This window comes from Neofelis nebulosa, chromosome 11 (genome assembly GCF_028018385.1).
Source record: "Neofelis nebulosa isolate mNeoNeb1 chromosome 11, mNeoNeb1.pri, whole genome shotgun sequence".
NCBI classification, from domain to species: Eukaryota; Metazoa; Chordata; class Mammalia; order Carnivora; family Felidae; genus Neofelis; species Neofelis nebulosa.
The window spans coordinates 4,564,169-4,634,345 of record NC_080792.1 but is presented as its reverse complement, the minus strand read 5'-3'; the positions used below and the strand labels follow the sequence as shown (position 1 = coordinate 4,634,345).

General features: G+C 48.8%; 2 protein-coding genes, 2 long non-coding RNA genes and 1 other non-coding gene across 5 annotated transcripts in view; 2 read left to right on the top strand and 3 right to left on the bottom strand.

Moving 5' to 3' along the window:
- Nucleotides 1-16,363: 16,363 nt before the first annotated feature.
- LOC131489905 (uncharacterized) lies at nt 16,364-28,239 on the bottom strand. Its single transcript, XR_009250812.1, has 6 exons — nt 28,105-28,239; nt 24,410-25,070; nt 22,080-22,225; nt 18,097-18,218; nt 16,894-17,214; nt 16,364-16,818 (listed from the first exon to the last, which is right to left on the bottom strand). It is a non-coding gene; the product is annotated as an uncharacterized LOC131489905 (long non-coding RNA).
- A 156-nt stretch (nt 28,240-28,395) lies between these two features.
- On the top strand, nt 28,396-48,054 carry CNDP2 (carnosine dipeptidase 2). Its single transcript, XM_058691806.1, has 12 exons — nt 28,396-28,482; nt 31,044-31,134; nt 32,756-32,899; nt 36,407-36,569; nt 38,999-39,087; nt 40,675-40,875; nt 41,935-42,019; nt 43,204-43,364; nt 45,162-45,326; nt 46,222-46,363; nt 46,543-46,690; nt 47,503-48,054. The coding sequence occupies exons 2-12, from the start codon at nt 31,075-31,077 to the stop codon at nt 47,570-47,572; spliced, it is 1,428 nt and encodes a 475-aa protein (XP_058547789.1). The 5' UTR covers nt 28,396-28,482; nt 31,044-31,074; the 3' UTR covers nt 47,573-48,054.
- TRNAG-GCC (transfer RNA glycine (anticodon GCC)) lies at nt 33,999-34,069 on the bottom strand. Its single transcript has one exon. It is a non-coding gene; the product is annotated as a tRNA-Gly (tRNA).
- On the bottom strand, nt 34,614-36,961 carry LOC131489906 (uncharacterized). Its single transcript, XR_009250813.1, has 2 exons — nt 36,749-36,961; nt 34,614-35,781 (listed from the first exon to the last, which is right to left on the bottom strand). It is a non-coding gene; the product is annotated as an uncharacterized LOC131489906 (long non-coding RNA).
- Nucleotides 48,055-60,858: 12,804 nt separating the features above from the next.
- The window catches only part of CNDP1 (carnosine dipeptidase 1), a 30,743-nt gene continuing 21,424 nt past the window's right edge, over nt 60,859-70,177 (top strand). Inside the window, exons 1-5 of the mRNA XM_058691805.1 lie at nt 60,859-60,994; nt 64,612-64,737; nt 68,039-68,188; nt 68,890-69,052; nt 69,774-69,862. Coding sequence (XP_058547788.1) covers nt 64,654-64,737; nt 68,039-68,188; nt 68,890-69,052; nt 69,774-69,862 — 486 coding nt within the window. The 5' untranslated portion in view covers nt 60,859-60,994; nt 64,612-64,653. The remainder of the gene's footprint in view (nt 60,995-64,611; nt 64,738-68,038; nt 68,189-68,889; nt 69,053-69,773; nt 69,863-70,177) is intronic.

Here is a 70,177-nt window from a genome sequence, read left to right as displayed (position 1 = left end):
TTTTGTATAGCTCTTGATACATTCACAGGCATTAGCTCGTGTGATTCTCTGAGTGACCCGGCAGGGTGGACTGAGTGAATGCCACTATTTAAGATCTCACAGAAGAGGGCATGACCTGTTTTATAGGATCTGTTAGTGGCAGTGGCTGTGCTAGAGGCCCACACACCTGCTTCTGGGTGTGACCTTCTAATTCCTGTTTCGATGCTGGCATAGCACACTCCAGAAGTGAGAGTGCAAAAGGGTCTATACCTGTCACGATCATTTGTTGAAGTATCTGCCACAGGCCAAGAACATTTCGAACGTTTGTTGTCTTCACCAGTCATTTGCAGAAGTTATCGTCGGAACAGGATTTTAACTCATGCTTTCCTCCGATCTGTCTCTATTTCCCATCCCAGCAGTGGCGGCCATATTGGCCTGACAGTGAAATACACAGAAAAGGAGGCCACCTTTCAGAAGGGGCCGTGTTTCTGGTCACTTGTTATGGAGTTATGGGGTGAGGGAGGGTAAGCCTGAAGAAACTAAGAGATAGTCCAACTTCCCACCCCGCTCAAAAAACATCTCTCCTCAAACACATTCCACACTTCAGAAAGTAAACTATACCATCGTTTGGATTTTACTATGTCCAAGTACTTACCTTGCTTTTGTCTGAAGTGAGATCAGCCCTACTTCTTTTTTTTTTTAAGTTTATTTATTTATTTTGAGAGAGTGAGGGGGGAGGGCAGAGAAAAAGAGAGAGAGAGAGAGAGAGAGAGAGAGAGAGAGAGAGAGAGAATCCCAAGCAGGCTCCACACTGTCAGTGCAGAGCCAGATGTGGGGCGCGAACTCACAAACCGTGAGATGATGACCTGAGCCGAAATCAAGAGTCTGATGCTTAACCGACTGAGCCACCCGGGTATCCTGAGATCAGCCGTACTTCTAAAATACGAGTTTTGTTTGGAGAGGAAGGAGATGCGATTCTGGGTCTGGGCCAGCCTGGGTGGGAGACCGGGGGTAGGTCTCTCTGGGAATCCTTTACAACCAGAGGCCAGAGTTCTGGGATGTGAACAGACGGAGGTTAGGGCGGTAAAAGAAAGTATGGCTTCTTTTGCAATCTTGCCAAGAGTCCTCGGATCGTCTAGTTTATAAACTCAATAACCGTTTTACCCTGACTTAGGAGAATTAAGCGTCCTTGAAGAATCTGGGCAAAGCTGAAGCATCAGGATGTCCCTTACAATACACTTTAGAACAATAAGTTGGAAATGATCATGGGGATTGGTTAGTAAACCTCCATCATGCATACATGGAAAAGGTATCATGTCAGCAGAAACTGGGACGGGGAGTCTATGTTGACACAAGAGGTATCACAGGAGAAGGTGTCATTTTTCCCCTCCCTTGTCATCACACACCCCACGTTTCCTTGGGGAATCATGCCTTCTCCCACTCAGTCTCTGGAGTTGGTCTCCACCAATGGGGATGGGCTTGAGACAAAGCCTGCTAAGGAAAGCAGCACCTTCCCCAACAAGAGGGGTGAAGTCCCAAGGGGCCACTGAGAGCCAAGGGGACCCTGTTATTGTTGGATCGGTGCAGAAGAGAGAGCTTCTTTCCCCTGAGGTGGCCAGGGTCTGCAGATGCAGGCACCAGGGACCACCACAGGGAGAATCTGCTGGAGAATAAGGCAGCCTCCGGGAAGGATTCCTGAGGACTTCATCTGAGCCCCTGACTTTTCAGTTACCCAGTGCATAAATTCCCTTTGTGACTCAACCAGCTTGGGTTGCGTTTCTGTCATTTACAATGGAAAGAGTCTTGACCAGTACAGACACTCATGATATGTTACTGAGTGAAGAAGCAGATTTTAAAACATTTTGTCCCATGTGAAGCTGTTTTTCTAAACGCATACCATATATTTTTGCATGTACATAAAAATGTATGGAAAGAGACATCGAATTGTTTACAACCATTACCTCCAGATGGAGGAAGGACAGGTGATTTTTTAAAAATTTTTATTGTCAAGTTTTTAACTTGATTTAAGATAACCATGTATTATTTGTGTAGTAAAAAAAAAAATTACTGTTTAAAGAGATGAATTACTTGAGGAGAAGCAAACATCAGAGCTCTGGAATCCATACCTTCTGGTCTCATCGGCTGCTGTAATGCTGGGTGTCTGAGAGATACAGCCCTGGGCCACCCTGAATCACTTTTTAAGTGCTATTTCTTCATCTTCTGTGGTTGCCCAACCTTGCTCATTTTTCTATAATACTGCTTAACATAGTAGGAGTTCATTTCCATCCACCCATCCATCCATCCATCCTCCATCCATCCACCCATCCATCCATCCATCCACCCATCCGTCCATCCACCCATCCGTCCATCCATCCATCCATCCATCCACCCATCCGTCCATCCATCCACCCATCCATCCTCCATCCATCCATCCATCCATCCACCCATCTGTCCATCCATCCATCCATCCATCCACCCATCCATCCATCCATCTATCCACCCATCCTATAAGCACCACTACTTTGGTGTCAAAGATGTCGAGCTGAAAGGAACAGAGTCTTAGCCCTCCTTTGGCGGGAACAGATGCTCTACAACATGGGATTCTCTGCAGAAGGATATACTGCATCTCTGCTCCTTTTTGTGCCCTCCTGCTGCCCAGGGTCCCCCCGAGGGACCCTGCCAGAAGACGGGTCTTCAGCTTTAGTCGCCAAACCTATGCCAATCCCAGGATCACCTGCTAGGTCTTGCACTCCAAGCTTCCTCAAGGACCCTGAAAGGACTTGATTGTGAGCCATGGTGATGGAGGGGCTGCTGGGATATAAGCCATGGGATTATATCATTTTTTCTTTCTTTCATCTTTGTCAACTTCCAGGGGTCAGAGAAAATCTCTCATCATCTGCCCAGAAACAAGACAGTGGCTCTCGCCCCTCTCGATTCTTGCCCATCTAAACAGAGAATATAATTTCCTCCTTTCTAATGGCAGGCAGCCTCCTAGAGCAGGCATCCTGCACCCCATATATTCTCAGATTGCTGGGTTATAGTCAGCATCCTTATTTTTTAACAGATTTATTGCAGCATAATTTACATACCATAAAATTTCCTCAGTTTCGGGTATATAATTCAATGACTTTTGGTAAATTTCCAGTTGTGCAACGATCACTGCATCCAGTTTGGAACATTTCTGTCACCCCAGAAAGATCTCTCTTGCCTGTCTACATTCGCTGCCTGTTCCCATCCCCAGCCCCAGGTGATCACTAATCTCCCTCCACAGATTTTTTTTTCTAAATATTTCATATAAATAGGATCATAGGTGTCTTTCCCACCAAGCTTCTTTCACTTAATTCAGTGTTTCTCAAGTTCATTTATGTTGTAAATATATTAGTCCTTTACTCCCTTTGTGTTATTGGATAGCACCCCGTTCTCTGGATGTGCCACATACTGTTTATTCATTCATCGGCTGACGGACATCTGGGTTGTTTCCACCTTTGGGCTCTTGTGAATAGTACTGTTTTGAACATTTATGTACATGTCCTTATGTGGACATATGTTTTCATTTTACTGGAATGCCTAAGAATGGAATTGGTGGGTCTTATGGTAAATTTATGTTTACCTTAGGAAACTGCCAAATGGTTTTTGAAAGTGGTGGTGTCATTTTACATTCCTATCACCAATACACGAGGATTCCAGTTTGTCCGTATCCTCGCCGACACTTGTTATGTTGGTGAGGGGTCATGGCAGTAGATGTAAAGTGGCATTTATTGTGATTTTAAAGTTGATCAGGCATTCACCTAATCAAGAATCTTCATTTTTATTTTCAATGACCAGAAGTGGCCTACGATGTACGTAGCCTTCACTCTCCTGTAAGTAGGACCTTTTATGATAGACTCACATTTTAGAACCTAGAGCCCAGGCTCTCTCTTCTTCATGGCACTGCCTGGTTTGAGGTCATGGAAAGAGTCTGCATGCGAGAGGAAACCATGGCTTGTCATGGATTTGTCAGCGGAGCTGAAGCACGAGAAGGTGGAGCACTGTGCCCTCTGTAGGTGCTACAGGGATTCAGCACCACAGAACATACACATGGTGTTCGTTGATCTTGGAACACCAGCGATATTGGTTAAGGTCGACGATTGAGAAGCTACAGGCACTCAGCAGTATTTTCTATACCATTTTGAATGTAATACATCCAGAGCCACTCACTGCAGTCTCCGCTGTGCGATTTTGCTGATGTCTTTGTTGTTTGTTAAGGTTGGCCAGAAATCTTTGCACAGAATGAATCACTGTGTTCCTTACAGGGCTCGCCTTGGTTTATAAGTCTCTGGGGTTTCCTAACCACCTACAGTTGCGCCACATTGTTTAGGACAAACTTTAGGAAATTTCTAACCTTTTTTTGGCCTCTCTTCTCATATTTTCATTTCAACTCAAGACACAGCTGCTGGTTGGGATCTCCCTCCGGTGCAGGAGGAGGGATGGGAACGGCCCCACGGATGCTGGTCCTTCTTGGTCCCACCCTGCACCCTTTTCCAGCTGACACTTTGCACACAGTGCTGTCTTCATGCGAGCACATGTGAAAGATCCATATCAAGCCCATTCTAGTCATGTGGAAGCACCTCCCAGGCTAAAATATGTATCATGCTCTTTGGCAGTGAGGCTCTTACACCAGGGTCCTTAGGAAAGGGGGACATTCCGGAATCTACTTCCCTTTTGGCAAATGACATGCAACTCTTCGCCGAGAGCAAGCCTGAAATAGTCTGCAGCTCTGTTCGCCTAATTAAGTGGGTCTTTGTCACCACAGATGAAAGGAGAGAGCTCTCAACTCTCTGCTGGGGCTGAGGTTGTTAACATCAGAGAAGCCGATTGGCTGCGGCTACGTTACCAAATCAACGCCCTGAAAACACTGGTAATCCTGGAATTAGATTCTGTTACCAAAGGTCACTAAGTGTCACCACAGGAGAAGCCTTGGTGTCAAAGCACCCCAATTTCCCCTCGCCCTCATTCATCTTGGCTCTCCACGTGCTGCTGAAAGATAGCAGTGGCTTTTGCATTATTACACAGAAAGGGTTCTGCCATCTGAGCCCCGCTCCCCAGAAAGCGCCTTGCAGCGCTAGTCTAGGATATGATGCTCCTCTGGGAGCCTTAAATTCACCAAATGACATCACAATCCACCGGGCGTCCAGAAACCCAGGGCGATTCTTGGTCCTACCCCTCTCTCACACCCAACACTGGATTTTTTTTTTTTTTTAACTAGACTACTTTTTAGAACAGTTTTGGGTTCACAGCAAAAATGAGAGAAAGGTACAGAGATAACCCAGGCATGCACAGCCTCCTTCCTGATCAATATCCCTCCTCCCCCTCTGAGAGGTACATTTGTTTCCTGATCAATATCGCCCCCTCACCCCTCTGAGAGGTACATTTGTTGCAATGGATGGATCTACACTGACACATCAAAATCACCCAAAGCAGGTGGTTTACATGAGGGTTCACTCTTGGCCTTGCACATTCTGTGGGTTTGGACAAATGTCTAATGACATGTATCCACCGTTATAATTGTAAACAGGGTATTTACCCTGCTCCAAAAATCTTCTGTGCTCCTTTTATTCATCCCTCCCTCTCCCCAGCCCCTGGAAGCCATTGATCTTTTTATCATCTCCATCGTTTCACCTTTTTCGGAATGTCAGGTAGCTGGAATCGAACCGTGTATAGCCTTCCTTATTGACTTCTTTCCCTTACTGCTCTGCATTGAAGTTCCGGAAGCCATGTCTTTTCATGGCTCAATAGCTCATTTTTTTAAATGAGCTACACGACAATAATATTCCATTGTCTGGATGTACCACAGTTTATTTATCCATTCACCTACTGATTCCCCTCCCGTCTCCCTACCCTGCCACTGTCTAAACACCTTCCCGCAGCACCTATCTGCTTGTGTGTGTGTTTTACAAATCTGGTTCTCCCACTCAACCGAGGACTTCTTGAGGGGAAAGCAGTGACGTTTATCTTGAATTCCTCAGCTTTCAGGCCATTACTCTGAGTAGGTCCTCAGATGTCAGCAGGAAGAGGTCCCACAAGCTCCTCTCATTAACCTCAACCTTGAGATTCAGAATGGGCAGAAAGTCCTTTGGAAGAATACTTTGTAGAGAGTAAGCTTGTGGGAGGCAGCACCCCAAAAGATGCTAAAGAGAAATTAAACAGTTTCAAAAGTTAGCTAAAGAATTACAACATTGTTTCTATACCGTTCCCAAGGATACTTTTGCACAAACTAACACAGAAACAAGATTTCTCCTTGCTTATGCCTCTTCCTCATATCCTACCACTAGCTACGATTTTCACAAAACTAAATAGAACTTTAAAAAGGGCCGTGAAGCCACAAAGTGACTTTCTAAATCAGTATGCACTTTAATAAGTTTTGTAGATAATTCCGGCACTGAATCAATGAGCAAAGAGAAAAATGATTAAGGATAAGCTATGAAAATGGCTCATAGATTGATGGTAGTATATATTTTTCTTTGGTGATATTAATTTTTAATAATAAAACAAGTGCCTGGAAGATACATACTCCCCATTAGAAAACATGATTTTTTTTATTGTGGTTAAATATATAACATAAAATTTATCATCGGAACCATTTTTAAGCATACAGTTCTGTGGCATTAAAGTACTTTCACTCTGCTGTGCTACATCACTACCATCTGTCTCCAGATTGTTTTGTCTTCCTAAATGGAAACTCTGTCCCCATTAAACATGAACCCCCCTGCCCCCTCCCCAGGCCCTGGCAACCACTATTCCACATTCCGTCTCTAGAAGTTTGGCCAGTCGAAGTACCCCAGGAGTAGAATCATACAAATTTGTCCTTTTATGTCTGTCTTATTTCACTTAGCGTGTCCTCAAGGTTCGTGCATCTTGTAGCTTGTGTCAGAATTTCCTTCCTTTTTAAGGCTGAATAACATCCTATTGTACAGACAGACCACCTTTGCTCATTGATTCATCTGTCTGTGGACACCTGTGTTGATCCCACCTTTTGGTTCTTATGAATGATGCTGCTATGAACACGGGTGTACAGAGATCTGCTTGAGTCTCTGCTAGAATACAGGATTGTCCATAAATAAAAATATTAAGCAATGATGGAAGAGAGCCTTCTGATAAAGCATGGTTGCCTCTGTGAAATCAGAAAACGGACTCTCTATAAAGCATGGATTGCGTCTGTTCTCACTGCAACCAACAGAGACCAGCAATATATTTTTTTTAATGTTGCAAAAGCTGTATTTTACACGTTTGCCAAGGTATAGCATTACTCAGGATGAAAATCTCATAGACAAGTGCCAGTCAATGCAAGCAATCAAGTAATTGTAGGCAAAAAAAAAAAAGTTGCCTTTCATCCATGCAGGCCAATTAGCTCAACACGGTCCTCACCTAACTCCCTCCCAGCCAGCCTTCCTCCCACACCCACGTCTCCCTTTCCAATCTCGCTGCCAGGCTCTTCTCATTCCATCACGTAAGTTTTGCCCTTATTCACTCACTTCTCCTGCCAAACGCACTTATCCTTCTCCCTTTGCAGATTGCGGTTGTAACGGGAAAGGTTTGCTGAGTTGTCTATAAGCCTTAGGTGCCCTTTCACATCGCTGCCGCTGTAGATTGTAAATTTCAAGAAGGCACTGGTTTTGTCTCCGCCGAGCTGGGCTGTTGCCCGTGTTTCCTGCTCCTCTGACATGAGTGGAGGGTGTGCATGTGAGGAAGGGAATTATCAGGGCAGGGAAGTCTCAGAGCGGGTCCGGCCCCCCCCCCCCCCCCCCGGCTCTGCTTCTATCCTATCGGAGGGACCCTCTCTGATCAACATTAACATTATGCTTGTCCCCTTGCTGTGCAGATGACAGATTTCCAGGTGTTTTCTTTCTGTTTTTTCACGGCATGTAGCGTTCTCAGTACTCCTGACATTTTTGGCCATTCTCACGGCTTAGTCACTTTCAGTGCTGAACAATAGCCTCCTTTCTAGGAGGTAAAGAGTCTAGTTCTGTTGAACATTAGAACTCCAGGGTTCATTCACAAACTCCCTCCCTTCTTGGCTCCAGGCAGCCTCTGACCAGAACATCTGCACTGAGGAGGGGGGTGTGATCTCTTTTCTCTGTAGTTTTTTAGTCTCCCTCCTCTCCCACTTGCAAATCAGGGTGGTTTGATTACCTCCTTTGCAATCCTTTCCAATCTTTTGCAATCCTTGCAAATCTTTTCGTGTTTTTTTTTTTTCTAAACCTCCAGTCATTCTTGTTTAGAAGTGGTAGTAATGGGTTACCCGCATCTTGTTCCCACTTATTTATTTCCTGTAACTAAATCAAATGTTTTATTTGTGTAACTGAAGAAACTGTACAACTGTTACTGGGAGCTATAAGATATCCGGCTACAATGAGGGCCTTGCTGGTAGTTAGTTTGTAAACAGCACAGGGAACATAGTCAATAACATTGTAACAATGCTGTGTGGTGACAGATGGTAACTAGACTTACTGTGGCTTCCATTTTTGTAATGTATATAAATATGGAATAATTATCTTATACACCTGAAGCTAATACAATATTTAAGTCGGTTACTCTTCAATTAAAAATAAATAAATCTAGAAAGCGCATGATAAAAATCAACTGTACAAGTCCTAACTGATACTAGCTTCTACTATGTTATTTTACAGTAGAATTGACTCTTGTGTGAGCATGTATACCATTCTATGAATTTCAGCACGTGTATAGATTCGTATAGCCATATGTAGAGAGTAGTCCTATCATCCAAATCCTCCCCCTTCCGCACTCACCTCTCCCTTCCCCCCATCCCCTGGTAATCACGAAATTTTGTTCTTTTGAGAATCACTGAATCTAGCAATATAGATTCATCACCAGAGTTTTGACTTTTTGAGAATGTCGTAGAAATGGAATCGTACATTGTTGAGACTGGCTTCTTTCACCCAACGTAATGTTTTTGAGATTCATGGAAGTCTTTGCGTGTATCAATAATTTATTCCTTTTTAGTGTTACTCGGTCATATTCCATTGTATAAATAGACCACAATTTGAATTGTTTCCAGTTTGGGGTGATTATGAACTGAGCTACTGTGAATAATCGTGTCCAAGATTTTGTATGAACATACATTTTTATTTCTCTAGGAATTTCATACCCAGCAATGGGATGACTTAACTTTATCATAAACTGCCAGAGTGCCTTCCAAAGTGGCTGTACCATTTTACGACCCCACCAGCAATGGTGAGGGTCCCAGTTGCTCTGTATCCTCAGTAGACACTGCTGTTGTAAGCATTCCTTTATTCTAGCCATTCTGACAGGGTAAATTCCCTGCCCTCTTGGGATTTACAGTGTAAGACAACACTGGGATGAAGGGACACGCGAGGCTTATAGGCAACGCACTGTGGTTTTGATTGGCATTTCTCTAGCATCTAATGATGTCGAACATCTTATTGTGTGTCACCCACGGATCCTCCTTAGTAAAGTGTCTGTTCATGTCTTTTGCCCATATTTTATTTGATTTTCTTACTGTTGAAGTTGACAGTTCTTTACACATTCCGGGTAAAAGTTCTTTACTGGATATGTGTTATATAAATATTATCTCTCAATAAAGAGCTTGCCTTTTTATTCTCCTAACACCTGGTCTCACTCTTTGAGTTAATTTTTTTTGAATAAATCCTGAGGATGAAGATCCCTTTTCTGCATACAGACATCCAATTGTTCTAATACCATTTGCTGCAAGAGGCTATCCTGTCTCCATTGAACTGCTTTTCTACCATTGTCAAAAATTCACTTGGCCATGTTTATGTAGGTCTACTTTTAGACTCTATTCTGTTCCATTGATCTATGTGCTTACCCTTTGTCAGGATACATTGTTACGATAATTGTCCTACAGTGAGACATAAATTAGGGCACTGTGATTCCTCCAACATTATTCTTCTTTTTGAAATTTGCCTGGACTATTCTAATTCTTTTGCTTTTCCATATAAATTGTAAAATTAGATTGTCTATATCTACAAAATAATCCTGCCAGGCTCTGGTTTGGAACTGCATTAAATCTGCAGATCATTTTGGGAAGAACTGACATCTTTACTGTTCTGAGATTTCGAATCCATGAACACAACCTCTTCACCATTTACTTGGGCATTCTTTGATGTCTTTCGTCACATTTTCTAGTTTGCAGTATGCAGATTCTATATTTTCAAACACGGGTCCTATTTGCAGATTCTGTTGTTTCTACCCTTAAAAGGAATACTTCTTTTTGTTTCCTTTTTATTTTATTTATTTTATTTAATTAATTAATTAATTAATTTATTTATTTATTTATTTATTTATTCTCATTCTCAAGTTCGTTAACATATAGTGTAATCTTGGCTTCAGGAGTAGAATCCAGTGATTCCTGTCTTATGTGTGACACCCAGTGCTCATCCTGAAAAGTGCCCTCCTTAATAGCCATCACCCATTTAACCATCCCCCACCCCCATCAACCCCCAGTTTGTTCTTTGTGTTTAAGAGTCTCTTATGGTTTGCCTCCCTCTCTGTTTTGATCTTATTTTTCCTTCCCTTCTCCTCTGTCCATCTCTTAAGTTTCTCAAGTTCCACATAGTTTCCTTTTTACAATGATGTATGTTGTTTTTCATAGATATCATTTATCAACTTGAGGTGCTTTTTAAAAATCATGAATTGATGTTGGTTTTATCAAAGGCTTTTCTCTGCATCTATTGATATGGTCACATAGCTTATCTCATTTGATCTCTTAATGCAGTAAATCAAATGTATAGATATGCAAGTATCAAAGAATCTTTGAATTCCTCTGACTCCAGCTTGGTACATGATCATAGCCTTTTATCTTTTTTTATGCGCAGTTGAATTCAGTTTAATATTTTGTTAGAACTTTTCATCTATAGTCATGGGTAAAATAAGGTTCTCATTTCCCTCTTATAAACTGTTTTTATCTGGTTGGTTATCAAAGTTATACTGGCCCCGTAGAATGACTTGGACAGCATTTCCTCTGGAAGAGTTTGTGTAAGATCGGAATGATCTGGTTCTTGAAAATTTAGAAGGCTTCTGTAAAATCTTCTGGACTTGGTGTCCTCTTGTGTGAAGATTTTTAATTACACTTACATTTCTGTAGTAGTTACAGGACTATTGGGGCTTTATTTCTTCCTGAGTCACATGTAGTAGTAAGAGTTTCTAACAGCCCCTCTATCTACTCATGTCTTTCTTCTTTATCATTTATGACATTATCTATTTATAACTGTTCTTTTTCTTCAAGCGATCTACCAGAAGTTTGAAAATACCAACTGTTGTGGCCCCTGGATGGCTTAGTCAGTTAAGCATCAAACTCTTGATTTCAGCTCAGGTCATGATCTTAAAGTTTGTGGGATCAAGTCCCGCTGTTGGGCTCTGCACTGACAGTGCAGAGCCTGCTTGGGATTCTCTCTCTCCCTCTCTCTCTGTGCCTGTTGCCCTGCTTGTGCACGCTCTCTCTCAAAAAATAAATAAATAAAAGACCAGCTTTTAACTTGGCGAGTCTTCATATTGCTTTGTTTTCTATCTGGCAATAAGTGGTCTTTTGTTATTTCCTTTTTTAGACTTTAGCGAGCTCTCTGTTTTCTCCTAACTTCTGAAGTTGGAAACTTAGCTCACTGATTTTTTTGCTTGCTTTTTAAAAAAGATACAAGTATTTAAGGCCATAAATATATATATTTATAAAAATATAATATAAATATAAAGGCTCTGAAGCATTCTGTTAACACTACCCACAACCTTGGTGGGATAAATCCCATAATATAATATAATATAATATAATATAATATAATATAATACCTCAATTATAAATCCCATATAATTGGTTTTATATATTGCTAGATTTCATTGGCTGTTCTTTTGAGCATTTTTGTGTTAATGTACCAGCAGGCATACTGGTCTATAGTTTTCTTGTGATCTGTGTCTGGTTTTGGTATCAGAATAATACTGACTTCATAGAACAATATTTGGAGTATCTCCGTTCTTCTGTTTTTTGGAAGAGCCATGAAGGAAGGTGTTAGCTTTTCTTTTAATGTATGGTTGAGCTCGTCAGTGAAGCTAACTGGGCCTGGGATTTTCTTTGTGGAAAGTTTTCAGGTTACTAATGAAATTTCTTTACTTGTTATTGGTATATTCAGATCCTTCTCAGTGGTCTCTATCTACTTAGGAATTTATCCATTTAATACAGTTTGTCTATTTTTTTGGCATATGCTTGTTCATAGTATTCCCTTATCATCCTGTTTATTTCTGTAGAGTTGTTAGTGGTGACCTCTCCTTTATTCTTGATTTTAATCATTTGTATCAACTCCCTTTTTATCTTGGTCAGTCTAGCTTAAGATCTGTTGATTTTTACTAATCTTTCCAAAGAAGCTACTTTTGGCTTTGTTAATTTTCTCTATTGTTATTCAATTATTTATTTAATGTTTTACTGTCTATTATTTCCTTTCTTCTGCTTGCTTTGGATTTCTCTTCTTATCTCTTAAGGTGGAAGATCAGGTTATGGATTTGAGGTCTTTCTTCTTTTTTAATATGGGAATTTATAGCTATTAATTTCTCTACAGTTACTGCTTTAGTTGCATCAGAAGTTTTTTTTTTAATTTTTTAATGTATATTTATTTTTGAGACAGAGAGAGACAGAGCATGAGCGAGGGAGGGACAGAGAGAGAGGGAGACACAGAATCCTAAGCAGCTCCAGGCTCTGAGCTGTCAGCACAGAGCCCGATGAGGGTCTCGAACTCACGGACCATGAGATCATGACCTGAGCTGAAGTCGGACGCTTAACCGACTGAGCCACCCAGGCGCCCCGCATCTCATAAGTTTTGACATATTGTGTTTTTGTTTTAGTTCATCACAGTGTATTTTCTTTTTATTTTCTTTATTTATTTTCTTAATGTTTATTTATTTTTGAGAGACAGAGTGTGAGTGGGGAGGGGCAGAGAGAGAGAGAAAGACACAGAATCCGAAGCAGGCTCCAGGCTCTGAGCTGTCAGCACAGAGCCCGACGCGGGGCTCGAACTCACAAGCCATGAGATCATGACCCGAGCCGAAGTCGGATGCTTAACTGACTAAGCCACCCAGGCGCCCCTCAGTGTATTTTCTAACTCATGATTTCTTCTTTGGCCAATTGATTACTAAAGAGTTTTTTGTTTAATGTCCACAGATTTGTGAGTTTCCCGAATTACTTATTGATTTCTTCTTATTTCATTCCGCTGTGGTCAGAGAACATACTTTGTATGATTTCAGTACTTTTAAATGTACTGAGTCTTGTTTTATGTGTAACGTGTTATATCCTTGGAGGGTTATATCCTGGAGAGGGTTCCACGTGTAATTGAGAAGGATGCATTTTCTGCTGTCATTGGAGGGAGAGATCTATACATGTCTGTTCAGTGTAGTTGTTTTTCGGTGATATTCAAGTCTATATTTCTTTATTGATCATCTAGTTGTTCATCTATTACTGAAAGTGAAGTATTTATTTATTTTTTTAAATTTTTTTAATGTTTTTATTTATTTTTGAGACAGAGAGAGACAGAGCATGAGCAGGGGAGAGGCAGAGAAAGAGAGGGAGACACAGAATCTGAAGCAGGCTCCAGGCTCCGAGCTGTCAGCACAGAGCCTGACGTGGGGCTCAAACTCATGGAGTGTGAGATCATGACCTGAGCCGAAGTCGGACGCTCAACTGACTGAGCCACCCAGGTGCCCCAAAAATGAAGTATTTAAGCCTTCAATAATTACTATTGAATTGTCTGTTTTTCCCTTCAACTCTGTGAGTTTTTGCTTCATGTATTTGGGGGCTCTATTGTTAGGTACACGTATTCTTATTATAATAGCAACATCTTCCTGATCATTTACTTCTTTTTTCAAAAAAAAAAAATTAGTCTGTGGGAGAGTGCAAGCGAGAGAGGGGCAGAGAGAGGGGGACAGAGGATCTGAACCAGGCTCTGTGCTGGCAGGCTGATAGCCGCAAGCCTGATGTAGGGTTCGAACTCATGAACTGTGAGATCATGCCCTCAGTGGAAGTCAGACGCTCAACTGACTGAGTCACCCAGGTGCCCCCCGATCATTTACTTGTTATTATTAAAACATGCCCTTCTTTGTCTCTAGTAACAATTTAAAGTCTATTTTATCTAATATTGGTACACCCACTCCATCTCTCATTTGGCTATTGTTTGCATATCTTTTTCAGTTCTCTTACTTTCAAGCTATTTATGTCTTTGACTCTAAAGTGTGTCTCTAGTGGACAGCGTATAGTTGGATGATATTTACATAACCATTCTGCAAATCTCTGTCTTTTGACTAGAGTGGTTAGTTCATTCACCTCAGTCCTTGGACTTCCTGGTTCTATCTACACTTACTCCCCAGTGATATCATCCATTCTTGTGGCTTTCAATATGATCTATGTGCTGGTGACTAGACCTGAACTCCTCACCTGTTTATCTGTGTCCAGAAGGATAACTAATAGGCATCTTGCTCTTAACCTGTCAGTTAAGAGAAACTGAGCTCCTAATATTCCCTAACTATTCCTTCTGCAGATCTCTTCAACTCAGTTAATAGCAACTTCATTCTTGCCACTGCTCAGGCTAAAGTCCTTGGTGTCATCCTTGACTTATGTCTTTCTCTTACCCCCAAATCTCATCCATCATCAAATCCCGTTGGCTGTACCTCAACATATATCCAAGATTCGCTCACTTAGCATCATCCTACTGCCACCACCAGGTCCATCCATGGCTCTACCTGCCACAATCTGTTCACCCAGCCTCTCCCTTGCCCTCCTGCAGCTCATTCTCAAGAACAGAGAGATATTTCTTTTCTCAAGATCCTCAATGGCTTTCCAGCTTGCTTACATTAAAAACCAAAGCCTTACCATATTTCACATGATCTGCCTTAATTACATCTCTGACCCCATCTCTTGATTCTCTTTCCCTTATATGCTCCATGGTAGTCCCTCTGGCCTCTTGCCATTCTCTGGATTCACCTCCACCTAAGGACCTTTGCACTTGCTGCTTCCACTCCTGGGTGCCTGAAGCATTTTCTGTTTTGTCATTGCTGTATCCAGTGTCCAGATTAGGGCTTGGCGCACAGAGGACACCTGGTAAACATTCGTCGAGTAAATGAGCAGATGCACTGAGTCCCCGCTCAGCATGGGCTTGGTCCTGCCCTGATTTGACTCCTATGGATGTCTACATCATCGGTCTTAGGCAGTGAGGATCCCAAGGCAATGGCTGGGGCAGAAGCAGAGCTTCCATAGGGTTTCCGCTCACTTGTTCTCCCCCAGCCAACACCAGTCACCCTCTGTTTCAGCTACAGCCACTCTCACCCTGCTCCAACCCACTTGGGACGCCAGTCTCCCAGGGGAATTGCAGTTGCCTATGTGCCGTCGTTTTGATTTGTATAGCTTTCTTTCTACAACCCAAGGTTTGTTTATGGTAAGAAAGCCAAAAGCCCACGCTCAGTCTCGTATTAGCAGGAACCAGAAACCCTCCACCTGCTAGCTGGTGTTTCAAGCCCTTATGGTTGTGTTACAGGGGATGGGAAAGTGCCACAGGTGGTGCACTGCAAAAGTCCACAGGGTGACTTTCACATGCATATGGCAGCCTCAGGAGGGAAAGGTCTTACTTGAGGACGGCTGTGATTGGACATTGGAGTCCTGGAGGTATGGCATATCTCAAACGCTGATTTCGGTAATCAAGAGAAGTTTTTGTGAGCTCTTCAGAGATAATGTTCTTAGGGCTAGTGTCTCTCACCTACAGTTTACTTGGTTGGCTGATGCTTCCTCTGACTGCTTACGCTTTATCCTCTGCCCTTGTTCCGGGATCCCCTTCTCCAGATGGTTCTCTTGGGCAGATTCTCAAGATGATCCAGGCTGGTTCCCGGCTGCAGGGTCCACATCTGGCCCACAGGAAACTCTGGAAGCAGACCGTTCCCATCCCAGCCACTTCCTCTAGCTCTGCTGGAGCAGCCAGGGCTGTGGTGATTCAGCTGAGGTCATTAGACTCGTGACAAACTTTTCAAGTGGCTCAAGGTTGTCAAGCTCCCACTGGGAAGCACCAATATCTAGCACCCCAACAGCTTACTCGAAAGAGCTTTTCATCGACTCCCTCTTCAATCTTTCTGAACAGTCTTGGCTTTGCCAGTGGCCTGGAGGTGACAGGGGAGAAGGGCTAATCTTGTCGGGACCCCTTTGGACACCTCCTGCACCAAGTTCTGCTTGGCTGGTGGAGCCCCCGCACTGGGGTGTCAGAATATCTGGACCTATTGTATTGTTCTTGTCTTTGAGCTTTCTGTCACAACTTTGAAGACCATAGGAAGAGTCGCATTTAACATCTGGTCACACATCTGAAACAAGACAGTTACCAACAAAAGGAGGATGGAAAAGAAAGCCTGAGTGTTTTTATTGGTGTGAGCAAAGTGAAAAAGAAGCCTGTGGCTAAGCCAAAACTCACTGTGCAGGAGCACAGACCCCCCAAGTGTTGGTCTAAGACACTGCGACGTTGGACTTTTCCAGATGGGTTTTCGATCGGAGTTTGTTCATTTCCCAGGAGATGAACGTCACACATGTGGGAAGCTGAATAATGACACCCCCCAACAACAACAAAAATGCATCCACTTCCTAATCCCCGAAGCTTGTGGTCTATCACCCTTTACAGCAAAGGGGACTTTGCAAGTGTGATTAAGGAAGGTTCTTGGAAAAGGAAGAAGGGTCCACGAGCCAAGGAGCACAGGGGGCCTCCAGAAGCTGGAAAAGGCAAGGATGTGCATTCTCCCCAGAGTGCCTGGAAGGAACCACCCTGCTGACTCCTTTGTTGTAGACTTCCGATCTAAGGCCTGTAAGAGAGGGAACAGCTGCTGTTTAAAGTCACTAAGTTTTTGTGTTACAATAGTGACAGCAAGCTAATGCACACGTGTTTTACTTGCGTGAAGGTAGGAGTATTCTCCAGGCACCCCCAGAAGTCAGAGAATGGACTGTACAGGTAGGACACTGTTGGCATGCGGGTGCTGGGTGCAGGTGGGGGTTCAGCTGTGTCCTATGGATTTCCAGCAGACATGGAGGGAAACCTGGAGCACTTGAGTGTTGAGCAGAAACTCTGCCACCGGCAGGTTTAAGGATGAGTTCCTCGCGTCCACAAAACCAGCCTCCAATTCCTTTTCGTTTCTTTTTACAACACAGTGAATAGCGACACTTGAATTGTGAGTGACAACAACTGTTTACAGTTTGAAAACCTGCAAAATAACCCATGAACAGATTGCGTGTTTGAACTCAACGCTTCATTGATCTTACCCCTGTTTGCCCAACAGGAAACAAATGTTTTAAAGCGGAGTAAAACTTTGTTTGGCGTTCCCGGTAGCGTTTAACAATTGAACCCCATCTGTTCAACAAAAGCTTTAATTGGAAACTTGTTGTCTTTGATTGTATTGAGGGAATTCTTTATCCAGCCGAAAGAAGTTCACATTAATGTTGCCCTGTGTCTCAGGTCTTAGCAGACCAGGATTACAGAACAAGGGCACATGTCCTCTTCGTATTTATTGTTGTGGCACAATCCCCCTGGTCTGCTCGATGCTATAAATTTACCCACCTCACGGTGCCCCCAGTTACTTTTCAGTGTTTCTGATGGGGGCCCCACTCTGTCTGCTGCAGGCAGCGCATGGGCCCCTCAGATCCAATACCTGTTGCCCGTAGAGTTCCCTGGCAAACCCACACGCATCATGAAGACAAGGTCTCCTCTGGGAGCTGATGTTGGCGGCTCGGTGCCAAGGTGCTGCTGGCCTTAAGGTACAGGCAGGAGAGTGGCTCCCCCCACCCTGCTCTGCAGCAGCACCTGTCCCCCCTCCCCACAGGTGCTCAGACCCCACCCTCAGCCACCCCGCTCCGAGTCCTCCCTGGATCCCTCTGCAGGAACCTCGTACCTGCCCGAAGGTAGTGTGGCAAGGACAACTCCCTGGTGCCCACCCCCCCACCATGACAGCTCCTCCCGATGACACAAGCACACCACGTGGAAGAACTTGGGTCACATCAGTGGCCCTTGACACAGGGGCCCTGGGAACTTCAGGAATCTTGATGCTCAGGCTGTATCCCAGACAGGTTCTGCCAGAACCACGAGAGACCTGCAGGGAGATGACGTGGTTTTCACAACCGCCCAGGGGATTTTTCCATGAGCTGAGGTAGATCTCGAAGATAAGCAAGAACATGGGATTTCTGGCATGGATGGTTTCTTCAATTTTCTTTTCTGTAAAATTAAGTATGGTGAAAAGCTATATATATATATATATATACATACATATATGTATGTATATATATATATATATTTTAATTAGACAGCATGATATAAATCACAAGGAGACAGCGGAAGCCTCTGGAATGAAGCCCCCATGTCTTCACGGAATGATCTGAGGCAGCAGCCGGGGCCCAGGGCTGCGTGAACATTTTGCCTGGTGGTTCTGGGCAGCCCTACTATCCCTCATTAGCCCAGGCTGGTCCCCGTTTGTCAGACCTGAAGGTTTTGGGATTTGGATGTTCTGCTTAAGAAGACAGACACAAAATGACAAATCAAAGTTAGGTGCAAAAGTGGATACTTACTTAAAAGTGGGAGAGGAGGCCTGAACAGTAAATTCCACGGTAAAGAACTTCTCCGACTGGGCTGGAAGATCCCATCATCAGTGGGCTCCGGGCGGTGCCGCTCAGCTAGGCACACGCTGAATGTGCGTCCATCCCTGTGTCCTTGTGTGTGGACAGCTGGTACGGTGGCCTTAAACCCTCGAGGAGGGACTCGCACGCTCTACTTTCGCTGGGTTCTAGAAAGCTTCCCCTGCACTCGCACGCGGCAGGGGATGGGAACCGCGGGCTGTGTGCCCCTCCGATCGGGCAGCATGCAGCTCCATCCGAGCGAAGCCGCCTGTATGCCTGTGCTTCAAAGACGCGCCCACACGCCGCGGGTGGGCCAGTTGTGCTGACGCTGGCTCTCAGGCAGCAGGTGCTCAGCCCCTGGGAGCCAGCCTGACAGCCAGGGACTTGCTTGAGCTCTCCTTCCTCAGTGTCTCATCTCCATCAAGAGTCTTCTCCCACGACCTCATTCTTCTATTTTCCTTCCTTTTTCTTCCGCTTCCTTCTGGAAGTACTAGTAGATGCCAGAAACCGCTTGGGCACTGATCATCGGGTGTCTGGCTGACTCAGTGGGTGGACGTGCCAGGGTGAAGGGACCCATCAGGTGTAGTCGGCAGCAGCTTCCTTGGCCGGGGGTTGGGGGGAGGGCTGGAGAATGGATTTCTGTACCGTGCACACAGAAGGTGACTGTGAGGTACACGTTTACCCGGTTGAGTCGTGTCCCCCCAGATTCCTGTCCACCTGGAATCTCGGGGCAGGGCGTGCCCTTATTTAGAAGTGGGGTTTTGCAGACATAATTAGGGGGAGTTTGTACTGAGTGGGTGGCGGTGTCCTTACGAGAGAGGAAGGGACACACAGAGGTGCACGTGGGGGCACAGGCCCAAGTTGGAGAGGCACAGCAGCAGGCCAAGGAATGCCGAGGAACACCTGGAGCCAGCGGATGCTGCAAGAGGCAGGAAGGATCCTCCCCTAGAACCTTCAGAAGGGCCACGTCCCTGCTGCCGATGCCTTGATTGCAGTCTCCTGGCCTCCAGACCTCGAGACAATACACTCCTGCTGCTTGCGATCCACCTGGTTGGGGCACTTTGTTACAGCAGCCCCGGGAGACTCATATACGCGTGAATAAATTATTTGAAAACAAGGCCAAGAGTGGCCGGGTGCACATATACACATGGTACTGAGAGAGGCCAAACCCCCAGCCTGAGAGTTGGCACCACATGCTTTTTGATGTGGCCTTCACTCCGCGATCGGAGGCGAGACCTAAAAGCAAACGGACGCAGGTGCAGTGACACGCTGATTGACCTTAGACCACCTCAAAGGACGCTGCGAGCCAGCCACCATCTTGAAAACCCTACCTGAGGCCCCAGGAGGTGATGGATGTCCGAGTGCAGAGAATGCCATGGCACAGCTGAGCATTTCTCTGCGCGTTTGGTTGTGTTGCCGCATCCAGAGAAGAAACCGAGGTTTCCCGGCTGTGTTCACAGCTTTTGTGCAGCAAACACACAAGGCACAGAAGCACTCAGTGCGTTTGTCTTCCTCCGGGCTTGCCTAGCCTGCAGCCCGTGGACAGATTGCTATCACCTAAAACACACGGAACTCTTGATGCGTGCCGGAACGCCCAGCGGTCTCAGCTTTCCTTTGCTCAGCCAAGGGTTTTAACGCTGTTTATACTCTGAAACAGGATAGTTTTCTTTCCCCCACCTCTCTCTCTGTCACATAAAAGACGAGCCAGGAAAATAGCTGCAAACTGCCAGGGAAATGTAAACAAATGATGAATTTTTAAAGTCCCCCAATATACACTTTCCTCCTCAAACGAGAAAAGGAAAGGTACCAGGGGAGTCTGCTGATCACAGAAACGAAAATTGAAAACCTTCTCTCCTAGCCATCCTTACATCATAAGAAGAAACTGTACTGGCTTAGAAACAGGCGGAGACATAAAGATCATCGACCACTAAATGCAACGTGTGAGAGTTCTTCTGGCAGAAACCTGCTGTGAGGTATCGGTAAATGGGTATAATTTTGGTGACCACACGTGTTTCTGTTATGTTTTTTACCCTTTATTTTAAATCTGCAGTAAGCCGCAACAAGTGTTGTATGCTTTTAATTAAACTCAGCATTTGGATCCTTTCTAAATAAGCAGTGCAAGATGAGGGGCGGGGAAGCAGGCTTAAACATTAAAAAGTTTTTTCTTGATTAATTATTAAATATAACCCTTAAATACTTGGGCACTTTTAAGTATCGGTGAGAGATGAATAGCGGTATTCTTGCAGCCGAGAGAGGCGATAAACCCTGAAGGCTCGTCGCCAGCTCAGAGGTGAGTCCTGACAACCTGTCCTCTTATAAAGGATGACAAATCCCAGTTAGCATTATTCATTGCCAAGCCCCGAGATCAGTTTGAAATTCTCACAGCACTTGGAAATTCACACACATTAGTCGAGTGGAAAAGATGTCAAGGACTAAAATGAAAAATAAATCATTTTTGTCCACGTCAGTGTTGTAGTAAAGGTGTTCGTGTAAGCAGAACCCCGGCCAGTGCACTTGATAACCAGTCCTCCTCGTCCCTTATTCCAGACCTTTCTACTGTGGTGTAATGTGACTGAGAGCCTCAGGCTGCCAAACCTCCCCTCTGGGCTGGCGTGGGGGTGGGCTGGCCCCGCCTAGGACCCATCTTACAGATCTCCAAACATTCTTCAGATTTCCCTTCAGATGATGGCTCATTGTGTGACCTTGACTCCCATTCCACCTTTTCAGACTTACCTACTTACAGTAAATACAGTAAATACAGCTACAGTTTCCCTTTCTTGGACAAGTTAATGTTTTTCTCTGAAGTACAGAGAATGAAGGACTTTGTGAAGTCTGGAGTTAAAAATACAAAGGCAATTAAAATACTTTTTGGACTGTTTCCACATCACTGCTATTGTGAATAATGTCCCATAAAACATGGGAGCAGAGGTATCTTTTCAATATTCTGACTTCAATTCTTTTGGATAAATACCCAGAAGTCAGATTGCTGAATCCTATGGCAGTTCTATTTTTAATTTTTTGAAACAGCCCGAATATCCGTGGACAGAGGAGTAGATAGAGAGAATGTGGTACATACATACAATGGGATTAAACAAGGGAATCCTGCCATCTGCAACAACGTGGCTGAATCTTGAGAACATTATGCCAAGTGATGTAAGCCAGTTGCAGAAGGACAGGCACTGCCCAATTCCACTTACGTGAGGTGTCTAAAATAGTCGAATTCCCAGAAACAGAGGGGAGGCTGGTGGTTACCAGGGGCGAGGGGACAGGAGACGAGGGAACTGCCATCCAGTGGGTACGGGGTTTCTGTCACACAAGGTGAATGAGCTCTACAGGTCTATTGTACGATACCACCCAGGGTTAACAGGGCTGGAGAGTGCACTGAATTTGTCAAGAGAGTGGATCTTACGTTAAGTGTTCTTACCACAAAAAAAAAAAAAAGTGGAAATTCTGTCAAAGTTACCTTTTTTTGTAACTGAGTCATAGCTGTTGTTTCAAAAACAGGCAAGAAATGCGTGGCATCCATTGTCTTTGAGCGTTTTGGTAAGAAACAAGGTGGTCCATCACAACCGTAGACGGAAGATACTTGTCTTCTTTGCTATCCCTACTCTACTCTCATAGCACATGATACATGTTGAAAAAAAGAAACAGAAAGGTAGCAGGACACAGAGGGCAAAGAAATTCTGTTCAGTGTTTGCTCTGAGGATCATATGGAAGCCTACTCTGTGGATGATTAAACATCACAAGTTTGGGGAATAGTCCTTTCTAATGAGGGTTTCTGCATTTTCCCCATATTTAATTAATGCAAGTAACCCAAAGGGAAGATACCACGATTCAGTTTCCGACTAAATCTAAAGATCTGATCCAAAGATACCTGGAAACACAAAACCATTTGGAGGCTATGTGAATGCTGTCACACACCCAGTTGGTAACTGGCCATAGCATCTTAAAACCTGTTAAGGAATTGATAAAGGGGCTTCCCCCAACCCCCATTCTGTCCAAGGACCATGTGTAGGGCAAGAATTTTGTTTGTTTGAAATTTTGCAGGGACGGGAGGAGCTTGTTTTTTTTTTTTTTTTTTGGCTTGGATGGAATTGCCATGGCCTTAGATTGCCTACCAACATTTGTAACTTGCAAACATAGAATTTTATGCATTTATTCAGAGGTCCAGCCTCAGATGTTGAGTAAGCAACTGTGAGATTGAGGCTCCAGCCTTTCCAGTAAACATACAATTTTGCTTGATGATGCAGGACTAGGGGGAGGGAGAGCATTTTCACTTTTCTTCCAAATCACTACAGCTGAAAACTACACCTGTTGGACAGCAACCCGAGGCAGGGGAGGAAAGAACAGAAGAAAGCAAGAATAGCTCTATCCATCCATTCGTCTCTTCACTCATCAAGTTCTTAGTGAGCACCTACTGTGTGCCAGGTACTGGACTTGTCAGTACCTGAAGCTCAAGTCCAACGCGCTTAGTTACGGCTTCGTGTTGGTATGACACAACCACGACTCCCAAAACATTCTTTTTTTTTTTTTTTAATTTTTTTTAACGTTTATTTATTTTTGAGACAGAGAGAGACAGAGCATGAACGGGGGAGGGTCAGAGAGAGGGAGACACAGAATCTGAAACAGGCTCCAGGCTCTGAGCGGTCCGCACAGAGCCCAACGCGGGGCTCAAACTCACGGACCTCGAGATCATGACCTGAGCCGAAGTCGGTTGCTCAACCGACTGAGCCACCCAGGCACCCCTCAAAAACGTTCTTTCTGAAAGAGTTCTATTGCAAAGGTCTATGTGCTACTCTGACACGTTAACAAAATGTATCTCTGAAACACCAAGTATTAAAAAAGAAAATCTAGCATTAAGCTGACAAGGCTCCCTTTGCAGATACATGGCTGCCTAACCACCTCTTTAGTAAAATAAATAAATAAATAAATAAATAAATAAATAAATAAGGCTAAAAATGCCTGCAGTAAAAGAGAGAACGCACTGTCCATGTTGCCCAGACACAATAGCAAAAGACAAAAAGCCAGAACTACAGAACTGTTAACCCCAGGCAGGGGTTACTTAGAGTCCCAGTCCCTACTAACTGTATGCCCCCCTGGGATCAGAGACAGCGAGACAGAAGCCGAATTATGAGAGAAACCGAACACTTCGCTCTCAGCCTTTCTGTCTCCTCGGCTCCCTGGTTCTTGTCACAAACAATGGGGTGTGGTACATGACAGACATACTAATCCTGAACGTGTCTTGCAGGGAATACAAGCATTTAGGGCTGGAAAAACAGACTGGCTGAGGCCAAGGGAATGAAAGCAGGGCGGGAGAGAGACTCTCGGAGGCCAGTTCTGGGGAAGGTTAGACTTGACCAGCTGCTTAGGGCTAAGGAAGTGGGAAGCCGTGTGGGTCATTTGTAGCTGCTCGCTGCTGGTCCCCTAGGATTCTACTTTCTTCTTTATGCCGTCCTGCGTGGCAGGTTCTCTCTTAACGTAATTACCTTCTCCCAAGTGGCCTCCGTGCCCAGGAAAATCTCCGTTTTCCGGGGTGACGGGTGCTCCCACGGCTGTGTGTTTAGTTAAGCTTGGTTCCACAGAATCGAGTGAGGAGAACTATTCTGGAGAATAGGCTGTGACTCGTGCCGGGAACTGGAGCTTGTAGTAGTTGAAAGTAGCATCTAAAGCTTTTATGAGTGGGTCTGTAATCAGTAGTAACTTTCAACATCTTGTATTCCCTAAATTCTCAGATAAGGCACAACATCATTTATCTTTCGGAAGTACCCCACCTCTGGTCAACCGTCCACATACCTCTTTCCTTGTTTTTGTTTCACGGTGTCCCTGTTCCCCAAAAAATCCAGCAGAGAAGAAGAGAAAATTTATTTGCTTAGATCCTCGAGCTAAAATCAGATTCCTTGCTACAAAGTGATCTGCAAAGCATCCTTCACCCGAAAACAAATGGATTGCAGGGCCACCTGCTGGGCATTCTGAGCTGTGCACACCCTGGGTTCAAATACCAGCTCATTTACTTAACAGCAAGCCAGGTAGTGGTCCTCAGACTGAGACACCCGGGGTCACAGGAGGACTTTTCAAGGAGGCCTCAGAGTTTTGAGGGCACCAATCCCCAGCTGCTCAAATTCTACACGTCCTCTCTCTTAGGGCGGATAGGATGGGACATTCCGGCAGTGAGCTGCCTGCTGTCCTGCTTCCCGCCTTTCCGCGCTCCTTTTAAGACAGTGTTGTAGACTGACTGTGTCCTCCCAAAACTCCTATATTGAGACCTAATCACCAGGGTGATTAGGTCATGAACAGGATTTGTGCCATCGTAAAAGAAGCCCATGAGGCTGCCTTACCCCTGCTACCGTGTGAGGACACGGCAAGAAGACAGCTCTCTGTACAGAACCAGGAAGCAGGCTCTCAACCAGTCCCCAAATCTGACAGCACCGTGGTCTTGGACTTCCAGCCTCCCCAGCTGTGAGAAATAAATCTCTGTCATTTATAAGCCATCTAGTCTATGGTAGTTGTAGCAGCCTGAACACCCCAAGACATCCAGTGCCAGGCATCATTCTAAGTGCTGTACGTTTAATTTTTTAAATTTTGTTAATGTTTATTTATATTTGAGAGAGAGAAAGAGAGAGAAAGACCCTGAGCAAGGGGAGGGGCAGAGAGAGAGGAAGGCACAAAATTAGAAGCAGGCTCCAGGCTCGGAGCTGCCAGCACAGAGCCCGACACAGGGCTTGAACTCACAAGCTGTGAGATCATGACCTGAGCTGAAGTCGATGCTTAACCAACTGGGCCATGCAGGTGTCCCTAAGTGCTGTACATTTAACTCAAAAAGCCTCAAATGTCCCAAAGGGGCAATTTGAAATGCCACCATATATTATTATTGGAGAATGCCTCCTTCATCAAGGATGCCTGTTGGCTATATAATTTGTATTATTTCAAGGGGAAGAAAATAGAAGGTCCAATTAACATTATATTTCCAAGTAAAAGAATTCCAGATCAAGAGTAAATTCTGTATTTTCCTGACTTTTATTCAGATTTGTAAGAGAAACATTTTCATCAACGAACTTTGCCAAATGATTAGTAGGTACATAAATAATATTCACTTTTTACTTGGACTCAAACCTCTTCCTGGCTCTCATTTACCAACAGCTTCTTTTTTCTTTTATTTATCATGACCACATACCTATAAAAACTTTATGAACTTAATGTTAGTGTTTATATATTCTACTCTAAGTCCCCTTTTTGTTGTATTTTTCACTGAACCCTGTCTCATTCAAGCAATAATCTCACTTATAGACACCTGAACTAATTTTTTAAAAGCCAAATAGATATGCTTAAATGATACATTTCTAATAAATTGCTTTTAATATCTAAAAATTCTTTGTCAAATGTATACAGCTGACCCTTGAAAAACATGGGTTTGAACTACATGGGTCCACTCATATGTGGACTTTTTCACATAAATACAGTATAGTTCTGTAAGTATATTTTTTTCTCTTCCTTATAATTTGCTTAACATTTTCTTTCTTCTTGATTACTTTATAGAATATATATACTTTACAGAATATAGATAGAGTATATAATACAAATAACATACAAAGTGTTAACCAACTGTTTATGTTATCAGTAAGGCATCCGGTCAACAGTAGGCTATTAGTAATTAAGTATTTGGGGAGTCAAAACTTTTAAATGGGTTTTTGACTGCAGGGGGCATCAGTACCCCTAACACCTGTATTGTTCAAGGGTGAACTGTAATATATTTCCATGGTTTTTATTAGTCATATATGAATAATTATTGTAATGAGAACTTAATCCAGAAAAAAACTTTAACACTTAGAGATTTCTAGCTATAGAAAAGTAAATATTAACTTAAATTTCTATACATATTCTCTTGCAGAGAAGTGTAATAGGATCATCAATAAAAGACTATCAAATGTAAAAATGTTAGTTTGATGGTTAATATAAGAAATAACAAGTGTTGGTAAGGATTCAGAGGACAAGGAACCCAGCATGCACAATTGGTGGGAATATAAACTGGTGTAACATTGGTAAAAAAAAAAAAAAAAAAAAAAATTGGTGACATTGGTAAATTGGTACAAATTGGAAAACAGTATGGAGGTTCGTCAAAAAATGAAAAATAGACATGCCATACAATCCAGTAATTGCACTTCTGGGTATTTACCCAAAGAAAACAAAAACACTAACTTGAAGATATATATGCACCCCTTTGTTTATTGCAGCATTATCTACAATAGCCAAGATATGGAGGCAATCTAAGGGTCCACTGATAGATGAATGGATAAAAATGTGAGATATATACACAATGGGATATTCCCCAGCCATAAAAAAAAAAAAAAGAATAAAATCTTGACATTCACAACAAACTGGATGGATGTATAGAGTATTATGCAAAGACAAAAACCTTATAATTTCACTTATACGTGGACAAACGAGCCAACAACAACAGCAAGAGAGTAACAGACTCATAAATATAGACACCAGAGTAGCAGTTGTGGGAGCACAAATTAGGTAAAGGGGATTAAGAGGCACAGACCTATAAACAAAATGAGTCATAGAGATGTAACCTACAGCTGAGTCAATAATATTGTAATAATTTTATATGATGACAGATGGTAATTACACACTGAGTATTTCGTAATGATTATAACTGTTGAATCACTGGTACACCTGAAACGAATCCATTATATGTCAAGACTGTACTTCAATTAAAAATGTTTTTAAGAAACACAAAGATTCAAGAAAAAAGAAATAGTTAAAAATAAATAATAGACTACCGAATATGGAAAAAATTTCCTCTTAAGATAAAAGCTGTTTGTACAGTATGACTGGACTGGGGGAGGAAGTGGAATCGGGACTTCTCAGTATTTAATTTTCCCTCATTTTTCGAACTTTAATCGACAAGAAGTTACAATTTGACAACACTCTGAGAGAGGATATAGACGGAAAATTTAAGGGAGAGGTCATTTTTTTTTAAGTATTTACATCTTTTGCAACTACTAAACTTGCTATTAAAAACAAGGGCACCTGGGTGGCTCAGTGGGTTCAGCAGCCAACTCTTGCTTTCTGCTGAGGTCTTGATCTAAGTAGTTAGTGGGCTGAGGCCCCGGGTTGGGCTCTGCTTGGGATTCTCTCTCTCTCTCCCAGAATAAATAAACTTTATAAACGACAGACAAAATGTGGGAGGGTAGATTCTTTGCCAAGTTCTTGTGGGACCGCTCTCACGGAGACGATCACCACCACCTAGGGTCTCGGTATTTCAAAGGTAAGCACAGAAAAAGGGTGGGTCCTCCTGCGTCCACAGTCCCGAGACCACTGGATTTAAACACTGATACACCCCCTCCCCCAGAAACAGGGCCGCTGGGGCCCTGCGGACCCAGGGCCCGGAGGCATCAAACGGCACCGCGTGTGACCGGGCACAGGCGCGCCGCCCCGAGCCTGAGCGTGGGGTGTACGCCGCTCCCGGGGCCTCAGAACCTCACCATCCACGCACCCGACCCCAGCCCAGCGGGACCAAGCAAGGAGCAGGAAAGGAGTCGACCGCACGGCCGCAGCCCTCAGGGTCACAGCTCAGGAATTCCCCGCAGGTCTCCCAAATTGGAAGGCGGGGAGGGGCGGGGCGAAGCCGGTTCTCCAACAAGCCCGGTGATTGGTGGGTGGAGAGGCGTGGGGCGGGGCGACGCCAGCTCCCCTAGGAGCTCGAAGGTTGGTGGGCGGGACGGTGGAGGGGCGGGGCGACGCCGGCACTCCGGAAGAGGCCGGGGATTGGTGGGCGGGGCGGCGGGGCGGCGGGAGGCGGTCCCGCGCCGGGGGCGTGACTGGGCACGTGGTACGGAACCGGCGCTGCTGCAGCTGAGGGGGTAAGCGGTCTGGACGGGCCGGGCCGGGCGGTCCTCGGAGGGGGCGGATGGGTCGCGCCTCGACGTGTGGGAGCAGGGACCGAGGTCCCCGGGGGAGTGGTGGCCGGGAGCCCCGACTTGGAGAGGCCTGGCCCGCCGCCTGGTGCGCGTGGCCAGTAGGGACCGGGAGAGAGGGTACCGCGGTTAAAAGAAGGCCCTCGCGGGGACCCGGCGCGCTGCGGGCGGCGGGCAAGACGCGCAGAAGACCGCTCAATCACTTCCTCCTGACGAGGCCCCCAAAAAACTCAAGGCTCTCTTTCTCCCCTGGAGCCTTTAGGTCGATGTTGCTGGCCGGCCGGGGCCCGGGGTCAGGGGTCCTTAGGGTCAGACTTTCAGGCGGGTATGAGGCGGTCGGCTCAGTCTTGCTCTCGGCTTCAATTTCCCCATGTGCAAACTGGGGGTGGTTCTGTCCTCGGGCGGCCCCCCGCGGCATGGGTGGGGTCCCGGACGGTCATCGTGCTGACCTGGTGTCACGAGCTGGAGAACATGAGAGACAAGGACTGGGACACCCGTAGGTGTTGCCGGGTGGTTCCAGCTGCCACTAGCTTCATTGTTTAAGTGATGGCACTCCCCGGGAAAGTTAGAGATCCTGGCATTTATTCTGAAAGCATAATATTTTCTCTTGTTCACTCCCACACAGCGCTTTTACCTTCACAAGTGGGGTTCAGCAGGGCATGTCAAAGGGGTCCCATCTTTAATGGTTTCCGGTCTGGATGGGGAAGAGAGGCAGGTTGGGACAGGAACTCCTAGAACTGTGAGCGGGAGCGAGAAAATGGCCCTGGCCTGACCTCCTTTGACCAGATTAGGAATTCAGAGAAGCATTTGCTTTTCAGGCAGCCCTGGTGACTTGGCATGGAGAGCTGAACAATCTGATCTCTGTTCCGTCTTGGGTAAAAGTGCGACTTAGGCAGATATATCTCTGCCTTAGCTGGAAGGTGGTTGTTCATTTTGACCGCAAAGAATATTAGTGAGAAGATCCCACAGTGAGCTTGGGGTTTCTGGTATTTCATAACCAGGAACCCAAATGAAAAGCACCCAGTGTAGCATATGGTCCTAGATAGCTTCCCAGTTTACATGATTGGTGACAGATAGATGGAAATTTGACTTATTTATGCTCATGAAATGCCTCTCCAGCATTTGTGGACTGACTTGTGTTTCTTTTTTTTTTTTTTTTTTTTTTTTTTTTAATTTTTTTATTTTTGGGACAGAGAGAGGCAGAGCATGAACGGGAGAGGGGCAGAGAGAGAGGGAGACACAGAATCGGAAACAGGCTCCAGGCTCCGAGCCATCAGCCCAGAGCCTGACGCGGGGCTCGAACTCACGGACCGCGAGATCGTGACCTGGCTGAAGTCGGACGCTTAACCGACTGCGCCACCCAGGCTCCCCTGACTTGTGTTTCAGATCAAAGCCTCAGGGGCAGCAGTCTTAGGTGGCTGGGAGGTGTGTAAATATTTTATGCGCTGAGAACTACGTAGCTGGAGCTGGCTGTTCTGAAATCATAGAAATCATACAGCACAGCTGGGGCATCTTTCTGTTTGCTAAGCAGCCGCCAGGCCTCATGTCATGGTATAGAGTCACTGCTGTGTTTAGCAATCACTTTGGAATCCTCTACCAAGAAAAAACTACTCTTCGACTGCAGTGTGTCAGTACACAGGCATTTAGAACTACCTGGATGTGACAGGACCTCGTCACTACTGCTGCATTTCTGAGATATTTGGTGTGACTTGTGATGCTTCTGGCCAGTCTTGCCACTTGATGGAATTTGAAATGTCAGTTGAGGGAAGGAGAGGGAACCGATTTTGAAAGTCCCCAAACCAGAATCCTTTTGTTCCCTGCTCATTCCCATCTTTAGACGGCTGGTCAAATGAGTTCCTTTCCCCTGTATGTGTTTGTGTGGCAGAGCAGGATGTGTCTCACACATGAGAAGCTGGGTGTTGGAAAATGCACTCTGGAGGGGGGCTGAGTTCCATGGAAGTTTCTTAATCAGGCCTGTGTGGAGGTTTCACATGTTGCCTTTGACCATTTCTGGGCTCAGATTATCAACTTTTTAAATCGGACTTTCTTTGCCTTGGGTTTTGATTGTTGTGTTGTGGCTTTGTGACAGTAACAGACAGGAAGTGACACTTTTGCTGCAGTCTTTGGAGTGATTATTTTGTCTGTGGTGGTAGTAAGTGGGAAGTTCAGTGCATGCTTTAGAAAAATCTTAAGTGCTGATAAATCAGTGTTACTGGGAGCTGCCTACTTTTGATTTTCATCAGATTGTCTTCAACTCAGGCCCTTCCTTCAGTTAACTATCTTTTTTGGCCCACAATTTTGTGCACACGTTCCTTCTGAGAAAGGAATTGGGAGATCACCCTGAGCCTCTCACTGCTTGTGTGTGCACTGTAATCACTTCCTGGAGGCCTCGTGATGGCTGCGAGGGTGGAGTAGAGCTTAACTGCCTCTTCAACAAGTGCCGTCCTGGCCCACTGCTCAGTCAGACCCATCTACAGGCAGGACGGACAGGTTGTGTTTCCTTCCAGGAACCTGTAAGGCCCACGATTTGGTTGAAAGATGTCGGCCCTCACTACCCTGTTTAAGTATGTTGATGAAAATCAGGATCGCTACATTAAGGTAAGAGAATATTTATTCCAGTAAACGTTAAAATTAGGTTTAATCCAGTGGGGTTCAGAGAAACTGTCAAGAAGCAAATATAAGCTATGCCTTTTATTTATTTATTTACTTATTTATTTTGGTTTGTTTATTGAGGGAGAGAGAGAGCAAGCATGAGTGGGGGAGGGACAGAGAGAGGGAGAGAGAATCCCAAGCAGGCTCTGCACTGACAGCAAAGAGCCTGCCTGACATGGGGCTCGAGCTCATGAGCCATGAGATCATGAGCTGAGCTGAAATCAAGAGTCGGATGCTTAACTGACTGAGCCACCCAGGCACCCCGGAGCCATGCCATTTATATCAAGCATTAAAAATATCATGTAGGCACAGGTGCCTGGGGGGCTCAGTCAGTTAAGTGTCCAACTTCAGTTCAGGTCATGATCTCGCAGTTTGTGTGTTCGAACCCTGTGTCAGGCTGACAGCTCCCAGCCTGGAGCCTGCTTCAGATTCTGTGTCTCCCTCTCTGTCTGCCCCTCCCCTGCTTATGCTCTGTCTCTCAAAAATAAATGTTAAAAAAATTTTTTTTTTTTAAATTTTGTGTAGACAGAGTGAGACAAATACTGTGTGATCTCATATATATGTGGAATCTTAAAAAGTAGAATGTGGAGAAACAAAGTGGAATGGTGGTTGCTGGGAGTTGGGGGGGGGGAATGGGGAGATACCAGTCAAAGGGATCAAGCTTTCAGTTATGAGATAAGTAGTTCCAGGGACTGAATGTACAGCAGGGTGACTGTAGTTAATAATACTGTGTTCTGTACTGAAAATTTGCTGAGAGCTTCCAGAGTTCTTGACACACACACACACACACACACACACACACACACACACACACAAATGGTAACCTAAAATGTATTATTTAGAGGTCTTCTCCTCTACCTTCTCATCACATTATGCAAGTTACCCTTTAGTGTTTGACAGAAAGTCTTTATATATATATATGTTCATAGAAGTAGAAGAGCTCATCTGACATTTTTGTTTAATCTCTGCATGCAAATTCTTGTAGTAGATACAGACTAAAGAACTTTAACTTATTTTTTTTTGCATTTAGTCTGTTTTAAATGAGTCAGTAATGTTATAAGTTCATCTGTTTCTTGACATGAATTTAAAGAATTGTGCTTTAAAGTTATTCTTGGAAGACACATTTCAGATGAAATCTGTAGTTCTCATTCTAAAAATTATACTTTAAAGAATTTGGCCGTTGTCAGCCTGGATAATAAGCTGACCTGGACTGTGAAGATGTTGTTTCTGTATGTTTCAGCTTTAATTTTGTTAGACTCGGACATAAACTTACTTATGGAACTTTGTGCATTTTACATTCATCTCGTGCTTAATGGTTAAAAATACACATTCTGACTTTTTTCTGCTATTAAGCTGTAGTTCGTGAAACAATACAGTTTTTAAAAATCTTAAACAAAAAAACCAGTGAGGTAGCTCTTCTCTTTTACATGTAGCCGTCACGTTTAAATGGAGTGGCCACAGGTAGGAAGTCAACTTGGCGTCCTCGAAACCTGGCAAAATCACGACTACCTTTCTTCCTTAAGGGGCACCTTTTCACAGTCCCTTTTTGCTGATCATCCCCAAACAGAAACTCGCGGAATGGGTGGCCATCCAGAGTGTATCTGCGTGGCCCGAGAAGAGAGGTGAAATCAGGCGGATGCTGGAGGTCGCTGCGGCGGACATCAAGCAGCTGGGGGGCTCTGTGGAACTGGCAGATATTGGGAAACAGAAGGTAAGGGGCCGGCACCTGGGAGTTACAGAACCCTGGGGAGCAGGTCTGCCTGAGGGGTTGGTAGGACTCAGCACATTCTGAAGCCATCTTGCTTCAGGTAATCTGCTTGTCTTTAAAACAAACGGGAAAGGCCCGATTTGGGTACTAAACTGTGTGATTCCCTCAGTTGGATTGGGGCAAAGCTTTTGTAACACTCGGCATTTCTCTCCAGGTGGCAGAGCTGTTGAGGTTACTTAGAAATACATTAATGTAATGGCCACTCTTAGAAGACAGTGGGGACCCCCCCCCCCCCCGCCCCAGCAGAAAGCAGCCTGCATTCAAACCAGGCAGCCACATGCTACCCACGTAGGTGTAGAAGTAACGAAGCTTCCCGCTCACTACACTGTGTCCCCTGGCATCCCAGGGAGTAGAAACGGCACTTTTTTAATGACTCGGTTCCTGAAAACGAGCACCTTTGTATGGGGGCTGGGGGCCCGGCTGCATTTTCGTCAGGATTCTGACAGATGAAATCGGTTCGTTTTCTTCCTAACTTGAACAAACAGCCTCACTTCGTGGAACATTATTCCACTTTTTAGTTTCAGGTGATTTCAAGTCCCATGGTAATGCCATATTTCATAAGTTTGTAATATTCTTTTTTTTTTTTTTTTTTTTTACATTTTATTTATTTTTGCTTTTTTTTTTACATTTATTTATTTTTAATAGACATAGACAGAGCACAAGTGGGGGAGGGGCAGAGAGAGAAGGAGACATAGAATCTGAAGCAGGCTCCAGGCTCCAAGCTGTCAGCACAGAGCCCGACGCGGGGCTCGAACTCACCAGCCGTGAGATGATGGCCCGAGCCAAAGTCAGATGCCTAACAGACTGAGCCACCCAGGCGCCCCAACATTTTATTTATTTTTGAGAGAGAGACAGACAGAGCACAAGTGGGGGAGGGGCAGAGAGAGAGAGGGAGACACAGAATCCGAAGCAGGCCCCAGGGTCCGAACTGTCAGCACAGAGCCTGATGCGGGGCTCTAACCCGTGAACCGTGAGATCATGACCTGAGCTGAAGTCAGTTGCTTAACCAACTGAGCCACCCAGGTGCCCCAAAGACGAAGGCTGCATTGGCCGGGAATTGAACCTGGGCTTCCCGCGTGGCAGGCAAGAATTCTACCACTGAACCACCAATGCCCCATTGTAATATTCTTTTATACTGCACAGTGTGACAGGGTTGGCTTTTCTCGGTTCTCTTGCTTGATGATCTAAGTGTCCGGTGGTATCATAATCTCGGGGTTTTGTGTGGACATTCAGCCCCGTCCGGTCTTTTCACAAATGGAAGAACCCAGAGGCCCAGATGGGCTGTGTCTCTTCAGGGAACCCGCAGTCAGGTCATGACAAAGGAGATTCACACGTGGGCCTCCTGATTCCCAGTCCAGTATCGTATCTTTGAGATTTCTTTTGACAACAGATGTAATTGTTGATTTAAGATACACTGCATCTTCCCAGCACTTTTCCCCACTTGTGAGAGGATAAATCAAGTTTCTTTGTGTCATTTTCTTTTAGAAGCATAATTGACCACTCCCTTACCTTTTTTCCCAACATGTTAAAAAAAATCTAGGTGGTGAATACTTTGTAAGGGTCGGTTCATTACAATAGATTGATTCTATTTAATGTTGGTGTTACAGCGCATTCCTAAAGAAAGGGTGTCCACAAAACACAAATGACTGCTACGCTCTTGAATTACATAAGACCTGTTTTTATCAAGGAACTGACAGATTGCACCACTGTTAGAAAAGTTCTCCATAGATTCTGGGGGCTTCTCTCCCCATGAGTCCACTGGGCAGCAGTGTTCTGTTTCTTAGGAAGCCAGGAGGCTTGGGGCGGGTCTGAAGGTGGAGTTGGATGTCTTGCGTACGTGCAGAAGCTGGAGCGTCCCCAGGCTTCTGGGGGAGAGGTGACGTTTGGAGGGAGCCCGGGTCCTAGTGCCGGACCTCAGAGCACGGGTCCCTGGCGGGTGAGGCTTGAGGGCGGGCACGGACGGTGGGAAGGGCCGACGTGGGGCTCTTTGGCATGGGGCTCGCTGCTGAGGCTGGCTCAGGCCACGTCATGTCGGGCCCGTCTGCTGCCTGGGCGGTAGGATGGGAAGGGTGCCTGGCCGGTAGCTGTGGGGGACCTGGTCACCGAGGGCCTGACCTCCTGACAGAAGTGCTCAGGAAATGGGACAGTCGTGGTCCCTGAGCAAGAAGTGGCGTGAGGGAAGAAGTGAACAAAGTGCACAGCACGGCACGCGACCCGCTGGGTGCCGGTGCGGTGAGCCTGAGGGCTGGGAGCTGGACCCACGTGGTGGCTGTGGGGCTGGGGCGGGAGTGGGGAGACACGTGCGGTCCTTGTCGAAGGCTTCTGCCCAGGCAGGTTCTCTGGTAGAGGATAACGTGGTATCCCTGTAAACCCTGGACTGTGTTTCTCAGCCAGACTTTATTCTTTCACGTTCTGGGAAGTTAGGGACATCCCGACAGAGTTTGCAACTTGCAACATGAATTTCGGTATAAATTTATCTATGGGCCCAAATGGCATCCTTGAGAATGGTAAACTATTGAGCATTTCAGCTGTACTGAGTAGAAATTTATTTAGAGAAAATCTGTCATTTGAAAGTCATTATTTTTCTGAGGCCAGCTGAGGGCCGGATGCAAGTAGTGTCACACGTCCCGTGTGACCAGGGTGGTGAGTCCGAGGAACGATTCTTTGCCTCTCAGGGGTGTGGCTGTCCTTCCGTACTGGTGCGTGAACCCGGCCCTGGGGGCGGTTCATGTGGGTAAGCGACCTTGGTTCCCAGGCTGCGCATGGGTACTGCAGGGTCGCCAAGAGTTACGAGTTGAGAGTTGAGCATTTATGAGCGGGGTGCACTGGAAAGACAAAAAGACAAATCGTACAAGAATTCCAGCAGCCCGGCATGGTCCCCAAGGGGCGTGTCCACTTAGTGCCGTGACTGATACCCTGTCCCCTGTTCTTGCGAGGCTGTGGGACGCCGATTAGGCTTGGGAGGAAGCCGAAAGGGGGCTCCAGCTCCCACTGCCCGCGTTAATATGACTTGCTGTGGATTCCGCTCCCTTCTGTCCTGGTCTGCGTCCTTTCCCGTGCATAACTGTGACCCACGTGCGGAGCTTCAAACCCGTCTCCCGCTTGAAGACGGTAGTAGTTTTCCTCCTTAGTTTGGAAAATAATGAGCTAAGTTGTATCCCAAGCATGGCCTTCATGATATGTTTTGTCAATATAGACGCTTAAAAAAGTCAGCTTTGAAAAATTCACCAAACTCCCTGTGGTTGGCAAACATTATGTGGCCTAAGTGCTGTGGATTATGGGAAAGTAATTTGTTGTTAACTGATGCAGTTGAGCAATGTGTTCTTAAACTCTATAATGAAGGTTGATAAGAACAGGTAAAAATTCTCACGGTACTTTAATGGTATCTCCCATAAGCACCGAATTTTTGAAACAATGGCTGTCCTCTGTTGCTTCCTTCTCGTCTCTTAGCTCCTTGATGGGTCCGAGATACCACTTCCTCCCGTTCTACTCGGCAAGCTGGGCTCCGACCCCCGGAAGAAAACCGTGTGTATTTATGGACATCTGGACGTGCAGCCGGCAGCCCTCGAGGACGGCTGGGATAGCGAGCCCTTCACCCTGGTGGAACGCGACGGTGAGGGACGCTTTCCTCTAGCAGGGGAAGGGGAAGCATCTGGAGAAGCCTCTCTACTCTCTTGCCTCAGAAAGATAACTTGTTTTCTTTCCAGAGCAAGCCGTGTTCACATCACCTAGCAATTGGGTTCTGGAAGTTCCACACATGTGCACCAGTCATTGAAACATCAGAAAGCTTACCTGTCCTCGTGGAGAGGAGTATTTGTAGCCTGGGGTCTGTCGGACTTCTTCCCTTGCTGATATTTTCTCAGAAAACGTGTTCTGAATTCAGGCTTGCAGCCCTCAAAAACCTGCAGTCTGATACCTAACCCGGCATGCGGCTGCTTCCCGGGTGTGTTTCAGCAGCTGTGCGCTGGGACAGTAGGGAAGCACTGGTCTCTGCCCAAGCCCTGCCTCCCGTGGCAAGGGACATAACAGTCACTCAGTAATCGTCAGTGGGTGCCGCCCCGGCCACGTGCCCACAGGCACTTGACCGTCTTTACCGAGGACCCACCTCAGGCCGGCCTCTTTCTTCCTGTCCCTGTCCGGTATAAAGGTTGTTCGTGCACTCATTCCTGAGCTTCCCTGTCTCCATACTTGGCCATCTCTGGCCAGAGGAAAAAGCCCTTTCATTTGTACCTGGCCCCCTGGGGCAAAGTCCAGACCGTCTTTCATCAGAGCCCTTCTCACTGGATGCGTTAAGTTTCTGTTCAGACCTTTCCCCGGCTCAGTGTCAGCCGTGTTCATTACTGTGCACACTTGAGGAACCTTTTCACTTAGAGCAGCATCTCTGAGGAGACCCAGTTCCGCACGGCAGTCGCTATCGCGGTGCAGTTGTGACTTGCTGTTCGGCTTCTCTCGAGCGTCAGACCCACACATCTGCGGGCCGTTCCGCTTGCCACTGTCCGGAACACAATTCCGTGTCTTTGCTCTCCGGCCTGCCCTTCCCCCTTGTTCCCTCTGTCACCGTCTCCCCCGCCACACGCACCGGAAACCTGGCCGGTACCCCCCCTGCTTGCACACGCCCCGGTGCCTGCTGGGCCTTCTCCCCGGCCACCGCTCTTGCCCTGTTGAACGCTCTCCCGTGGCTTGTTGACGTTGTGGGTCCTGCCCCCCTCTTCTTCCTGCCACGTGATGACTGCAGCGTCGTGATGTGTCTGTCCCGACACCTCTCCGGAGACTCCATGGCTCTTCGGCCTCCCCCCCCTCCCCCCACCCCCGTCTGCCCCTCATGGCTCCTCACCTGCGCCACGGGAACACCTGCTTGTGCATCGGCGCTGGCGTGTGAGGCCTCCCACTCGGCCTGTCCCCGGTTCTGACACACAGAGCGGCGCCCTCGGCGGAGTCCCGGGCGTGGGTGAAGCCGCACCAGCTCCTCACCTTGCGGTCGGCTGGTGGTGACCTGTGTCGCCTCGTCGGGGCCGGGGCCTGGAGGGAGGGAGCACGGCGCCTCCGTGCACCTTTGTCCAGCGCCTTCTGGCTCGTCGGAGTGATGCACTCAGTGCTTGTCGCGGGAACAAGGATGCTTTTCGGGAGGGCTCTGCGGCTGTCGCGAAAAGCCGGTTTAGTTGAAAAAAGAAATTCCCAGGGTGGTGATGGCTTGAAGCCTCGCGCCGCTTCGGGGTGGTCACGCTGAACGTGTCCAACACTAAAAGCAAGCCGAGGATGAGGAAGTCAGAGAACTGACTGCTCAGCACAGACCAGGCCAGAGAGGGGCTGAGCCTCAGCCCGCCCTCGCTGGACTGCCGTCCTTCCTCTGTCCTGGCCTCCCTGTGCCGAGCTCTACACCGTGTGACAGGGGCAGGAGGAGGGTCTGAGCTTGATTCCCCAGTGTCCGTGGTGGCAGGCAGTGCCCAGCCCAGCCACCTCCCTCTGTAAGGGGGCCCAGGAGCGAGTGTGCAGCGGGGGGGTGGGTCCTGTGACTGATTTCACGGAGGAGAGGCAATACTGTGTCCTCTGGTTTTCCAAGTGATGGCCTGGAGAAGTGAAGAGTAAACATGTTCCTTCCTTTACCAAATGAGGGTGAGGGAGACGGCTCTCTCTCGATGACGGTGCACCATGGGTCCTACATATGACCACTTCGCCTACCCTTACTGCTGCCCGGTGGTCGTGGAAGTAGATTTTCAGGAGCTGGCCGGCTGGTAGTGACCTCCTGGGGCTGGGCCCGCAGTCCACGCCCCGGGTCAGGAGGAACGTGAGCGCTAACTGCTGTGTCTGCGGAAGAAGGGGAGGGGAGCGTGGGGGCGTCCACGTGGCTTGCTCTTAGATCATAGCGAATCCTAATCGAATTTCGGATGGAGACGCGGGGCTCTTGATAGAACGAAAACAGGGCGCCTGGTTCGAAGAGGGGCTGCGCGTGGCACACGAAGATGCTATCGGATGAGCTCCAGAAACGCACTTTCTTTTCTATTTCAGTGTGATCGTAACCGAATTTGCTGATTGCTGTTCTAGGCAAATTGTATGGGAGAGGCGCAACCGATGATAAGGGGCCGGTGGCCGGCTGGCTGAATGCCCTGGAAGCCTTCCAGAAAACGAATCAGGTACTTGAGCCATGTCTCACTGGCTCCGTCAGAGCGGTACAAAGCAGGGCCGTCTGTTTCTAGAACCGCCTGTGAAGATCAAAGGTCACCGGGATCGGAGAAAGCAAGGTTCCCCGAGACCGTATTAGCAGTTGGATCAGATTTAAGATTATAATTGTTTTCCAGCTTTAGGAATTGTTAATGGTTTTACAGTTGTTCAGAGGTCATACTCCTGATGACTCGGCAGGAATCCAGCCAGCACCTGAACTTTGAGTTTTCAGCTGTAGGTTCCATCTCTGAGAGGGCTCACCGACGGGCCGTGACTTGGGCTCCGTGGTCGTGGGCAACCCCTGTCTCTCTCAGGGTGGTTTTTATCTTCCTGAGAAATTTTTAGCTTTTGAAATATATTCCCTTAACTGTGAAATACCTTCTCCTTGTCTAAAGTTTAGAAAAGTAGAGAGGAAAAAGGTCCTAGAATCTCAGCTGTCCAAAGTTTTTTGTTTTGTTGCTTTTTGATCTTTTCAGCTATTTTTAACCTAATCTCGATCAGTGTGTATAGAGCGTTCTTGCGGCTTGGTCTATCCCGTGTCCTGATAAAATGAGAATAATGAGACAAGCATTTTTGTCAGAGGGTACAGTGGTAGATCTGGGAAGGGTCTGGGACTCCCCGGTCCCAGTTGTCATTTTGCACAGGAGGGAGCTGAGGCCCAGAGCCTCGGACTGGCTGGGCTCAGGGACTGGAAAGGCTCTCCTTCCTCCGGGGTCCTTCGGGATCTGGGGGTGACCGCGGGGAGCGTGGCCGTGTGCGGCCGCCGGAGCAGCGCCACTTAACAGTCGTTCCACCTGCCAGCGTCCCAGGAAAGATTTCGATTGAGAGACAGAAGCAGGGGAAGCGAGGTAGCTGGTGCAGAGTGCTGTTTGGGGGCAGTTCTGAACCAGGACTCCATGGATTTGCATCCACGTGGGGCTCTGCCTTTTGTAGCCTGTGTGACCTTTGGCAGGTCACGTCACTCGGATGCCGCTTCATTTTCCCATCTGTGGAAGGGCCGCCTTCCTCACTGCACAGCGCTGGGGAGACCTGGAAAACTGGAGAGCAGGCGTCAGGGAGGCCACGTCTTATGGTTACCATCTGCTCTTCGGGGAAAGGGCCTGTCAGCGTGTGGAGAGTGGGGGTCCTAGTGCAGAGCACCTGTGAATGGGAACAGTGCGTGGGTGGTGACTGGTGACTGACGCCGTGGAGACTGGTTTTCTGTGGGTCACGGCCTGTGTTGTAGAGAGAGCAGCTCAGGCTTCCCTGGAGACGCCTGATTCACGCTGGGTGAGCGCAGACGTCCCCGGGAATAGGAAGTGTGGTCGCACTGTGGCATCCTCGGAAGGAGTCTTCCAGGTGGGGGTGGCTGGGTCCATGCTTGTCCCCCGACAGCCCGGCACCTGAGGGCGGAGGGTGGCTGCAGGGCACACACAGCCTGCCCGAGTGGTGGGTCTGGGGGAAGTTGAGTATTTGAGATTTGTGATTTCAAAGCGTTCGGTGACTTCGGCCTTTTGTGTCTAAGAAGAAACAGCGCCTGAGACCTGAATGCCTCCTAGTGCTCGTTTTCCCGTCCACAGGAGATCCCGGTCAACGTCCGATTCTGTCTAGAGGGCATGGAGGAGTCGGGCTCGGAAGGCCTGGATGAGCTGATATTTTCGCGGAAGGACACATTCTTTAAAGACGTGGATTACGTGTGCATTTCTGACAACTACTGGCTGGGAAAGAAGAAGCCGTGCATCACATACGGTCTCAGGGGCATTTGCTACTTTTTCATTGAGGTATCGTGTAGAGCTCTACGTGTTTGTGGTGTTTCTTCCCAACCCGTAGGCCCCCTTGCCCTTGCGTAGCCCCCGGTGCGTGGGTCCCAGGAAGGGAGCCATGCGCGTGATGGAGGAGCACAGAGCCTTCTCGGCGTCTAGTTGTTAACGTGACACGACTTGGCGCTTCTCCGGGCACGGACGGCACTCAGAAGTCAGTTTCACCCAACTTGCAGCTAGGGGGTGTTTGCAGGATCGCCTCGGAGCAGTCGGGGAAAGATAACTGGTAGGTCGTTTAGGAAGATTGGCTCGTGCAAAGCATTTTAGAAAGACTTTGAAAAGTCAAGATGTCCCCTCAGGCCCTGCCTGGAACGGAGGTCTTGAGGGAACTGGGTCGTTTCACTAGACATCGAAGCCGCCGAAGCCGCCGGGCGCAGGGGCGGGGCGGGAAGGCCCGGGCAGCTGAGCCCGGGTGCCATCCGCGGATGAGGTGCCTGGCACGTGGGGTGAACTGGTTCCCGTGAGGGAGTGTTTTGTGGGCCGAAGATGCCAGAGTGGCCATCACTGCTGCCCTGAGCGCTTGGTCTCCCCAGACTGCTTCCCGGGTGGCCGGAGCAAGAACCCTCTGGCCGACAGCCAGATGCTCCCACCTCACCGCTTTACAGGTGTGAAGGCGCAGGCCTGGCGAGGCCTGAAACCTGCCCCTGCCCGCACGTTAGTGGAGGGGTGGGGGTGCGGCGGGCGGGGTCTGGTCCCGGGTCCTCAGGCTCAAGGTCCTTGCCGCTGCTGTTCGTGTTGGTGTTCCCTTTCAGCAGAAAGGCGCGGGGTCCCTGCGAAGCCTCGGGAGAGGGCTCTGGGTGCTCAGGGAGCTGGCCGGCGGCGCTCCCCCCACCCGTGGCCAACGTGGCCCGGAGCGCCGTCTTGTCCCGCTGCCGGAGTGTTGTCATTTGGGAAATGCCTTGCTTTGCCCCTGGAGGGAGCAGATCGCAGTCTTGAAAACTGTCGGGTCTCGTGACTGTCGCGTGCTGAGGATGAGCTCCCACCAAGCTGCAAGTGGAGGGGTCTCTTGTGTCCGTGCAGGTGGAGTGCAGCGACAAAGACCTGCATTCTGGCGTGTACGGAGGCTCGGTGCACGAGGCCATGACAGATCTCATCTTGCTGATGGGTGAGCACGGTTCCCGCCACTCCCTGCGGACGTGGGAGAGAAGTTGGAGGGGCCTTGTTTCCAGGCTGTCCCCAGCATTTGGTGCTTGTCACCACCCTTTATGGTCCACTTTCCTCTCTTTCCCTCTTGCTCCCTCCCGCTGCTCCCTGTTCCTTTAAAAGATGGACACGCTTCATTTCTGCCCCTGTCTCCCTTGACCCCCTCGAGTGTTGCCTGCCTGGCCCCTGAGACCCGACTGGGGCAGACCCTGGCTTCGCCAGGCCCTGTGGGAGCCGTCCCTTAGGATCACTTGACCATCCTTCCGCTGGACACGGCTGTGTTTCCTGCCCCTCGGAGGGCACCCCCTCAGCGTGTTTTATATCTTAGCGGCCCAGCGAGGGCTCCTGTGCGCTCAGCTCTGTGGGAGCGGGGCCCAGCCCAGTCCTGGTGTCCTGCCAGTTTGAGGCTGGATGTGGCTTTGCCATGATTCGGTTAAGTTCTGTCTCCTTCCCTGTCAGCCTCTCCTTCCTGGGACTAGAGTCTACTCTGTTCTACTTGTCTTCTTCCTCCTTTTTTATATAAATTTTTTTTTAAGTTTTTAAATTTATTTTGAGAGGGAGAGACAGAGCGCGAGCAGGGGAGGGGCAGAGGGAGAGGGGGAGAGAGGGAGAATCCTAAGCAGGTTCTGAGCTGTCAGCACAGAGCCTAATGTGGGGCTCGAACTCACAAACCATGAGATCAGACCTGAGCTGAAGCCCAGAGTCGGATGTTCACCCGCCTGAGCCACCCAGGCGCCCCTGCTTGTCTTCCTCCTTAGCTTGGGAGCAGCTAGTTTCTTGTGGAACATGTATTAAAAAAGAAATGTTGGCTAGCATAGTGGCTTTTACAGGTAGCCTGCTGGAGGCAGTCTGTTCCGTGTGTATCCTGGTCTGTGACTGTGGACGCGTCACCTGCCCTTCAGTGTCTCGGTGTCCTTGCGTTAAAATGGGAAGGTGATGCTGCTCACCTCACTGCGTTGTTGAGCTATTTAAACTATCGATGATCACACGTGCCTAGATGGTGCTTGAGCGCTCCCTCATATGTGCCCGGAAGACGGTCCTCCTCGGCCCGTGGCTGGGCAGACAGGCTCCCGCGGCGAGCACCGCCCTGTGGGAGCTGCCTGCCTGCCTGCCTGCCGAGCGCTCCTCCTCTGTGTGCCCTTCCAGGCTCTCTGATGGACAAGAAGGGAAAGATCCTCATCCCAGGCATCAGTGAGGCGGTGGCCCCCGTGACCGAGGAGGAGCTGGCACTCTACGACAAGATCGACTTTGACCTGGACGAGTACACCAGGGACGTGGGGGCAGAGACTCTGCTGCACGGGTGCAAGGTGCTGCCCCCCCACCCCCCACCGCCTCAGCCCATCCGTCCGCAAGGCCTCCCGACATGCCCTGCCCAGGGGACCCCGGTGGGAAGGAGCCCGAGGTGCTGGCAAAGACCTGGACAGGTCCTTGTGTCCTGGAGCCCTCGGTTGGTGCAGATGCTGGAAAGTGGCACATTTTCGGGCTTGGAATTAGGAGGTTTTTACAAAAGTCACACGATGGCTTTTGACGACTTAGGAGCTATAGAATGTGCAGGGAGAACACATAGTGGCAGGGCTTTTGCCTTATTTGCATTTGTTGGATAATTTTTACCTCTGGGCCCAGGGATGACCCAAGGCATACCTGATAGCCGGGTGCCATGGTGGAAACCGTTTGCACAGAATGGTCACTTAACTCTTAGGAGAAAACCGTGTTACCATATTTCTTCTTAGTCGGGGTACGTCTGATTTAGCCAACGTGAGTTGGACTGCAGCAACAGACCCCGGGTTGCACGAGGAGTGTGGCCAGGCTCAGCCCATGAGTTTCACCTCTCCAGGAGACAGATGGGCGAGGGAGCGTCAAAGGGTGTGGAGGCCACTCCGAGGTCTGCGGCGCGGTGCGCCTGGGAGGGGTGAGGCCCGAGGGGTGAGCGGCAGAGCAGGGCACGGGCGAGGCAAGCTGTCTGGGAGGAGGGCTGGCCAGAGGAGGACGGAGAAGGCCGGGCGAGCAGGCCTGTGATGTGCTGAGGAGCTCACGTGCTCTCCGGGAAGATGACGGACGCGGTGGTTTTGGGCAGAGGGACGGGCTGATCAGACCTCACTTGAGGGCAGACCGTGGCAGAGGCTCTACGGGTTTGGAGCTGGGGCCGTGGGGTGGGGAGACCAGTCGTGCTGCTGCGGGGGGGAGCCTGCAGCTGGTGTCGTGGGGACGGGAGGGGCGCAGAGGTACCTTGGGCACAGGCACCACAGAGTCAGTGGGTCGGAGCGGAGGCGGGGCAGCTGGCGGTTGGGTCCTGAGGCCAGGGGACATTAGTCTGGGGGGGGGGGTGGGGGCGAGCCTGGAAAAGTGGGGCTCTGAGCAGATTTCTGTTTCCTCCTGCCGCCTTCTGGTTAGTGTCTGTGTTTACGGAAGCAGTCTGCCTTAGGGCCAGGTATCACCTGGTCACAGACAGGAAGTCCACGCATTAGGTGGCTGTCACTGAGGAGCCCCGGGGACCCTGTCAGGTTCCTCTCTGCCAGGTGCTTGTTCAGGTGGCTGCGTGTCTGTGGTACCCGTCATACGTTTGGGAGATGGGGGCTGCTTTGTGCCAGTCCCCTTGGCAGAGGGACGATGTTTGTCTGTGGTCACTGGGCCCAGGAGACAGTGGACGGTCCTGGCTTTGCTCTCCAGTAGGAACCACGGCCTCATTCTGTGCCCTGTGGGCCCAGGGCCTCGGGGCTCACAGGTGGCCTGCGTCGTGCTGCCCTCCTCCTCCCGGTTCCTAATGCTTCTGATGTCTGTGGGACTACGGCTTACCCCTGAATTCTGCGGGGCTGGCGGGAACCCCGTGGCTCTTCTAGTCTGCGGCAGCACAGAGCCACGAGGAGGCATGGAGATGCCACCCTCGAGGCCGTTCAGAGTGGCACAGTCCCCTTGTGCTGTGTCACAGCGGGTACCAGAGCGCACTGGGGCGGGCTCACCCGTCAGCCCTCTAGGGTCTCTACCTCCCGCCTGTGATCGTGCCCACCCCAGGCTGGCCGGTGACTACGGGCAACTTCCAGATGACATTGGCGTTTCCTTCGTAAGTAGGCAGTGCTGTCACCTGCCCCACTTTGCTGTTTTTGCAGAAAGACATCCTGATGCACAGATGGCGGTACCCGTCCCTCTCCCTCCACGGGATTGAAGGCGCCTTTTCTGGGTCGGGGGCCAAGACTGTGATCCCTAGGAAAGTGGTGGGCAAGTTCTCCATCAGGCTCGTGCCGAACATGACTCCTGAAGTTGTGAGCGAGCAGGCATGTGAGGGAGCTGGGACGCCGGGAGGGGGGCTTCTGCCTCCGCGGAGACTCCGGGGGTGAAGATTCCCAGTAGGGCGCTGAGCAGCTAAAGATACAAACTCCAGACCCACACTTCCTGCTTCTTGACTCTTGCCAGCTCTGTAATTACTGAATAAGCAGTTCAGAAACTGATGAAAGATTAAAGGCCATATAAAAAGCATCACGTGTGACCTTTGTCACTGCTGAGGCATGCTAAAACCTGACCTCTGACCTCATCCTAAGGCTTCAGATCCGATGCCGACTGGGCCGAGTATGTTGGGTGAGGGATCCGCAGGAGCTGTGTCTGGGCTGTGGTGAGGAGCGGAAGGGCAAGATTCTGGAAGGGGAGAATTCCAGAGGGGGGCAGATTTGGGGAGTAGGGGCCCCACCTCATCCAGGAAGATTTCCTGCAGGTAACTGAGGACTGAGATTGCCATTGGGCGTTCCACGGTCTCCACTTTTGGTCTAGATGTGATTATTATCATAAAGCAAACCAAGAGACTTCGTAAAGCCTTGATTTAAGTGTTATCATGTGGGAACATCTATGTAAAGGGTGAATTGCTTGAAATTAAAGCTTACCTTTTACCTTCAAATGGCTGGGTTTTGTTTCTTGATAAAATCCATTTTTTGTTATCACAGTTATGCTCAGCATTTAGCAGCAGAAAATGAGACCCACTGAGGCTCTTCGTAGACTAGTAGAGTCTACAGACTCTAGCACTGTAGACGTGTGCTAGGCTTATGTAGCCTAGCTGTGGACCTCTGTAGGCTTGTCATCGCCCATCGTAGATTCACTGTAGACCACTGTAGAGTAAATCTCTAGCACCGGATCAGACGCCAGGCTAATAATACATTGTGTCTCTCACTTGTGGTTCAGGTTACGAGCTACCTGACGAAGAAATTTGCTGAACTGCACAGCCCCAACAAGTTCAAGGTGTACATGGGCCACGGTGGGAAACCCTGGGTGTCGGACTTCAATCACCCTCATTACATGGCTGGGAGAAGAGCCCTGAAAACAGGTCAGACTTCTCTCTGGGGACGCAAGCAAGGGCCCCGAGGGGAGGCCGTGTGTGGGCGGGGCCCTGCCACCAGCCGACCTTGAGAGCGGGGCTGCCGGCTGCAGGCCGCACGCAGGGTCCGGACCCTGCATCTGCGGTGGGCGCCCAGCCTCACCATCTCTCCTTCTGTTCTCCCCCAGTGTTTGGTGTCGAGCCGGACTTGACCAGGGAAGGCGGCAGTATTCCTGTGACTTTGACCTTTCAGGAAGCCACAGGGAAGAATGTTATGCTGCTGCCTGTGGGCTCAGCCGATGATGGCGCCCACTCCCAGAACGAGAAACTCAACAGGTGAGGCTCTGGGTCCTCGTCCTGAACCTGGGTTCGTGTCCTCATGGCTGCCTCCTCGCTCCCCGCCTCCTCCTGTCCTGTAGCAGAGCGGGAGGGGGCGGTTTCTGTGGCCCCCCGCCTGCGGGGGAGTGAACCCTTTCGGGGGAGAGGCGGGGGGGGGCGCGGGGGGTGCTCCTGGAGGTGGTGGTTCTTCCCCAGGAGGCTCAGCCAGTGGTGTGTGTTGATCTCAGGACTTCATCTCTGGCTCCTAAAGAACCTCCGCCCTTTTCCTGTTTGGAAAATCCCAGTGTCGTTGCCGGCTGTGCTCCTGAGCCCCTTTTATGTGTTCCTGGCTTATGCAGACGTGCCGGGGGCTCTTTTAACCAACAGGGATGGAAGGTGGTCTCTGGGTTAGCGGCAGTGAGGAGCGCTCCAGGCAGGGATGACCCATGGGCATTTCGGGGTAACGGGGGTGGGCTAGTCAGGGGCGAAAACAGAGGCGAGACCCTGCTCGGAGGGCAGAAGGAGGGGCCAGAGACCTGGGTGTCAGGGCACAAGTTGGAAGCCTCTTATCCAACACACAAAAGGAGGGGCTGTGATCAAAGTAAGGCTTTTCTTATCAAGTCCTGGGTGAGGCCCCCTATACTCTGTGAGGCCGGGCCAGGACTGGTCCCTAGAGGAGCGGTTGGACTGGACCCTGCACTCGAGAACCAGGTTCTAGAGGCCAGCGGAACTAAAAACCAGGGCAGGACGGTGGGCGTCCCAGAAAATGCCGTGTGCGCGCCTGGATCTCTGGACACCAGCCGACACGATGGCTTGTTCTTCTCCGTTAGGCTTAACTACATAGAAGGAACCAAGATGCTGGCTGCGTACCTGTATGAGGTGTCTCAGCTGGAGAAGTGAGACGGCCCGTCTTCCCCGGAGCACTGCCGGAGGAGTCCCGCCCTCTGCCCCCGCCCCGTGCTCTCTTCTGATCGCTCAGGAGAACAAAGCCCATCTCTCTCCTTTCCCTCTTGTCAGTAACAGACTGGATGACAGCTGAGTTCTCAGAGGTGGTCAGCGTGAGGGGCTCTGGAAAATAGCCAAGATCTGAAAGCACACGTTCTGTGGGAGGTTCTGGTTGGCATCCAGTTGGGCTGAACAGAGGTCTGGGTGCTTTCTGTCCCATCTCTGCTTTCTGACTCAGGCTCGTGCGCACTCAGGATATTAATCGGGGGGCCACCCTTTCCGATCCCTCGCTGTTGTGCGGTTCTGTCCTTTCTCGAGACCTTAAACCGTGACTAGTGTTTCCTGTCTTCTCTTCATTATGATTCCTCAAAACCTAAGCCTAAGTGGAAGGATTCGCTGTTCTCAGTATGTGCTGCTAAATAAAAAGTAAAAACGAAGCGTCTGGGAGAGTCCCTGCCCCTGCCCTCACTCGCAGAGCACGCCGTCCTGTGCAGGGGGTGTGGGTGGCTATGTGGGCTCATGGTGGGGGGAGGGGCTCCTCACCCACCCACACGAGGAGAGCGGACTGGTGACACCAGATGTGGTTCGTTGAGCCCCACGGCCTCTCTCACCCTCACTCCTTGGGTTCTCCTCCGCAGAGCCCTCGGGTCCGGGCCCCCCCTGTTCATCTTCCCCCGGCCCACCCATAGCCCTCTGCGAGGCTGGTCCGAGGACAGCCTCTGAGGCCACTCACTCACCGTGGACACTTGTGCGGCTCGGCCCTCTGAGCCACCTCGCTCCGGGCCTTTGCGCTTTAGCTCTGGTTTCTAGTCGGGGGATAGAGCCCCATGTGGTGCGGAGGGGATGGCGTTCATCAGTGAGCATTCCAGAAGTTGTTCTGCATCTGGGGAGGCCTCCGAACTGCAGAAATCCAAAGCTTGTCCATACTGTCTTACTCCACCAACAAAAACACAACCGCCTGGCTGGTCTCCCGTAGAAAAAAGCTAGCACTTACAGGGCCACATCCTTGACCCGGAAGGCCACGAGCTGAGAGGAGCTCCTCAGACCTGAACCTGAAGGGACTGGAGCGTCTCCGCATCACGGAGGGAAGGTCAAGTTCAGTCTGCCCGTTCCTTGCGGTAACGGTGTCAGGAGAAGATGACAGACGTGTCAGAATCCTTACCACGTGTATTAGTGAGGACATAGGCCGGGCAACTGGGACCACAGGCTTCGCCACGACGACCGTGTCCACGTTTGTCCTCGTAAGGTCTGCGCGGGTAGGCCGGGCTGCTGGCAGCTCTTCTGTCACTGGGGGCCCACTTCCCGCGGCTCTGTCCCGTCACCGCCCCTGGTGGCTGCTCCGGTGCCCCCCGCACTTCAGCCTGGGCTTTCAGGCACAATCCAGAGTTCGCCCGTGTTCCTTCCACGTGCCTCTGACTCTCAGGAGGGGTCACGTGGCCACTTGTAACTGCACCAGGGCCGGGAAATGTGCCTGCTGAAATTCCCGTCACTCCGTAGGCGTGCCGTCACATTTGTCCCAAGGAAATCAGAAAAATAGACTGCGTGGCATCAGATAGAGGAAGGATCCGTGGGGCACACTTTGTTAACTCAGTTCTCTGAGGGGACTTTAACATCTGCATCAGTCCCTGCGGCTTCAGGGAGCCTGCTGTGTGGGCATCAGGAAGCAAGCCTCATCCAACGTTGTTCACGCCTTCCTTTCTTTTCCTTTGCACCGTTTCCCATCAACACGTGACTGTGGGCCGACTCGGACAGTCAGTGGAGCCTGGTACCGTCCGTGACCAGGTTCACAGTCAGCATCATAAATCACCTGCATCTAGGAGAACCTGTCAATCTGTCGTAAGACAGCAGCCCCTATACGGAGTGATGCATAGAAAGATGGTTTGCAGAATTCCACTGACCTGTGTTTGAAATGGTCTTGGTGGACAGGCTGCTTCAATGTGCAGCTTGAACAGTTATTTAGTAAGAAGAGAAGTTCCTTGGAGTAACAGATGCTCATGGCCAAAGCCTGCTTGAAAGGGAACAGTGTGGACGTTGAGCCAGATGTGCGGTGCAGATGGTCCTGTGGCCCCAACCGTGTGTGGGGAGAGATCAGGGACCAACCTTGGCCAGGACAACCCTTGGAGATTTGGATTCACGGTCTGGTGTGTTTGGAAAGATCTCTCAGGGCGCCTGGGTGGCTCAGTCGGCTAAGCGTCCGACGTCGACTCAGGTCATGATCTCACGGTCCGTGAATGTAAGCCCCATATCAGGCTCTGTGCTGACAGCTCAGAGCCTGGAGCCTGCTTTGGATTCTGTGTCTCCCTTTCTCTTTGCCCCTCCCTTGCTCACACTCTGTCTCTCTCTCTCAAAAATAAATAAACATTAAAAAAATAAAAAGAAAGATCTCTTGAGGTGGTTTGGAGACATAGCCTGTTAGCGGTTGAATTGTGTCCCCCTGCAAAATTCTTACAGTGGAGTCCTAATTCCCATTACCTCAGAACTTGACCTTATTAGGAAATAGGGTCTTTGCAGATGCAATTAATTATGACAAGGCCATACTGGAGTAGGCAGGCCCTAATCCCATGGGACTGATGACCTTATGAAAGAGGGACATTTGGACACAGACACACACACAGGGAGAAGGGCATGTGCAGGTAAGGGCAGAGATTGAGTGATGTGTTTGCAAGATGAGGAACACCAGCCACCAGCAAGGAGCAGAAGCTGAGAGTCCGGGAAGATTTTCTCCCTTCCAGCCCTTAGAAGGAACCGACTGTGCCCACACCTTGATCTTGGACTCCCAGCCTCTGGAACTGGGGGAGAACAGGTTTCTCTTGTTGCATCCACCGGCCTATGGAACCTCCTTGTGGCAGCCCGAGCAGGCTACCTCGGGGCCCGCAATACTGGTCTAGCTCCTACGTAACATTCCTCCTGAGGGCCCGTGATGACAGAGCAGGGGCTCCCATACCTGCCCCTGTGTGTAGGTAGGGTGTGTTCCCTGCCTCTGTGTCAGCTCTGCTGGCCTTGGGCACACGCACTTGCTCCCGCTCACAGGTCAGCCCCTCCACACAGATGCGGTGAAGCACCTGTTTTGTCACGCTGCCTGAGCTGCCCTGATGGCCTTCAGGAACGTCAGATGACTTCCGGGCCCCTACTTCATCCCTTTATCTGTGCGCATGAGATGCCTTGTTCCTTCCTCTGCCTTCGGATTGAATGAATATCTCTGAAGCATCTTTGTTTTCCAAATGTGAATCGGTCCACTATGCCAGCCTTGTCTTTTATTGGGGTGGCGGTGGGAGTACAGCCAGGCAGTTTGCAGAGAGATCTCTAGTTTGGGCAGCTGAGGGCCTTGATGAGACCTTCTCTTCCCCTTTCCTTTGAGGTCCAGGGGAATTTCTAGAGGCTGCGGAACTCCAGCCAAATGGATCCCAAACTAGGAAGAATGGAGAGTAGATCTCCGACATCCGGAGTCTAGGGGACAGGGTGCCGGACTGCGTTTGTCTAAGGAGAGTGTGTGCCGTGCCGGTGTGCCAGGTGGGCAGGGCAGATGCCCGGGTGGCCCTTGAGATGAGCCACTTCAGGTGTGCTAGATGCTCGTCGTCTCCACCTGAGGGAGGTGAGATCTGCAGGATTTTCCAGTAGTTTCTGCAGTGCCTGGAATGCAGTTGTGCTGTGTGAATGGTGGAGTCGGGTGTGGACTTGAGGCCCCCATGGCTGCTCCGGGCAGGCGAGCTAGGACATACGGCAGCGTGCTTGTCCACATTCGCTTTTTCTTCCACAAAAACCAATATTCGTAATAAAACCACAGAGCAGAACTTCTGTTGAATGCAGAAAGCAAGGTACAACTTCGAGGGAGGATGTGGATAATCCTCACCAAACCCTGACATTTGGTGACATCTGGTGACATTTCTCACCAAACCCTGAACTCTCCCGCACCCCACCAACATTCGTGTGTGTAGTTCTGGGGCAGAGGCCCAGGAATCTGCATTTCAGGTGGTAATTCAGTGATTTTTGGTATATTCACAGATATGTGCAAATATCACCACAGCTGATTTTAGGATATTTTCATGACCTCATAAAAGAAATCCTGTACCCTTATCAATCTCTTCCTATTCCCCAGTGCCCACCTCCAGCCCCAAGGAACCCTTCATCTATTCACATCTCTTCTAGGGCTCCCTGTGGTGCAGGCAGTCAGCTACTTAACAAGAAGCATTTCTAAGGAAAGAAAAGTTAATGATTAGGACAAACTCCAGACTCTGTTTTTTAGTCTAGAGGGAGATCAGTTGAGATTTTTCTGGATGTTGGGTTTATTGCATCTTTAGATGGTGGAGTGGGTGTGGGTCTAGTGGATTCCTGCCTTGTGGTTGGTGTGACCGGTGATGGCATCGGGTGTTCTGGTGAAGTTCCTGAGTGGCCCACATGGCAGCAGACAAGAAAAGCTGTCCCTACATGAACTGGTGTAGTGATTTCTCTGAAGTTTGTATCAAGTTGTCCAGCTTCGGTTTCTAGGGCGTTGGGAAGAAGGGAAGTTTTCCTTTTTAGCAATTCCAAGTCAGAAGGGTGGGAGAAAATTGGAAACATTAGTTTGGAGAGTTGTTGCCAGCTATTGGAGGAAACTGAAAAATTCAGGACCCAGCCTAGTTTATAGGTGGATAACAGAACCTCAAAGACAATGACTAGGTCTAGGATCTGATAATGAATGTGTTGCAGTTCTGTACTGAAACACAATATTCTCTCTACAGTCACCCCCATTTTGGTCAAATGTGATCACAGTAGGATTAATGTGTTTGTAAAGTGAGTCTAGTCCCATTACACTTGGCCTGATAATTTATGTAAGTGCAACAAGAATACTGACTGGTCACATAGGCTCTTTTTAAGTCTGCTTTACCAGAACTTTCAATGAAGAATCTCAGATTAGACTTTTGAAGTCTCTCTAGACCGGGAAGCTAAGCCAAGGACTTGTCATCATTCTTTGCCTGTAATACCAACAGATCTGGGTGAATTCCTCTCTTCTGTGGTCCCCAATATATATTCTTATTAATTAATTTTTTTATTGAATTATAATTAACATATGGTGTTATTTTCAGGTCTACAACATAGTGATTCCCCAGTTCTAGACGTTACTCATGGCTCATCGTAAGTGTGGTCACCAGACAACGTTGTCGCGGTAATATTGGCTATATTCCCTATGCTGTACTTTTTCAACTCTGTCACTTACTTATTTTGTGCCTGGAAGTTTTTACCTCTTAATCCTCTTTATTTCACCCATCCCCTCCCAGCCTCTGGCAGCCACAAGTTCTCTGATTTTTAAGACTCTGTTTGTTTGTGCCTTTGTTTTACTTTTTAGATCCCACATGTAAGTGAAATCACATTGCACTCATATCTTAAGTTTCCTAAAATCTGCCAGAAAATATCCCTCCTTACTTACATGTACTTACATGTAAGGCTGGAAACCCTGTAAGCAAGGTACCAGGCTGGTTTTGGGGGGGGCTTTATTGGTTAGATAAAGTCGACTTTAGTTCCTTAAAAGTGGTCATATCTGATTCTATATGCATATTATTCTCCAGTATGACATTCCAGTCAAGGCTTTGGTAATCAATGTTTTAAATTATATTTTCTTATAAGGACAATGCATTACTATTTAACATATGAGTTTGCATATATATATGTATTACATAGAAATATTATATACATTGCATATGTGTGTGTGTGTGTGTGTGTAGACAATTAAATTATATTGCCATGGAAATAAGAACACTCAATAAGAGTTTACAGATTCCAGAGGGATCAGGCAGGGAGAAAAGCATAAATGTTTTAATTCCTGTTTACAAAGATAATTTATCAGATTACTGTAAGTTATAGATAGCTTAAGAAGAGAAAAAAGGGGGCGCCTGGGTGGCTCAGTCAGTTAAGCATTCAACTTTGGCTCAGGTCACGATCTCACGGTTCGTGAGTTTGAGCCCCCAGGTTGGGCTCTGTGCTGACAGCTCAGAGCCTGGAGCCTGCTTCGGATTCTATGTTTCCTTCTCAGTCTGCCCCTCCCCTGCTCATGCTCTGTCTCTCTGTCTCAAAAATAAATAAAACATTAAAAAACACTTTTTTTAAGGAGAAAAAAAGGGCTTCCTTAAATCTTAAAGGAGCCAGTGATATTTCAAACAAAAAGTTTAAAAAATGACTATCGTCATCATCGGTTTGTTCAGACCCATGTAGTTAACTTTTTGTTTTGCTTGATTCTGGGTTAGAGGTTTTGTGACCGCATCAGCCTTCTCTTATTCTGGAAATCCTTGCGCAGTCACGTGGCAGGGTCTCAGGGCTCGAGGGATGCCACTGTGGAGTGTCCTTGCTATGGCGGATCACAGGTGTTCTGGGAGAAGGATCAGAGTGAGACAGCAACTTGTCTGAGGATAACAGAGACTTAAAAGTGACCATGGGTAAAGATGTGTTGAAAGCTCATTTTAAAATGAGTGAATTGACAAGGAAATTTGGTTATTTCTGAGGCACACAGCATTTTAAAGTAAACGTTGGAGGGGCTCCTGGGTAGCTCAGTCTATTAAGCCTCCTATCTCATGGTTCATGAGATTGAGCCCCGCTTTGCACTGACAGTGTGGAGCCTGCTTGGGATTCTCTTTCTCCCTCTCTCCCTGCTCATCGCCTACTTGTTTTCTATCTCTCTCTCAAATCGATAAGCATGAAAAAAAAAGTAAACATTGGAATTATGATGGATTATACATACAGTAAGAACATTGATAAATTTCTAGAAATTGTATACAACTTCTGAAATACTTGTATTAGTAACACACACCTGTACAAATACAACTTAAAGAAGGTTAAACATCACTTGTTTGACACTGCTTCTCCTGGAATCCAACATGTCCAGTGGGCCTAATTATAATTTAATATCACTCCCAAATTTTTGATATTTTCCAGAGACCCTCTGGAAAAATTCCAATATTGGTTCTAGATCAAAAAGACTTCATGTAGAATTTGACTTTTGGAAGTTATCAAAAATGTCCAAAGGTTTAAAACTTGATTAAATATGATCAGAGGTCACTGTGAAATAATACTTGGTTATCTATTCAACCAGAGTGACCGTTTAAAAATGTCAAGGGCAGACCAGAAAGTTACCTGGTTTGAAAAACAAAACAAAACCTTTAGTTCTTTTACTATTGAGAAGATTCAACCTTCTTAAGTCATCAAAGACCTGATTATGACACCAGAAAGTACAGGGGGTTATTTTGACAAGGCACATAATCTTCATTTTGTAGGCAGATTATTCAACACGTAAAGAACAGTCTTCTGCAATAATCCAAGATAATTTTGTCCTTTTAATAGAGAAGGAATAATACATTCTAGTTTTATATAGGCACACTCTTGATATTAAAGCTCTTAAAAAAAAACCCTTGTAATCAATTCATTTAATTTTAGCCAGTTTCCACACAACATAAGATTTTCTCTGTTACTCTCTTTTTCCCCCAGCTTTTGATACGTGTTTTCTTTTTATGTATTATTCTCCTGTGTTCTTTTTAAACATTTTTATTTATTTTTGAGAGACAGAGAGAGACAGAGCCGAGCGGGATAGGGGTAGAAAGAGGGGGAGACACAGAATCCAAAGCAGGATCCAGGCTCTGAGCTGTCAGCACAGAGCCCGACGCGGGGCTCGAACCCACAAACCGTGAGATCATGACCTGAGCCGAAGTCGGACGCTCAACCGACTGAGCCACCCACGTGCCCAATTCTCCTGTTCTTTACATTTTGAAATAGCTTTTAGATAACCCCTAAACTAGGACAAAATTACTCTTTTCTTTTAATAAGGGCACATTTTCATTCGTTGAATACAATTTCTTACCCAAAACACGTAATACTTTCCTGTGTACTTTATGTACGGAGTTTATTTCTTTACCCTCATTATTCTTAGTTTCCCTTCCCTACGTAGATTAGAACCTTTAAGCCTTGTAACTGTAATATCTAGGGAACACCAGGAAGGAAGCAGTTGCAAGCTAGTTGTTACACATTCTGCAGTAGATTAACAACTTTGTGAAGACACCACTTCATAATTTCTACAGGCATATGCTCCCTCATAGTACAGGTTCCCTCCCAAATGTAGAACATATTTGCCAAGAGACTCACATATCTTTTGTCTCTTTTGTCTGTAATAAGAAGCCAAAATAGATAAATTTATGTTTATCAGTGTTTCAGTATTCTATCTTAGAAACGGTCTGGATATTTAATGAATATCCATCATTTAACTTAGTATAACTTTAAGGTTTCCAGTTTCCAAAAAGATTTTGGAAACTTTGTAACCAGTCATATTTTATAAAACCTAGGCACTGTTTGGGTCACGGTGTGAGGACAGTGGGGGGGGGGGGGTGGACCGGTCTGACACTGTAGGGGCGCCTGCCCCGAGCTCCTGCCTGGGGGGGCCTGCTGGGGGCTTGCTTCTGGGGTAGAGCCTGAGCCCCCACCAGGTGTTTTAGTTCAGTCTCACTAATTCTGGGGAGGAGGCAGTGAAGGACAGGGACAGTCCCATTCCACCTCTCCAGCTCTGTGCACAGGACAGTAGGTAATTCCTACACTGCCGGGTGCAAGGGCCTCCTGTCCCCAGAGCACCTCTCCCTGCCACCCTGTAAGTCCTCAAGTGTCCTGTGTCTCAACTGCACTTTCAAGTGATTACAATCCTTCCCGTTCAGAAGAGTTCTGGTTGGAACAGAGGCGCCTTTTGGAATATGCGTGGCCCTGAAAAGGACCACATTCGGCTTTGGCAGCCACGGGCACATAAAGCTGGGGGTGCTGGTCCCTGTGTCCCCCTGAAGGAATGGGAGGCAGAGCACCCTGAGGAAGCGGGGAGCTTGTGAAAGAAAAGTAAGGGGGAGTGCACAGGTTGGGGGGGAATGTGCATAGGTGGAGGGAGGTGGGGGGGTGCACCCAGGTGGAGGGGGGACGTTCGCACAGGTGGGGGGCGGAGTGCACACAGATGGGGGGAGTGTGCACAGCTCGGGGGGAGTGAGCACGGGTGCGAGGGGTGCACACAGTCGGGGGAGTGACACAGGTGGAGGATGGGAGCGTACAAAGGTGCGGGGGGGGGGGAGTGTGCGCAGGTGGGGGAAGGACACGTGGGGGGTGTACACGGGTGGTGGGGAGTGAGCACGGGTGTGGGGGGAGTGCACACAGGCCGAGCTTCCAAAGACAGTGAGGAGCTCCTTGGGTGGGCCGTACTAACAGACTTCAGCTTTACAGTTTACATCTTCTTGCCTGACTACACCCCTCGTGCTGCAGCCAAGGGCCTCTGCAGGAGCTCTGGCCTGTGGCAATGACGGAGCCCAAAGCGCCTACTGACACTGCACCCTGATTTATGTCCCGAGCTCACGGTGCTGGGCCCACAGTTATTAATGTATCCCGTGTACCGGGCTTGGAGGCTGAGGGTAGGTAGGATATGGATGTTCATGCCTTTTAAGGCGCAGTGATCAGAGCACAGGGCTTTTCAGGGAGCTTTCTCTCCACGTTAACCCCGCCCTCCCCGGATTTGGGAAAGTTTCTGGTGAGTCTGCGGGTGGACGCTGCATGTGAGGCTGGCATGGGGCCAGGCTGGGGAGATCTTCCTTCCGGGTCGTGAAATCACTTAGGGACTTCTGATCAAGACTCATTATGAGTTCATTTTTCCTGGTTTTTTTTTTTTAATGTTTATTTATTCTTGAGAGAGAGAGAGAGAGACAGAGTGTGCGCAGGGGAGGGGCAGAGAGAGAGGGAGACACAGAATCCGAAGTAGGCTCCAGGCTCTGAGCCGTCGGCACAGAGCCCGACGCGGGGCTTGAAGTCACGAACCTGCGAGACCATGACCTGAGCTGAAGTCAGATGCTGAACTGACTGAATCACGCAGGTTCCCCTCACTTTTTAAGCTCTCCCGTCCACTTCAAATACCCCAATTATATGTGCTTTAAAATTTAATTAATAGACTCAGAAATGTAATAAATATCCCTACTGAACAAAAACAAAACAAAACTTATAGTGGGGAGCAGGGGCTGAAGCTGCTGCTTTGCTGGACTCTGGGTCCCAAACAGGCTGCGGCATCTAGAAATGAGACTCCCGGGGAGTGACAGGGGCCCAAAGTGCCCAGGCACAGAGGGCACCCGGAGCCGGTGTCGTTGCAGAAGTCGAGGGACCGGCTGGGTGTCCCTGCTGGTGGCACACCCCAGCCCCACTGCACCCTGTCTGGGAATGCCGAGCCACCCCCGTAAGAGCTGGTCCCGGACCAGGCATCCCGAGCACCATGTGGGGGCCACCACAGCATCCCTAGGCAGAAATACTACAGAGAAGGAGGACAAAACAGCTGCCACTCAAGGCGAGCCTGCAGGTGAAAAGTCCTCAAGTGGCTAAGACTCATAATAAGAAAGACAGCCCACAGAACCTATCGGGAAGTGAGTTCCTATCCTCAGAAATGGAAATAGTAGAACATGTTTAAAATGGATACAAACGATGTCTGTTTAAATTCTTCAAGAACTCAATGATCTCATGTGGGAGGCACCTAGGAGTCAAGAACAGATGGAGAGGAAGGAAGCACAACCTATTGGAGGTCCTGAAAATGAAAACTCGTCCTTGGAAAAACTCAGTGGTTCACGGAAGTGCATAAAGGGCCACAAAGAGGGAACCAGTCACCTGGAAAGCATGGCAGGGCTTTGCCCAAGAAGCTGAGCCAAGAGAAAAGAAGTAAAGAAGAAAAAAGAAAAGCTGAGAGAGCTTTTGGATGTACGACAGAGTGAAAGACTCCAACGCTAGTCCTTCTGGAAAAAGAATAACGGGAACGGCGGAGATGCGGAATCGGGGGGAGAGGAGAAGGGCTGAGTCTCCAGCTAAGGACGCCGAAGACTGAGCAGGTGAAGCCGAGGACTCTGAGGAAGAAGAGAAAACCTGAAATCCTCTAGGACGAAGGGGTGCGGACCATGGGCATCTGCGTCGTGGGGTACCGGCTGTGGACGTGGAGGGGGCGGGAGCAGCTGGCGTCCTGCAGGGGGACAACTGGGGGTTGCCCGGCCGTGGATGATGGAGGGAGGCCAGGAGGACCTGACACAGAGCGAGGAACAAATCCAGTTGTGGGTCTTCAGGAAACCCTGCAGATGCTTGGGATGGCTGGGAGGGAACGCAGTCTGCCCAGATTTACCTTTGGCTTTTTCCCTTATTCATGTTGTAGCTGAAATGGTTTTATCAGTGGACAAAGTTCGTTTTTTCTACACAGTGTGGAACCAGAAGCAGTGGCGTCCGTGAAGATCAGTTGACCTTCAGGACTCTGCATTGAATCAGTCCCTAACTATGGCTTGGGGTCTTAATCTGTGACAGGCACTGAGGGAGGTGGAGATCAGGGAGACAAAAGTCCTAGGCCTCATACAACTTAAGTTCTAGAAAGTCAGGCAGATAATTATTAAGCAAATATATAGAATATTGGGTAATGATAAGAAAATAAAGAGCAGGTGCACAGGGGCAAAATTCACGTCCACCCAGAACCTCCGAATGTGACCTTATTTGTAAGTAGGGTCTTTGCAGATGTAATTGGTTAAAATGAAGTCATACTGGAATGGGTGTCCCCTGAAGCCACTGCCTAGTGTCCCTCTGAAGAGAGAGAGGGCGGGGGCCCGATGAAGCCGGAGGCCGAGGTTGAAGGGTGCAGCTGGGAGCCAGGGACCCCCGAGACGGCCGGCCACAGGCTTGAGGAACTGTGAGACCATCAGTTTCTGGGGCCCTTTGCTCTTGCAGCCCCAGGACGCTAATACTGGGGATGGGTGCATCCCTGCCCTCCCCTGGGACTGCCCTGTGCCTGAACTTGCATTTGTTGAACTTTCTGTTCACATCCAAAGAGCCGCCCGCAGGACTATTCCAGGAGGCAGCCACGCCTGGAATCCGCCCTTCCCTTTATGCCCCGACTTGCTTCCCAGTCTTGAAGGACAAGGAAAGCCCCATGCTTTGAAGGCACACCAAGTGTTCTGTGAGTTGAAGGTACACGATTACAGGTTTCTAGACCAAGAAAGAAAAAATGCCGGCTGAACTGCACGGGGCTCCTCTTCTGACTCCCGGAGCACCTCTGTCCTCCCCCGTGAGCCCAGCTGCTGGGCTCGGCCTGGGTCTCCCTGGCTCCCAGTGCGCACGTTGTGCCCTCTGTGGCTTCCGGGTGTTTCCCTTCCGCCGCCGAACCCCGATCTCATCTGTTGTTCCCGAGATCGTTCAGTCACTCCTGCAGGCGGTTTAGACTTCTCCTGTGAAAACTCTTAGAAAAAGTCAATCAAATGAGATTTAAGGAAGGAAAAGGAGGCGGTGGCTCTGGTCTAACCACAGCCAGGACGTCTTAGGATACTCAGTTGGCCAGGGCTGGGCACACCAGCGTTGACAGTTTGGGAGTCACACCCTTACCCCTCGAGTTGAAGGCCATGGCCTGGCGTAGGTGTGGAGTCGGAGACAAGTTCTTGTCTGGGAGAAGCCACTCTGCAGCTCCATACGGTGCAGAGTCACCGCACCGTGACTTCCGTCATGGGACTTCCACAGGTACCTGCCTGTGGGAGAAACAGCCTCACCGTCTCTGTCCGCGGCGTCTGCCCTCGTGCTGTAAATGGCTGGCGTGTCTGCAGGTGTCGGCGGGCTTCTGGAAGCCGCGCAGAGCAGGCCTTCCTTCTGGCTGGTGCTTGGAGAGGCCCAGATCCCTGGCCAGCCTGGAGGGAATAAGAAGGGTGACAAGAGTCCTGTCTGAAGTGACATCACAGGCGGGCGATGCCTGCTTTCTCCTTCCCTGCGGCCCACGTGGGGCGAAGACGGGAGGGAAGGAGAAAACACGCGCCCTTGATGTCGGGAGCTCGGTTATCGGACAGGCTGTCTGCCATCCAGGAGGGAGCACTGTGCACAGAGCCTTGGGGCCAAAGAGGGCTGGTTGCTGTGTACAGGAGCTCAGGCCTCCTGAGAGCACAGGGTCAGAGGCCCGCTTCCTGTTTGTCTCTGAGCCCTTGCTGTCTGCGATTATGCAGCTCCCCCTCGGGCGGTCTCTGGCCGAGGAACCCCAGTTCTTGGGACTTGCTGGGGAGTTCTGCCCCTTGAAACCAATTCCTTCCTCTTGGAGGGCCTCCAGGCTGCCCTCTGAAGGCCACGCCCCCTTCCAGCTCATTCTTCAAGGGACAATTGCTGTCAGAGTTAGTTAATCTCTGCCGGGATCACTTGGCTCAGTTCAATGCTGGCAGTGGCAGAAAAACCTGGGTTTTTGGTGTTTTTTTTTTTTTTTTTTTTGGTGTGGGGGTTTATTTTTAATCCTGTCATGGTAAGACAAACTAGGTGAATAAAGCCCTCTTTTCTGTGTTGTAACAAATCCATCCAAGCAGACCCGGGGCAGAGGCAGGCCCTGTAGAGCAATCGCGCGGGACGCCAGGAGAAGTGGTGAGTAGAGTGCGTGTGTGCACATTGGCCCCGCACTGAAGTTGCTCACAAGGGGAAGTAGGCCCTGCTGATGGGCCTTTGTGTTGTGGGAGGAAGCAAGCTTAGCCCAGGCTCTGTGGGCGGCAACAGTTTCCTTTTCTATCGTTTATTCTGTTCAACAGTCAGAATCAAACAAGGACAGCAAATGGGGAGGGGGTGGGGGTTTTATCCACATCCGCCCCCTCCCCAGCCCCCTCTCAGGGCTCCTGCTGCTTTTGAGGCAGGTGGGGGGGAGGGCCCTTGGTGAAGGCAGTCCTTGGCGATTTCCAGGCTGCCGTCGGCTAAGCGCACGATGACCCGGCTTTGTCCACTTGTTGGCGGAGCTGAGAGAGAGGAGAGTAGAAACAGGCCTGCGTCGGGGCGCCTGGGTGGCGCAGTCGGTTAAGCGTCCGACTTCAGCCAGGTCACGATCTCGCGGTCCGTGAGTTCGAGCCCCGCGTCGGGCTCTGGGCCGATGGCTCGGAGCCTGGAGCCTGCTTCCGATTCTGTGTCTCCCTCTCTCTCTGCCCCTCCCCCGTTCATGCTCTGTCTCTCTCTGTCCCAAAAATAAATAAAAAACGTTGAAAAAAAAATTAAAAAAAAAAAAAAAAAAGAAAGAAACAGGCCTGCGTCCTGTCCGGTGGGAAGCCAGGCCACAGCCTGGGAGGGGAGACATTCAGGAGGTGGGGCTGGATTGGGGCTGGGGGTGGTTACACCACAGACATGGGCATGACTTTGAGAAGTCTTAAAGGTAAAGTGTTTAAAAATAAGAGCACCGGGGTACTTGGAAATTTGTTCTAAGTCAAGGAACAACTAGCTGGAATCAGCAAGCAAGGCTTCCTCTGTGACGGGCCCCCGCAGCCCAGGGCTGGGCTACCTGCTCCCCGAAAGAAAACACCCCAGGGCTTTCCCAGCTCTACCCCCGACCCCATTCTTCAACTTCTCCTTCTCTAGCAACTTTTTTCCTTCTGCCAAGGCCAAAGTCAGGAATAGCCTTTCTAAATCTCCAGAATTTTGTTGGGTGATTAGTTCAAGGTCAAGCTTGACTATAACACAGGGAAGCAAACAGATAAAGGAACGTGAGAGACTCCAGAGAGGAGCAGAGGTACAGCCTGGGGTCGGCCCCAGATCTTAAAGGCAGGGTTGGTGCCCCGAGCCACTCCGTGGGCCTGATAGCAAAGGACAGCAGTGCTCCATGTGCTCCGCGGGGAGAGGGAGTGAAAGTGAAGTGGTGTAGACCCCTGTTGTCCGGGCCACATCACCAGGAGCAGTCTTTTGGGAAGGTCAGTCCTTGGCATACGGCTCCCATTGGGAAGGGGGTAGTTCCCCCTGGAAATGGAGATGTTCTCAGGCCTTACGGTCACAGTTCTCCCTCTTTGCCTGTGGCTCCCTTTTCTTCTTCAAAAAGCCCTTTTTGTTTTTCATCAGAGAGGAGCATCAGATAATTTTTAATGGAAATTGAGTGGATAATAAAAGCTCAAATATTGGTTTAGGTGGAAAAAATAGCCTACTCCATTTCAAAGGGCTTTTCCTGGGTGCTCAGAGCTCCATCTTCCTGCCACTGTGGGTCTCAAGGAGTCCCTTCCTCCTGATTTATTTGCACCCTTCAGCTTTTGGCTCTGCCCCACAAGAGCCTAGCTGGATCCAGCTGTGTTCCTACCAGAATAGGATAGGAGGCAAAGGGAGCCCATGAACGGCCCACTGGCGCCACCTTCTGGACAAAGTTCTTAATCCGTTCTTGACCGAGGACGGCTCACTGTCCTCTTGTTACCCACTACCTTGCTTCCTTTATGGACAATTCTCCTACTCAGTGGTATGCTGAATGAGTGCTTATACTTGTTGTTTCTACAACAGCTGTACTGTTTTGCACTATAACTTAATATCTTACAATTCGCCCATTTAAATGGTGCAGTTACGTGGCTTTAGTATATTGACTTGTGCAGTCATTGTCACAATCCCAGAACCTGTTGTCATCACCCCAACAGAACCCTGCCCGTGAGCAGTCACTTCCCATCTCCCCTCATCCCCCCAGCCCTAGGCAGCCGGCAACGTGCTTTCTGTCTCAGGATTTGCCTATTCTGGACCATCTGTAGCGTTTTGTGTCTGGTTTCACCTAGCAAGGTGTTAAAGGCTCGTTCCTGTAGTAGCAGGTATCAGTACTCCATTTGTTTTTAGGGCTGAGCAACATATCTTGTCTGTATCACCCATCGATGGCCATTGGGATTATCTCCACCTTTCGGCTGTTACGGATAATGTTGCTATAAATGGTCATGTACGGGTTTTTGTGTGGACGTGTATTTTCATCTCTCCTGAGTGTATACCTAGGAGTGCAATTGCTGGGTCATATGGCAACTGTTTAATCATCTGAGGGCCTGCCAGACTGCTTTCCACAGCAGCTGCCTCATTTTACGCCCCCACCGGCAGCACATGAAGGGTCTGGTTTCTTCACATTCTCCCCAACGCTTGTCATCATCTGACTTCTTGGGTTTAACCATCCTTGTGGGTGTGAATTGTGTTGCTATGGTTTGATTTGATTTTCATTTCCCCGATGGCTAATGATGGTGAGCATCTTTTCATGTGCTTGTTGGCCATTTGTGTGTTTTCCTTGGAGAAATGTTTATTCAGATTCTTTGCCCATTTGTAAACCGGGTTAATCTGTATTTTATTACTGAGTTGTAGTTTCTTATATTGTAGACACAAGTCCTCACCTTGGCTGTGCTGGTGCCTGGAACCGTAGGCCGAGGATCTATTGTAAAAATGTACAAAAGTCCAGAAGGAAGAGCTGGTTTGGAAGAAGATGATTAGTTCAGTTCTGACCTGGTAGTCCTACCCTCATCCAGACCAGTTTTTCTGCTCTGTGCCCAGCCTGGAGCCCACCATCGGGGTGGAGGGACGACTGCGGAAGGAGGAGGGGGGAGACTGGGGTCTCTAGCAGGTCCCGCATTTACAGGCAAGGGAAGGAGGGACCCCTCATGGATGGAAACAGAGAGGCCAGAGCAGTTCACGGGGAAGACGAGAGATAGGGCCGGGGGGGCCTCCCAGGTGGAGGGTGGGGCTGACGGTGTCTAAGTGATGGCCAGGCCTTCGATGTCCTTACCGCATGGCTTGTAAGTTTCTTTTTAAGGGACTCTAACCTCAGGAGCGGATGGAAGGAACCCACAGTGCCACACAGGATTTTAAAGAGTCCTTACAAATTTTTTTTTTTTCAAATAAACTGGTTGATCACACAAAAATGTTTTGTTTTTTTTTTAAACTGAGTCACACTTCTCTCTCTCACAAACACTGCCCTTGGCTGCTGCCTGGGATGCGGAGCACTGACTTGCCTTCACGGGAAGAGGGCCAACAGGGAAGATGGCATGTTAACGAACGTGTTCACTTGGTTTCTGTCTTATTAAAATTCTTCAGCGTTGAAAATGAAGTGATTTGGTGAAGATACAGCAAAAACTCTTCTTTCCTGTTCTACTACCTTTTGTTATTTTAGTCCAAATGACTGGGAGTAGCTGTGTTGGATAACATAAGCTTTCTTGAAGTATTTGAAAGGTCGAAGGTTCAAAATCTGGTATTTATCTTTGATGTCCCTCCCCTGTCGCCCGCTGCAGGTGACCTCTCTCCTGGCTTACCTGCTGCTGCTCGAGGGAGGCATGTTCTCTCCATCCCCACCACCCTCCGGGCTGTTGGAGAGGGTCTTCCAGTTCATTGATCTCCACCAGAATGAGTTTGTACAGGTAGGAGGAACCACACACACGAAACGCTTAAATGGCATACCCTTTGGGTATCTGGGTGAGTGGTTATTTGCTGGGAGGTGTGGAATTTTCTTTCTTTTTTTTTTTTTTTTTTGCCTGACAACTTAATTCCATTTGAAATGCCTTTGAGTCTTCACTGAATTAAACTAAGAAATATTTGTGGGGCGCCTGGGTGGCTCCGTTGGGTAATCATCCAACTTTGGCTCAGGTCACGACCTCACGGTCTGTGGGTCTGAGCCCCGTGTCGGGCTCTCCGCTGTCAGCGCGGAGCCTGGAGTCGGCTTCAGATCCTCTGTCCCCCTCCCTCTCTGCCCCTTCCCAGCTCGTGCTATCTCTCTCTCTCACGGCTGTCCGCATAGTGCTGACACCTGCTGAGCCCACGCGGACCCTGGACCGTCACCAGAGTGCCCATTCCTCCCTTACTGGGGCCCTCGCTGAGGTCCCTCCTCCTGCAGAGCCTGCCTGAGACTCATCCCCCCGTGACGCCATCCCAGGGCAATACCACCTGGCTGCAGCAAGCTTTAGGTCCAGAGTTCTGCCGAGGTCAATGTCAAAGCTGTTTTGTAGACCTTGTGCAATGTGCACTTTATCTCCTCCCTTAGAATCCTCTGCTCCATTCCTAACCCAGTGCGTGGCGGACTGCACGTGGTGCAGGGCATACATCTCACGGAGAAGAGATGGAGTGGGAGGGGTGGAGAAAGGGGAGAGGGGGCCTGGGAGCAGAGAGGGTGGGGGCAGGCAAGGGCTGTAGCCACTGTCTCCCTGAAAGTCCCCTCCTCCTCCGCTGGCCCTCTGGCCCCTTGACGCGTGACAGCGTCCACCACGGCCCGGGAACTCTGTGACATCTCACGGGACTTTGTACCCGAGCCCGCACGCCATGTCTGACACACGATTCACGTTCAGTGTACGTATGCTGGATCCACCAGCCGGCGTTGGCCATATTCATGGGCGGACAGATGGGAAAAGCTCGTGTCTCGTGCCGACACGAAGGCTGAATGGCCAGGCCGCTGGCCCTACACCTGACCTTCATGGAATCCTTCCTCATACTCGTGTGTGTCTTTACTTCACATGAGGCCTCTTGGGTGTTTGAAACCCAACTGGGGACTCCGGTGTCGTTTGGAATTAACGGGGGGCAATGTGTGGTGGTTGACTTGGGTGTTTCAGCCCAAACTCTCCTTTCTGCAGCCTCCTCACACGTTCCCAGCCTGTCGCCTTTAGGGATTACTTGGTGGCCTCTGCTCTATAAATGTCAGTTTAAGAGTGCAAAACACGATATTCCTTCAGGTCCAGTTAATGTCTTCATACTAAAAATAAAAGTGCCACAACCGGGAAAGAGATCAAACTAAAATAAGGTGGGGAGTCCAAGAGCAGTCATCTAAAATACGCGTGGTTTTTGACAAAAACGGTGGCTGTCCCAATGTCAGCAGCTCGGGCCCCAAGAGTGGAATGTGATTGATTATTATTTTTTTTAATTTTTAAAAATATTTGTTTATTTTAGAGAGAGATAGAGCATGAGTGGGGGAGGGGCAGAGAGGGAGGGAGACGCCGAATCCGAAGCAGGCTCCAGGCTCCGAGCTGTCAGCACAGAGCCCGACGCGGGGCTCGAACTCACGAGCCGTCAGATCATGACCTGAGCCGAAGTCGGACGCCCGGCTGAGCCACCCAGGCGCCCCTGTGATTGATTATTATTGATAATTCAATACTAGTTGGTATTGATTGGGTGCCTGTTAGGGCCCGGGCGCTGAGATAAGTCATGTGTCGTCATCTTCTCTGATCCTCGCGGAAAGGAATGCTTGTTGTCTTTTCGGCTTCCCTCTCTTGTGTGGCCAGATGTGTGCATTTCCCACATGTCAAGCAACTATATAGCTCTCTGGACACCAAGGGGGCATCCACAGTCCAGCTCCCTCCCGACCCACCTGCCTGGCATGAGCGTCACCCCCCCTACCCCCACCGCCGACTATGGATGCCAGTCACGGGTAGTGAGCCCCCAGTTACCCACAGGTTCCATGCAGCTCCCGTGACTCCCGCTCAGGTCCCATCGTTTGCTATAACAGCTCCAGAACTGAGGGAGACAGTTACTTACGGTTGCCATATGTTATGTAATAAAGGGCATGATAAAGGGTATGTGTGAGCAGCCAGCTGAAGAGGCACAGAGGGCACGGTCTGGAAGCACCTTCTGTCCCCCTGAGGTTGGGGTGCGCCTCGTTCCCGGGCCGCGGATGCAGTCGCCAACCTGGAGGACGTCTGAACCCTGTACTTTCAGGGACGCTTGTAGAGGCTTCTTCACGAAGGCAGGATCGATTGTGAACCAATGTCCAGCCCCTCCCTCCCCAGAGGATGTGGCTGGGGTCGGAAGCCCCAAGCTTCTAAACACAGCGTGGTCTTTCTGGGGACCAGCCCCATCCAGAAGCCCATTAGAACTGCCTCATTAGAACAAAATATGCTCCTGCCTCCCGAGAAATTCCAAGGGCGTTGGGAGCTCTCTTTCAGGAGCCCAGTCTCTGAACAAAAGATACTCCTGCACCGTCATCTCATAGGAAATTACCAAGGTTTTAGAGGCTCTGGTCAAGAGCCCAGGACAAAGGTCAAAATATACATTTCTTATTGTGTGATGGTATCACATGCACAACTGCCCGCAGGTGGAGAGCACTGCCCTCCTCATGGGGATGAGGGACATGTGCTGTCCCTCCAGCTCGAATGGGCAGAACCCGGTGCAGGAGGCAAGGCTGTCCGCCTGCGGAGGCCTGAGTTTAGGCCCCGGGATACACTGCCCACTGGGTTCCGGAGGTGCCAGGGGCTGACCACAACACCTATATGCCAAGGGTGGTCAGGGAGCCCTGCAGCCCAGCTGAGGCCACCGTGTGCTTAATCAGAGTGAGCAGTGAGGGCCGGGCGCCTCCGGGGCCTTGTGGGAGGCCCGGCGTCCTGGAGCAGAGTCACCAGACAGCTGCTCCAGGCTCTTACTAAACCAGAAGTGGTGGGTCAGGAGCCCTGCCGTGCACCCTGTGGATCCAAGGAGGACAGGCGCAGCTGTCTAGGAAGGCAACCCTGTGCCCAAGCTGTCCTGGCCTGTTCTTCCTTACACAGCAAACGTCTCTACCGGCCCGTCTGGCGGTTCATCTTGGGTGTTGCCTGTTTGCCAGCTCAGTGTTCAGGTCAGATGAAGAGTGCTAGAGATTTGGTGTCCCCTACCCCTGAGTGACGTCTCAGTGAGGAGCACCCCACCCAGAGCGGGTGTGGGTGACACTCCCCAGGCAAATCACCTTGTCGCCTTTCCTCACAGATACTTAAGGAGTGGGTGGCCGTAGAGAGTGACTCCGTTCAGCCCGTGCCCCACCTCAGGCAAGAGCTCTTCCGAATGATGGCCCTGGCTGCAGACAAGCTTCGGTGCCTGGGTGCCAGCGTGGACTCCGTGGACACGGGCTTTCAGCAGGTTGGATGGCCCCTCCCCCACCATGAGCAAGGCCACCTCCCCGGGCGTCAGCCATGGCTTCCCGTGGGGGTGGCAAGACTGGAACTGGCTTCGATCCTCCAAAAAAACACCCCTATAGTCTTCATACCCAGTAAAGATGAAGAATTACATCTTGTCCCCGATGAGATGGTGTTACCGATCTCTTGTTGTGTCAGGACTGGGAAGGCCCCCCTCCGTATTCTATTCAGTTACTCCCAAACCGTCCTTTCCCTTACATCCAAATGCACCTTTCTCAAAGGACCCAGTCTTTCGTCAGAGTTACGGCTTATCACTGCATCTCGGTCACAAATGGCAGCCCTCCATCTAAGTGCCGTTGCACCCGCGTCAGCACTGACGAATCCCTGAATGGTCTGTTTTCCAGAACCATGTCCACTGGATTTAAGCCTTTGGAGTCTGAGTTCATACTGAAGAGCATGTTCGATTCAGCTGACTGTCACCGTGCATCTAAAAAAGTATTTTTCATTACGTTTTAGGTTTTAATTAAGTGGCTCATGGTACCCTTTTTAAATGTAGATAAAGCGATGATCAGAAAAACTGCGTGGGCTCTACAGAAGACCATGGGTAGAAACAAAACAGGACTCCTACTCTCATGTCTGAATTTTCTGGAGGAACTAGACAACATTTATTTATTTTTTTTTATGCGACCTGTTTTTCTTCTGCAGCTGCCTGATGGTCAGACTCTCCCGATACCCCCCATCATCCTGGCCGAACTGGGAAATGATCCAAAAAAGCCCACCGTGTGCTTCTATGGCCACTTGGACGTGCAGCCTGCTAGACAGGAAGATGGCTGGCTCACAGACCCTTACATGCTGACGGAAGTGGATGGTCAGTGATGCATCAGTGTTGGGTTCTTTGTAGATAAGGGATTGCCTACAAGGCTTGGGGACTAAAGATGTGACTCCTATCCCCTGTCACCGTTAAGGATCAACAAAATGCTGCCAGTCTTATAGTGTACCAGTTGTCCAACAAGGCTGGCTGTTAGTCATTTGTGAAATAAACTACAGCTGCGCGTGTGATGCATGCTCTTGGGCGAGTTAACTCCCAAGATGGGGGTTCTTGGGAGGAAGGTAGTCGTCCGGGTCACACAGTTTCCTTTGTTAAAATACTGAGTGAAATTATGTTTTTTAAAGAAAAGAAGAAAGGTTAACAGAGATACATACCCTGTTTTCATTCTCATGCGAATTATAAACTCTTGAAAGGAGAGGCTGTGTTACATGGCATTCCACAACAGGTCTGCAGGTTCTTTCCAGCAAGCTTGGATAAAATGGCTAATTCCTATTAAGGCCAGAGGGATTTGTATATTGCAAATTAGTTTGTATCTTAGATGCAAAATAGCAAAATAGCTTGCATCTATTATCTGACTAGCTGATGGCCATACTGTTTCTACAGAAGAAATCGGACATGGTGATCTCAAAGCAAGATTTGTGCCTGGAAAAATAGAAAGTACAGTTAAAATGATTACCCATAAAACTACCTTTGTTTTTAACTTGCTCAACTTGGCAGGGGTGTCTGTGCCTTTCTCAAAGTCCTTCCCCTATTTTTAAAGGAAAACTTTATGGTCGTGGAGCAACAGACAACAAGGGCCCCGTTTTAGCGTGGATTAATGCTGTGAGCGCCTTCAGAGCCCTGGAAGAAGTAGGTAACCAGCTGTGTTTGGGAGGGGATGTTGTCGGCATTGGTCACTATGATCACGATGATGATGATGACAAGGACGATCATGGCAGTGAAGGTGACAGCGTTGATGATGATGACCATTATGACGATGGTGATGATGACAGTGCAGGTGGTGGTGATGGTGAAAATGGCAATGACGAGGATGGTGATTGGCAACAATGACAATGATGATGACGATGTGGACATTGATGATGACGATGACAGTGATGATGACATGATGATGACGACGATGACGATGACATGATGATGACAATGACGACGATGTGGACATTGATG

Bases quoted from the DNA above. Each gene is read 5' to 3' on its own strand.
- CNDP2 (XM_058691806.1), top strand. From the start codon at position 31,075: ATGTCGGCCCTCACTACCCTGTTTAAGTATGTTGATGAAAATCAGGAT. The intron at 31,135-32,755 runs GTAAGAGAATAT...ATCCCCAAACAG, and splicing joins ATCAGGATCGCTACATTAAG to AAACTCGCGGAATGGGTGGC. The intron at 32,900-36,406 runs GTAAGGGGCCGG...CTCGTCTCTTAG, and splicing joins CAGATATTGGGAAACAGAAG to CTCCTTGATGGGTCCGAGAT.